This window comes from Ctenopharyngodon idella, chromosome 20 (assembly GCF_019924925.1).
Source record: "Ctenopharyngodon idella isolate HZGC_01 chromosome 20, HZGC01, whole genome shotgun sequence".
NCBI classification, from domain to species: Eukaryota; Metazoa; Chordata; class Actinopteri; order Cypriniformes; family Xenocyprididae; genus Ctenopharyngodon; species Ctenopharyngodon idella.
In genome coordinates this window covers 4,690,070-4,758,739 of record NC_067239.1, presented here as the reverse complement: position 1 = coordinate 4,758,739, position 68,670 = coordinate 4,690,070, and the positions used below count along the sequence as shown (strand labels likewise).

Below are 68,670 nucleotides of genomic sequence, written 5' to 3'. Positions count from 1 at the left end.
AAGCTCTCTGACCGATCTGGAGCTTATTAAGGTAATAATAACTTCATCAAATACTCTCGAACGCGTGCTAGACAATTAGAGTAGCGCTAATAAAACCCAATTTAAGCATGCACGTGAATGTCACGCGCTAATTTTGATGCATGACTTAGATATTCATATAGATGATTCATTATCAGACACACAGGCCATCAATAGTCTATCAGATATTAAAATCATCTCATATAAAGCACTGAATTTAGCTCTTATGATTGTTTAAAAGCAGCTTTGACTCTTTTGTGCAGTTGTAGATCGGAACTGAAGAATCTGTGAAATGGAGGTCAGGCGATAAGCCTTATATACTGTCCAGCACTGAGACTTAACATCACTACAGTAATCCTCAGCACTCCTGTCAGTGCAGCACATTTACCTACTGCTGCAGAAGCCGCACGATATCACAGCTTTATACATGTAAACAAATGATTGCTCATCCGCGCTTTCTCATGTAGAAATGTCAGTTTATCCAGTAGTATTTTTAGTTCTTTTAATATTTGGTTTCATGTATTGCATAAATGTGTATTATTATCGCCTTGGTAGTATTAGTATTATCAAGCCAGCAACGAACCACAAATTCTCGGAGTTTGTTTATGCGCAATGGCCCCTAGAAGAAACCAATGACCTTTGACCACAAGCCTGCGTAATCAAACTCAGCATGGATTTTTACCAAAATAATTCAAAATTAAATGTTTGAAAGAAATTCTGTTTCTGTTAGTGAAATGGTTTATGCTTGTGTTGGAATATTTAAATGGAATATATTAAAATGAATAATGAAAATATTTATAGTACATTCAAATTGTATTATTATTTAAATAATCAGTTCCAAATTAGAATAGGAGTTCTTGTACAAATTTTCTTTTTAGCTTTTTTGATTAGGGATCTAAGCATAAGCCTGTGTATGTCATAATTTATCTGTCCTTTTTCAAATGGGTATGTTGTTGTCATTTGAATCTGATCCACTGCATTGATCCTCATGTATTGATTTGATATAGGATGGCTGAACCACCTCGGTCATGTGACTGTTTTGTATCTCTGCCTCCGGGTTCAAAAGAAGATTATGTGATCTTTGGTAAGAACTCTGACCGGCCGAGAGATGAGGTGCAGGAGGTGGTGTATTACCCTGCGTCATCACACGCTGCTGGCTCTACAGTGGAGGTGAATTGATTTTTCAAGCTAATTACATTTCATCAAATGTGTAATATTTGGTTAAATATTTCACTATTTGCAGTTTCATATTTGCTGACATTTTTCCACAAATATGTGAATTATTGAATAAAAATGGCCAAACAATAAATGATTTACAAGTGATTCTCTTTTCCATATAGTGCACATACATTTCTATCCCTCAAGTAGAGCACACTCATGCAGTTGTGCTGAGCAGACCGGCCTGGCTCTGGGGGGCTGAGATGGGGGCGAATGAACACGGGGTGTGTATTGGGAACGAGGCAGTCTGGACCAAGGAGCCTGTGAATCCAGAAGAAGCTCTGCTGGGAATGGACCTGGTTCGGTGAGGCCAAAACAACCAAACATCTTTATCTTGCAGTTTTCTAGCCTTAAAATTGACCAGATTATTCTTACCGTCTGTTTTACTAGTCATTGTTTTTTTTTTTTTTAATTAGTATAATAATAATAATATTATTATTAAAAAAGGATTTAATAGATATATTCTTAGACTTCATGGATCATAAAAAATATATATAAATATGTTTTATGTTCAGGCTGGGTCTGGAGCGTGGGGACAGTGCATGGGCCGCTCTGAATGTGATCACAGGTCTGCTAGAGCAGCACGGTCAGGGCGGAGCCTGCAGGGAAACTGCCGAACCTTTTAGTTACCACAACACCTTCTTACTAGTGGACCGACAGGAAGCCTGGGTCCTAGAGACTGCTGGGAAACTGTGGGCTGCACAGAAAGTCACAGGTGAGGGAGAGAGATGATTAATGGTCAGTGCCGAGTGTGTTTTCACAGGTTGGATTTTTTTTTTACAATGTGTTTTTCTCTCTGGTTCTGTTTGAAAAGATCCAAAATGAAGAACATTTATGTTTTATTTTGGTAAAAAGTCAAGACTGATTATAAGTAATTATATTAAATTTAATATTACATTTATTAAAGTTAATATTATAATAAAAGGTTAAATAAAAAGTTAATAAATGTTAATATATACTTCTTAAAAAAAAAAGTATAACTATGTTATATTTATGTATGTATATACTTTATGTATGTATCTATGTGTGTATATATCAGAATAACAATTTTGAACCCAGTGTCAGAGATACAAAACAGTCACATGACCGAGGCGGTTTAGCAATCCCATATTAAATCAATAAAAAGGATCAATGCAGTGGATCAGATTCATTTACATAATGATATTATGTAAAATAAATAAATAGATAGATAGATAGATAGATAGGGCTGTCAAGCAATTAAAATGTTTAATTCAATTAATTGCATTTTGTGCCAAATTAATTGTAATTAAATCAATTTTGGCTGAGAAATTACCCCCATTAGATAATTTAAAGTCATTATTGTGTTAAATGACATTAATTATTGTTAAATATCAGAATAACATGTGACAAGATTAATGTGATGAAAAGTTGATATAAAAAATGTTAAATATTAATATAAATAAAAAATAATTAATTGAATTTACTAATATATTTGATTAGTAACGTTCTGTTGTTTTAATCACTGTTTAATTACAGTCCAATCTGTAAAACATTTCCAATCTGGCCTTAGACTTTTGCAAGTATTGACATAATAATCCATCTCTAAAAATAAACCCGAGGTTATTTATTTTGTCAGAGGGAGTCAAGAACATCTCCAACCAGCTGACGATAGGCACAGAGATCTCAGCGGAGCATCCGGAGCTGCGCGGTGTGGCCCAGGCTCAGGGCTGGTGGAGCGGTGAGGGGGAGTTCAGCTTCACTGCTGTCTTCAGCCCTGACAACCCCCCCGCCAGGATGGAAATGGCCAAGCAGCGGTACATGGGCGGCACAGCCCTGCTCCAGCAGCACAACGGTAGGTTTGCTTTTCCTCTGCCATCATGACTGAGGAGTGGGGATGTGTTTACAACAGGAAATCTGAATGTTGTCCAAGTGTTGTTTTGTTATTTTGAAGAGTTTGCATGTGTTAAATACTGCCATCTGCTGTCTGTACACTGCACTTACAGTCGTTGCATTTCTTTTTTAGCAATTATTTGTTAAAGCATGGACATCTAAATTTGTATTATGCCTGATTTAATTATAACATTTTGATGACTTTTCAATTTCTATGAATTTATATTTTTTATTATAGTGTATTTTGAATGTGGTGGATGTATGAATTATATAGCCAATCATATATGACTATTCATATCTGTTGAGTGTGTGAACACAATGGCCAATCAGAGGTGTTTAAGAATCCGCTCAACAGAACTCAAAATACTAGAGGGAAATGCTAGAATCATCACATTTTTAAAATTTCAGTACTGACTTGGTACCGAAGTCAGTACTTTTGACAACACTAGTCACACGCTTTCCTCCTGTCCTGACCCCTGCCACTCTACACAGGCTCGGTGACGGCAGAGGTGATGATGAGCATCCTGAGAGACAAGGCCAGCGGGATCTGTATGGACTCTGAGGGCTTCCGTACCACAGGCAGCATGGTGTCCATCCTCCCGCGCAACCCAGAAGTGCCCTGCGTTCACTTCCTCACTGCCACACCCGACCCCTCCAGGTGTGCTTTTTGCCGAACTCGCTCTTCTCCCTTTTCCCGTCACATATCAGATCGGAAAGACATTTATTTTCAACAATAAATGAAGAAAATATTCAAAAAAGTGGAAATAAAGTGTCTAACATGTGTTTAATAATAAAGTGTTTATCAGTTAGGGTTAGGTGTAGGGAGGGCTTTATCATCCCAATGAGGCGGCATCCATTTAATAATTTTAATAAATATAATCATTTACACTCTTTTAATATTGCATACCATTTAATATGTACATCAACACTGAGGTGTAAATAGTATCTGCCACTATTTATAAGTATAAATGGCATCTAACTACTATTTACACTTATTGCAAAGAAAATCCTGCTATTTTCACTTAGTGTAAATAGCATCTATCGCTAAGAAAATATGCTATTTTCGTTTAGTGCAAATAGCCGCTGCCTTTATTTTAAATTACCTGAGACTCGAGGCTACTAATATCAGACCCAACCCGTGTCCGAGAAAGTTTTGGACCCGAACCATTCGGACCTCAGGTTTTCAGATCCAAGTGGACCTGTGAAGACCTCTAGTGGACACATCACACTTTGATCCTTCTCTTGCAGGTCTGTATTCAAGCCTTTTATCTTCTCGGAGAGCATGAGGCCTGTCAGCATGGTGATGTCTCCGCAGTACGGCCCAGACGATCCTGTTAGGACACAGCCTCGATTCCAGCACCAGGTGGACCGGAAACACGAGCTGTACAAAGCCCACCAGACGGCACTGACCAGTCCTGTAAGTCTGAGAAAAAGGCTTTTTCTTGCTAAAATGCTTTTTGGTTTGTTTTTTGCACTTTTGAACATTAAAGGGATAATTCACCCAAAAATGAAATTTCTGTCATTAATTACTCACCCTCATGTTGTTCCACACCCGAAAGACCTTCATTTATCTTCAGATAATTTTGTTCTCTTGAACACATGGAATGAAAACGGTGCTATTACAATTTTGTGCAATTTGAACTTGCAACTTTGGATGGAAACTGTAAGAGATTTTTGCTTTTAATTTAGATTTTTTTTTTTTTTATAAAGAAAATGAGGAACAACATTGAAATTATTTTTGTGGCCATCAAACATTATGCCACAAGTGTTCTCGATTAAGCTTAACTTGTACTGAGCCCACAATATTCCTTTGAAAGCCGTGTGTGTGTGTTCCTGTTTAACCTAAATTGTGAGGATCAAATGTTGACATTTTTGACATTGTGGGGACATTTGGTTGGGTCCCATGAGGAAGACATTTAAAGGGGACATATCATGAAAATCAGACTATAATATGCTATAATCGGGTCGTCGGTTCACGGAGCAAACGTGAAAAAGGACAACCCAATATCTTTGTTTTGGCAATCCTTTCTCTGCAAGCATGTGAAAAAAATGAGCCGCTCAGATTTCACTCCCCTTGTGATGTAGGAAAGGGATCTTGTCTTAAAATATTACCACCCCTTAATCTGCACGTTTCCACCCATGGCACCTCCATTTTGTTTTCACAAGCGACAGCGGTGTACCAGTTCTAACACCATGCCAAACGTTTGAGCAAAGCATGCTAACTATTCTGTCGTTGGCTGCACAGATGAGCACAGAACACTATTTAGAGTCTCGTTAGCTTGGCCTGCAAGTTGACCCTGGCAAGCTTGATTGCTAAAAAAGGAGCTGTCCGAGCAATATTTTGGAAAGAATATTAGACCATTCACATCTTTTGATAGCAATCATAAACGTTAGCCTGGCGTGTATGGCTCTGTTTGGCAAACAGGTACACTATGTATAGTGGGCGTCCATACAGGTTTTGCGCAAAAGATTAACTTGACGGCACATGCTAGTCGAGGAGTTGAATCAACTCCACAGCAACTACATAAATTTATCCACTAACCATTCAGAAATTCTAAAAGTTGTAACTTCTTCCTGAGTCTCTCCATCAGTGTCGACTCCGGTTTGAACAATGTAAGGCTGAACACCGTTACTGACGATCCTCATTTTGGCTGCGTGAGATCCTCCAGCTTTGTTGTTGTTGAGCAACCGAAGCGTGAGCTGTTAAAGCTCCACCCTCTTCTGGAAAGTGGGCCGGGAGCAGCGGCTCATTTGCATTTAAAGGGACACACACAAAAACGGCGTGTTTTTGCCCACACCCAAATAGGGGCAAATTTGACAAGCTATAATAAATGATTTGTGGGGTATTTTGAGCTGAAACTTCACAGACACATTCTGGAGACACCAGAGACTTATATTACATCTTGTGAAAAGGGGCATAGTAGGTCTTCTTTTATAATTTTGAAAATGTAAAAATGTAGAAAGTTTACTGTGATGTGTAGGTTTAGGGTGTACAGTTTGTACAGTATAAAAATCATTATGTCTATGGAATGTAACCATAAAACCCAATATGTGTGTGTGTGTGTGTGTGTGTGTGTGTGTGTGTGTGTGTCAGGATGCTGGAGTCTCTCTCCAGGAGACTATGAGATACCTGGAGTCTCAGTGTCTTGAGGAAATCGAGGCCATGCTTAGGGGTGAGATACAGGGCCAGGAGCTCGGGGATCTGTTCTTCGACTGCGTGGACGCGGAGATCAAATTCTACCAGTGAGACAGAGCAGGTAAACGGACAATTGTCACGCATCTGACCAGAGTCTTGCTCTGTCTGGTGTTGCCTGTAACCTGTGGCTGTTTTGCAGTTGTCGTTGTGAATGTCACTAGTGCTTGCTGATCTGCCTGGAGAGAGAGAGACAGTCCAGAGCGCACAGGTTCCTGCCTGCTCAAATCCTGCTCTCCTAGTTCCCCTGATGCCATGCCAAACTAATCGTGACGTCCATGCCACACTAACTGTAACTTAAAATAAACACACTAGATGTTCATGTGAGTGGATCACCATAATCATGTGTAATTGTCGCACAGGGCGGTCATATATGCATCACATTAACCGGTTTGTGATAGATTACTAAGGTGTGTATGTGCTGTGGGTAGATGTGTGAGAGAAGAGATGTTAGTGAAACACTTCTCATTTCTGTAAGAGATGGGCTCAGCTACCAGACTGACCCTCTGAGGAGAAACACAATAAAATATCCATGATTCAAAATGTCTAGCATCTTTATTTTTACTTTATTTTAGGTGGCGCTATAATAAAGTGATTTTTGTTTTGGGTCTTTTGAATCATATAAAGGGCTAGAAACAATTTTTTTTTTTTTGGGTGAAGCCCTCTGATTTCATTTCCGTCTATAAAAAATCTCTGCTATTTTGAATTTTCTGGAGAAAAACAAAAATACTTTTTCGAACACCTTCTAGGACGTTGGCCCAAAATTCACCAAATTAGGCATACTGCCTAAGACTATGCTGGCAAAAAGAACAAATTTGCAGTGATCATTAATGTATGGCACATTACATTGTTATTTTCAGGTATTATTATTGGCTATTTTTAGGGGTCCAAGCACCAACTGAAGACAGAAAACAACCGTGACAGGAGCTGTTTGTCGACTTCGTCTTACTCCATGACCTGAAACATAAACATAAATCTGCATTATTTGTCTAAGCACATTACATTTGCAAATTTAACTTGGCAATAAAAACAATGAAATGCAGACTCAAAATATGACGCAAACCTGCAATAATTAAGTAGCTATGTTAATGCAAATATAGGCCTACATGTATTTATTTACCAGTGTATTTGCTGCTGACCTTCGATTATCCAATTCAACCATACTAATTAGCAAAATTACTTTACATGAACATCACATTGTTTTTTTGTTTTGTTTTTTTTGTTGTTTGTTTTGGTGATGTGCAGTCCAGCACAGCTGAAAGGTCTGTTTGAGCTGCGCCCTCTACTGTACAGTTGTGAATCTGCATTTCCTTCAGTCTGAGGCTTATTTATTTCACTTTTGGTGTGAAATGGCATTCATTTGGCAAAAAAAAAGGCAGATTTTTTTTTTTTTTTTTTTTGAGAATACCCATATTGTACTGTAAGGGTCGTGCAGAATAAATTCCCGCGTCTCGCCAGAAGATGGCGCCCGCAGCTGAATCATCCATCTATTTTCCAAACCGCTGGTCCAATGTTGGTACTTTTTTAATTGATTGTTAAATTGTTTAATTAAGGTTTATACATGTTAGTTTCCATGATAGAGTTCAAGATAAATCTTTTCATTACTACTGGAGCTGCTAGTTTGCTAAGTTTCAAACAGCAACCACAAATTTACCACTCGTTTTCACTCACTCCTTCAAGTGGAGTAATGTGTAGTGAATGAGGGTATAGGGGGCGATTTCGGTTTCGAACACAGCTTAGAATTCAGTAAAACACGCAGCAGTAACTTCATAATGCCAGCGAGTGGCGCTGTGACAAACATTCTCCTCTCGCTTTCCTCTCTCACATCCGCCACAAATATGGCAGACGAGTTGGATGTTGTTGACATCGAGGGAGATGAATGTGATGAAAGTGTCGGGTAGGAGTTTTTATTCACTCATATTCCACTGTCCGGGCAATATTATGGAGTTGTGCTTTGACATATTTGAGTTTATGGATGAGCAGAAGTGAGACTGACGATTGAAAAGCGATAGACATGATGAATATGAGCTGCTCTAGTTATGTGAACAGTTACTCTATTTTAACATGAGCAAGGAAACGAGTTTAATTTAACTGTGGAGCTTCAGTTGCCTGCTAGCAAGAGAGCACATACTGCTGGCTCAGTATGTACTAGCATGATCTATTCAGCGGTAACTGGAATGGCACATCAGTGTATTTTACACCTCTTACAGGAATCAGTACACTGTTTTACAGGTTTCAATACTTGTAAAAAAAAACCACATATCGCGTGTAACATTACAGTCATACACTTATATAGGGAGTCTTTGCATTTGAATAAACGTTAAACTTCACAGTTTTAAAAATATCACCACAACACGTATACGTTATACATGTTAACATAAAACTAGTGTGATAAAATGATCTCTGAGAAAAGTTATCATTTTTAACTTCTGTCATGACGATGCAAATCCGGTAATTTTCGTATGACGCGCAAGAATACCAAGTTCATCCTAGCTTAACCTCAAATATAACATATTTTTGTATAGACATATTTTGTGTTTGCAAACAGTGATGACATTTTTGTGGGCGGAGCCTACTTGAAAATGACAGTTCTGCAGTAGAAGCCACGGAATAAAAGAATGAAAAAAAAGTTAATTTTGAGTTTATGTCTCACAATTCAGATTTTTTTTTTTCTTCTCGCAAGTCCTAATTTATAAATCACAATTCTTAGAAGGAAAAAACTGTAATTGTGAGATACACTCATTATATCCCGCAATTCTGAATTTTTTCCCCTCAGAATTGTGATATAAACTCACAATTGCGATTTATAAAGTCCGAACTGAGAGATAAAAGCAAGAGGAAAAAGTCACAATTGTGAAATAAAAATGTTATAGGCTGTTTAAAAGTTATCTATCTAAAATGTTGTTCATGCTTTAACTGCTATGTATGTATGTCCCCTATGAGCTGAATATGTGAATATTATGTAGACTTACTGTTTACATCAAATTCATGCTTTAATATAGACTAATTATTGCAGGTTTCATGAGTCTAGTCTGTGACTTGCAACATGAACGTCTGCGTTTAGCTACAAAGGGCGTCTTCTATAAAAATGAAGACTATATTTTTTGCATTCTGATTCTCACATCCAAAGGCACAACAAAACATTTTTCTCTTATTCTGTGGATTTTGCTCATTTTCCTCCACTTTTTACCGCTATTTTTCTGCCACCCTTATGCACACGCAGCTGCAAGTGACGTAACTGTGACGTAAATTGATCTATAGAAGAATAAATAAAATACAAACTTTTAAACCCTCTGTAATGTCGTACTCCATAGACGTCTATTGTAAAAAATAAATAAATAAATAAAATTACTGTAAACTGCATCTTTATTATTTGTATGCTCTCTTTACAGTGACCTGAGCAGTGCTGAGATTCTCCAGGATCAGTACTTGCAGTCTGCATGGAAGACAAACAGCAGTATACTGGTAAAATAACACCCCAAAATGAAAACTCTCATCATATTTTATCACTTTTTATGGACATGTTTACACCTGGTGTTGAGAAGCGTTTTCGTCAATCCGATCACAAGTGGATGATTCTAAAAACAGGTGTAAAAATCTTGTGGAAGCTTGTCCACTTTCGAACACTTCCAGAGGTAGTCGAAAACGCATTTGACCAGATTGCTTTCGTAGTGTAGATGCTCATGTGGTCGAATGTGTTCAAACAGCCACTAAAGACGCCTACTGATCTAATGCGTAACCATTATGGAAAGCGCGCTAGCCAGACGGGATTTAAACTTTGACGGCTGAAGACTCAAGTTTGGTTTGAAGATGAAAACGTACCAAGCACAATGTTCTCTCACCATTCCTGATTTCTAACACACACTCACAGCGTTAATTGTGGTCTTGTGGCTATCAGAGCAGAAATGAAAGCTGCTGCTCTCTGTATGTTCTTCCGTTGTCTTCTTTCGTGTTCACATGTAAATTGCACAAGCTTATTTCATCCATTAGATCGAAAGAACTGAAAAAGCCCATATATTTACTCGCCCATAAAGGTGACAAAAGAGACAATTAAAACGCCAGATGTATAAGGGAATGTGTCTCCCTCATCTACTTCTGATCTGATTGACCAAAACGCATCTTAAGGTGTAAACAGGAAGAGAGTCTGAAAATGGATATGATGTGTTGTTGTTTTTGTGTGTGTTCAGCCGTGGACGCTGGACAGCTCCATCAGCGATGAGAACAGACAGGCCATCGAGAGCATGCTGCTGGAGGAACAGTATCCTTCACTCTTCTCAACATCACACTGATTCATTCTAATGTTGTTCTTGTCATATTTCATAATGGTCATAATCATTCTTTAAAAGCATGTAGTTGTTTTCTTAATAAAGAAAGGTATTATTTTGCCAGTAAGAAAGCACCAAGGGTAGCATGGACCAATGAGAAGACTAAAGTCAAAAAGTGAGCTACCCTTTTTCATCTGTTTATGTTTATGAATATGTAAACACCTACACTACCATTCAAAAGTTTGTGGTCAGTAAGACTTTTATGCATCAAGGATCCATTAAATTAATCAAAAGTGACAGTTAAGACTTTTAAATTGTTACAAATATTTCTATTTCAAATAAATATCAAATCAACATATTAGAATGATTTCTGAAGGATCATGTGACACTGAAGACTGGAGTAATGATGCTGAAAATTCAGCTTTGACATCACAGGAATAAATCAATTACATTTTTTAGATTTTATAATAGAAAATATGATATTTTAAATTATAATAATATTTTATTGAAAATTAGTGTTTTACTGGAAGTGTCTTTCAAAAACATCAAAAAATATATAAAAAAAAATGTTTTATTCATTTAAATGTTTCTATATCAATATGTATTCATTCAAAATGTCTTTGTAGGTCATTGGTGAAAAGTTCTGGAGCACAAACTCGTTGGGCTGAAGAGGAGAAAGATCTCTTTGAGAAAGGACTGGTATGTTTTCTGAACATATATACTGTAATAATATACAGAAGACACAGAGGAAACAATGCTCTCTCATAAAAGGAATAAATTGTATCTTGTTTTTTTTATGGTTTCTAGGCTCAGTTTGGCCAGAGATGGACCAAGATCGCCAAACTAATTGGCACTAGAACGGTTCTACAGGTGAAGAGCTATGCTAGGCAGTACTTCAAAAATAAGGTATGACTTTAGCCTAATTCCACATTACCATATGAAAAGCCGTATGTCTTTGGTTCAGATGTGTTTAGGTCTTTAATTTAATTCATAAATATATATAGGATTAGTTATATTTATAAATTATTATTTTTGTAAAATTAATATAAATGTCTTTACTGTCTGTTTTGCTAAAATGAATGCATCCTTGCTGAATAAATCATTAATTTTATTGCTGAAAAAACCATTTATTTCTTCCAAAAAAACCTTACGGAAACACTTTATAATAAGTATACAGAGTACTTGCAAATAATTTACAAACTTTAGTTAATTCATAATTAATATATTGTAGTCTCTACATTGTTAATGTAGTAATATGCTATTGAAATAGTGAGTTCTTCATTCATTGTCACTGTAAAATTATTATTGTTTAATCATCTCATATGTAAAGAGATATATATTTTTTTATGCTTTAACAACTTATTATCTGTACCTGCAACTGTAACTGTGTGTGTGTGTGTAAATATATATATATATATATATATATATATATATATATATATATGTATGTATTTATTTAACACTGAATATGAATGCAATTAGTGTCTAATATGCTTGGTTATTAGACACATGCTTGGTTAAAGCACTTAATTAATGATATTTTTCCATTTTCTGACCTAATCTAAAAAGTGAGAACTATTTACTCCTAATAACCAATTAACAATTCCTTTAGTACGAGCTAATTAAACAATAATAATTGTGTTAATTACAGTGACAATTAATGAAGAACTCACTATTTGTAGTGCTTTATTACTGTATACTTATTATAAAGTGTTTCCAATCTTACTGACCCCAAACCTTTGAAGGGTGTTATAGCAGACCATTTCCTGTTCAACAAGCCAGATCAAAAATATCAATCTAAATATTAATTCAAAAATATAAAACATGTTCATACTTCAAAGGTATTCTTTATATTTCTTTGAACAATTTAATTTAATCAAATTAGCCTAAAGATTTTCTTTTATCAGTGTTATTAGTAGTAATTTTATTCTTTGTGTTTCACCTTTAGCCTAAAACAGACACACCTGCCGAAGTGCCCTCTTCTAATGTGACTTCAGACACCACGTTGGTCCCCTCGGTCCAGCCTCATGTCTCAGCCCTGACCAATGCTGTACGCATCGAGCGACTTTCTGATGATGAGGATGTTGACATCACAGATGACTTCAGTGATGATGGGTTTCAGTCTGAAAAGCAGCCAGAGCTCTCAGGCTCCCCAGATTGCACCCACCAAGGAGAACTCAGTCCAATGACACCCCCGTCAGACGTACTTTTAAACCCTCTGTCTGAATCGGGAACAAACGCTGCAGATGGACCCATTGATCCAGATACAAATGGAAACGCTGGCATTCCTCATAATGCGACTGATCCAGATCCGGAGGAGGAAAGTGGGACCCTCATCTCTAAATCAGGCAGCCCAGGCAAACACAGCCTGTCTGGGGAGGAGAGCACTGAAAGAGCAGGTACCTTGGCATCACTAGCTTTCAATTAATTTCTGTGACCATAGCAATCTATTAGCATTTAGCCGAATTATGGGTAATGTATTCTTTTACTCCAGATAAGACTGAATCAGGACCTGAGGAGGACGTGGAGGAAGACCAGGAAGAGGAGGAGGAGCTCAGAGCTCCTGAACAGGAGGTCATATTGGACTTAAACACAATCACAGAAGAGGAGAAGCAAGCCATCCCAGAATTCTTTGAGGGGCGTCCATCAAAAACCCCAGAGAGATATCTAAAAATCCGGAATTACATCCTGGACCAGTGGTGAGACTTTGTTCTTTATGCTTCTGAGGAACATTTTCTTGTGTACAAGTTCTTGTGTACATCTACTGTTCAGCTAAGCTTATGCCAAGTTCACACTACAGGATTTTAAGCCGATTTAAGCCCAGTTTGCAAGTTAATGAGCTCGCCGACAGGTCGGGCTGTGATCGGGGGCAAATCAGCGCTCGGCAATGTTTATGTGTGAACTACCTGTTGCGTTGCCTCTTTGCAGCAATAACAATCCATTAAAATATAATTTGCCAAAGTTTATTCATATCAGATAGACATTGTGTAAATAACTATAAACCTCACTCCATTCTTCTCCCAGTTCACCGCCCACATGTATTTTGGGACAAATGGATGAACTGTCCGACTGACAGGAGTCTCTGAACTGAGGTGCAAACAAACATGGTGGCGCCCATCTCATTATATAGATTAAGATCAAGATCATTATATAGGTTTTTAAATGACAAAACACTCACTTGTACATATTTGAGAATCAAAATATCAGTTAGTTGATGACATGATGAGCAAAGCGATACATCTGTCATACAGTGTGGCTGCGGTGTGTCATGTGACAAGCATTAACTCTGAGAGGTCCGCCAGAATATTTTAAACTTATGTGTAAAAGGGTTGATTTAATTTTAATTAAATAAAAAAAGTCATCTTATTTCTTCCCAACGTCCATTTTCAAATAAAGTCATTGGGTGACAGGTGTTGTCAGCTTGTGTAGTGTGTGACCCCCTTTTTGCAAATCATTTACGTAGTGTCACAGCAGGCCAGTACCGCACTGAGTTCTCTTTTGCAGCGTCTTGAGTAAATGATGACAGAATTTTCATTTTTGGGTGAACTATCACATTAAGGAAGGACCTCTGGCAGTTTTAGGGGGGCTGAGACGGCCTTGAACCACCCCCGCAACTCGCAATTATGGTAAGGGGCGTGACATTTCCAGAACATGCTCAAAGCGGTTGACCAATCTCAACACACTGGTCCAGCCAGCCAATCAGAGCACATTGTGCTTTTCGGGAAGAGAGGCTTCATAGAGACAGGAACTAAGAGTAGGAAGAGAGGTGCTGTAAAAATATCAAATAAGTGAAAAATAATGTGATTTTTGAACATTCAAGCATGAACCTACTCTAGTAGACCTCAAAAACAAAATCAAGACTTTGAAATAGGGCATAAGAGGTCCTCTGTAGTATATTTTTGTAATTTATTTATAAAATTTAATGCTTCTTGTGATCAAAGCTGAATTTTCAGCATCATTGCTCCAGTCTTCAGTGTCACATGATCCTTCAGAAATCATTCTAATATGATTTGCTGCTCAAGAAACATTTCTGATTATTATCAAAGGAAACCCTTATCATTTTTTCAGGATTCAAAAGATTTTTATTTTTTTTGGCAACAATTTATAGTATTTACTGTCACTTTTAAGCAATTTAATGTATTATTGCAGTATTTAAAAAAAAAAAAAAAAAAAAAAGCGGTAGTGTAGACGTATTAAAAACTTGATCTTTTCTTGAAAATGAACTTCTCTGATGTCTGTTCAGGGAGAGGAGTAAACCCAAGTACCTGAACAAGACATCAGTCCGTCCAGGCTTGAAGAATTGTGGAGATGTCAACTGCATCGGTCGAATACACACCTATCTGGAGCTCATTGGAGCTATTAACTTCAACTGCGGTAATGCTCATTGCTCAGTTTCTATTTCCTGTTTTCCTGTGTACATTTTCCCTCCCTAAACTCTTTCTTTCTCCATTCCTTTGTAGATCAGGCGATCTATAACCGCCCGCGGCTGGTTGATCGCTCTCGGCTAAAGGAAAGCAAAGACAGCATGGAGGCGTATCATCTTGCCCAGAGACTGCAGTCTATGGTGAGAGAGAGAGTTACAGCTCAATGTTACTGTTCTCATCATCATTATCTGTGGATGATTATCCATTAGCAGAACTGTTTTCCTTCATCTTTCTTATTTAATGATTGTTCTAATGCAGGGATTCTCATCTCTGGCCTTTGAGATCCACTTTCCTGCAGAGTTTAGCTCCTGAAGACCTTGATTAGCTTGTTCAGATGTGTTTGATTAGGGTTGGAGCTAAAATCTGCAGGAAAGTGGCACTCGAGGACCAGAGTTGAGAACCCCTGCTCTAATGTAATTTGTTTTGTTTTTTGTTTTTTTTTCCTCCAGCGCACGAGGAAGCGTCGCATTCGGGACATGTGGGGGAAATGGTGTGATCCTAAAGATCTGGAAGGTCAGACGTATGAGGTAAAGGAAATCAAAATCTGCAGTTCTTCTTAGAATTTAAATGTACTCTATAGAGATTCTGTTTATGGCCTGAAATGATCAGGATCTATTTTTAAGATTGAGATAAAAATGATGTTGTGAAATGATTCTTGTTTAACATGGCTTATAAAACATCATTGTGTATTTATTTTTAAAATACAATTAGATTTAATACATTTAATACACTTTAGCAACTTTTTGATGTTATATTTTGTCATGGTGATTTTTGGAAAGAAAATTATTTTTGTTTGTCCATCCTCATTATTGAGCCCTGATTTTGTTGGGGTTTTTTTTTTTGTCATCCAGCATCTGAGTGCAGAGGAACTGGCCATCAGAAGAGAGGAGATGAAAAAGAAAGGACCAAAACCATCTAAACTACCCAAACAGAGAGGGTAAACACTCGCTCCCTTACAAAACTGAACCGAATGTCATTAATAGCTAATAGATTGTTTAATGATCTTGTTTATGGGCTTTTGTTATCAACTCCATGAATAATCAGATAAAGAGTAAAAATTAAATCTGGATTAATTCCTTGTCTTTGTCCTCTGCAGCTCTTTTGATCCATTCCAGCTCATTCCATGCAAAGCTTTTGGAGAGGAAAAACAGGTAATTACATTTGATTACATGTCTCTGTTCCGTCTTTTAATGCATAAAAACCAGGGTTATTATAGTCAACTACTGTAAAACTGAAACCATTAAAAAAAAAATTGTTACTCGAAATAAAGTAAATGTTAACTGAAATAAAATACAACATTAAAAAATTAACTTAAAATGAAGAAAAACTGTATAGACATCTAAAAAAAAATGACAAAAACAACATTACTAAAACATAAACTAAAATTAAATAAAACAGAAATAACAGAAAATTTAAAAAGAAACAATTTAAACTATCAATAAAAATAATATGATCTCAATGAGCATGTTTACATGCACAAAATATGCTGATAACTAACAAAAATCAGTTTATTGAAATAACCAGAGGTACCTGTTTACATGCAAATCAATAACCTGGCAATGCAAGTAAACCGAGTTTACAAGACTGTAAACACACTTAATGATACCAAAATAACACTGATAAAAACTAGAGGTATCAATTTACCTTTTTAACTCAGTACAATAAATTATATATATAAAAAAAATTGATAAAAAAAAAATAACACAAATAATCATGCCTATCCTGAAGTCTGGAATACACTACACGACTTTTCAAATCTAAACAGATTTCATCATACACTGACTTTGTAAATGGAAAAACGGGATCATACACTAAACAACTGCTGATCATCTTTCAAGTCATTATGAACAGAACAAACTCATGCAGAAACGTGCTTTATTGCGAGGAAACACATGACAAATGAAAATGTGTTTTACAATTGGCTCAAAAAATATATATTTGATATCCTCCGACTGGATGGAATATTAGTCTGAAGCTAAAAAATTGGAGTCTGTGCCTGTCCTACACTATGGCCCGGTTTCACAGACAGGGCTTAGATTAAGCCAGGATTAGTTTAATTAGGATATTTAAGTAGCTTTATAAACATGCCTTAGAAAAAACTGGTGTGCATCTTGAGACAAAACAATGGCTTTGACATTTTTTAAGATATGTCAGTGCAAGTTACTTTTAGTAAAAAAAACAGCTCAAACATGCATTTTAGTCTTGGACAAGCTTAAGCCTTGTCTGTGAAACCGGGGTATGTGATTTTCTGCCAAATCTGTCACCTCCAACTGCCCAAAATTTGTAGACTGACGCAGGCTTTCGGCAGCCAGCATCGACTCCTCCAGACTGAAAATTGGGGTAAAAATCTGGTGGTGTACTAGTTTATTCCAGTCTTTAAGTAAATTCCATAATTAGGAAGTTTCATTGAAGCAATTCACACTTGAAGTACCACCTAAATGCCTGTGTTTGCCAGTTCTAATTCAATTCAATTCTATTTTTTTTTTAAATTTCTGTGTTCATCAGGGTTATTATAGTTAACTAAAACTAAAATCATAAAAATAACTAAATTAAATAAAATTAAAAATGAGTTTAACTTGATATACTAAAAAACTAAAACAAAAAGTTGAATTAAATTGAAAACTGTATAGACATTTTAAAAAACAAACAAATAAAAAATAAATAGTCTAAATCTTGAATTAATTTTGAAATCGAAAAATAAAATATAAAAACTAATTCAAAAGATTAATAAAAACTATGATAAGATCTCAGTGATACTAAAATTACACTGCATTTTGTTGCATAGAAATGAAGGAACTTGAATTCCGTCACACTTATTTTGTCTGTGTCTTGCTGACTCAGGAACCATACAGAGTGATAGTTTGTGCCGAGGCTCTTGTTGTCATGGACATAGTAAGTATGACGTGGTGTTGATTTCCAGATTTAATAAACCTCAGCCTTTCTTTTTTTTTTTTTTGCTCTCTCATTCATTCCTCAGTGTTTTATTATGTTGTACTAATAATCTGATTCTTTCCCAGCATGCTCATGTGTCTATGGGAGAGGTGATTGGCCTTTTAGGAGGAACATATGAAGTGGAAGAGAAGGTGTTAAAGGTCAGTGAATTCATGGAAAACTCATTAAACTGAATCAGCTCTATATGTTATATTTACATTTATTCATTTAGTAGATGCTTTTATCCAGAGCGACTTACAACAAGTGATTCATCTTAAGATTAAGTACGCTGCAGTAAATGCATGATGATTTGTTTGTGATTTGGTGTGTAATGTGGTGATGTTTGTGTAGATCTGTGCAGCAGAACCATGTAACAGCCTGAGCACAGGTCTGCAGTGTGAGATGGACCCCGTCTCTCAGACTCAAGCATCTGAGCTGCTCGGGGTCAAAGGTCACAGTGTGGTGGGTTGGTACCACTCTCATCCAGCCTTCGACCCCAATCCATCTCTCAGAGACATTGACACTCAGGCCAAATATCAGGTAACAGATCTTTGTATTGCATTGTAGTTTGACTAGGTGGTGTCTTTGTTTACATGTCACATTCTCTCTGTCTGTTTTTATTTCAGAGTTATTTCTCTCGAGGAGGTGCTCCATTTATCGGGATGATTGTCAGCCCGTATAACCCCAGTAACCCCTCGCCCCTGTCTCAGACCACCTGTCTGCTGGTAGAGGAGGAGACCGGACCCTCTGGATCTCAGAGTATGTCTTTCATGAGACTATCAGCGCTTTGACTTACAAATCATTTACAGCAGCTTTAACATTTATTACACTACTGTAGGTTATTATCTGTGTTCTGTTAATGTTTCATGGTCTTTGTGGTAAGCACTAGAGTCATGGCTGTTAAAGAATAAATGAACCATGGTGTAAATAATAAAATAAGCCCAGCAACAGCTCCAGCTGAATTTGAATCAGTCTGTGGTATGTGAGTCAGCATTTCATGTGTGGATAATTGTGTTGTTTGTATTTTAGGGTTTCCATACCAGTTTAACATCCAGTACTCATCTGAGCTTCCTGATTGGTCAGAAGTGATGAGAAGAGCAGAATGGGTTGTGTTCAAGTACAGACTGTGTCATGGGTGAGCTGCTGTGTGTTTTATGTGGGAAACCCTGTCTTTGGCTGGAAGAAGGAAGCAAGAATACATGAAAATATGAAGTTATAAAGCTAAAATAAAATGCTGCACATTATTCACATTTCATAAACTGGCCTCAGAAAGGTTTAATATTCAGATTATTTAAATGTAGTGTGTTTCTAACATTGTATATTAGTATTATTAGTGTTTGACATATTATTTCCAGCATTAGTAAATTATAATATATATAAAAGTTTGGGGTCTGTAAGATTTTTTTAAAGAAATGAATGCTTTAATTCAGCAAGGATGCATTATATTGATCAAAAATAAATTCATTTATAATGTTACTATAGTTTTTTTTTTCCAGAAAAACATTAAGCAGCACAGCTATTGTCAACATTGGTAATAATTAGAAATGTTTCTTGAGCAGCAAATCAGCATATTAGAATGATTTCTGAAGGATCATGTGACACTGAAGACTGGAATAATGATGCTGAAAATTCAGCTTTGCATTACAGGAATAAATTTAAAATATAATAAAATAGAAAACATTTTACATTTTTAACTTTAAGGGTTGATAAGCATAAGAGACTTCTTTCAAAAACATAAAAAATAGTAATTTTATAGTAATTCAAACTTTTGACAGGTACTGTATATATTCTTACATATTTCATTCTTCTTTCAGGAGTGTACCAATGGACAGGCTTTTCCGCAGAGATTCTTCTCTAACTTGCCTGGAAAAGGTAAAGTCTCATATCTAGGACTCGCTCCCACACACCTCACAGTGCATATTGCGCATGAAAATTGCAAGAGATTTTTGGACAAACTGGCTAGTCTGATTTCTTGACTACTGGCAACAAGCTCATATTTACAAGTTCCCACGCTGCTGTCAGAAGCACTTAGATGAAGGCATGAACTACATGCAAATCTTTCAAAGAAATTCAGAGTTTTGTTTGAGGTACTTGGTAGCAAGCAAACAAGATTTCTGCACAAATTGAATATTGATATTATTGGTTCACAGTGAGTATTTAAATAAATTTATTTGACATGTTAGTTTAATGAGTTTAATGAATAATTAAAAAAAAAAATTAAATTATAATTAAAAATGTTTTTGTTTTGCCTGCCTGTCCGTCCACAGATGCTCACATCAATCCAGAAGATTTTGGAGCAGGTCTCAGAGGTTGACACAGAGACTTTCCTGGTAGAGATAGAAACCTTGTTTCGTACACATTTTCTCCCTGAGACTGGCTCTTCCTCCTCTCATCTTCATGAATCAGTAACACAGCCTCAGTTACTGTCATTCATCTCCTCTGAGCCAGTCAACAGCAGCCGTGCTACAGATGAGACGTGTGTTACTGAGTCTGACAGCCAAGATGAATTGTACACTACAGGACCTGTCAACCATGTTACAAGCTGTAATGAAGAAGTGCAGAAACTGTGTAAATAATAATAAACCTAACAGTATGAATGGAAGAACTTGTCATAAAGAAACCTGCTACTCCAGAGGACAAATGTGTCATTCATTTACATTGTATGTTACATTGTATTCTTGTAGATTTTTGTACTACAAAGTATTAACTAGTTTTCATAATAGTTGAGTTTAATCACATTGCTGTGTTTAAAAATTTTAATTAAAGTATGATGACATTTTGTAATTCACTTTGATCACAAAAACTTTGTGCAAGAAAGTGTTTGCTGCACTTAAATAAAATTGTATTATGGAAAAGAGATTAATTGGATATTTATGGAGTAACAATTATAAAGACTGGCAAAAGGTGTCACTTTTTCTGGTTAATTTTACTTTAGTGTTTCATAATATAAACTGGGTAACACTTTACAATAAGGTCCCATTAGTTTAACATTTGTTACAATAATTATGTGGTAACATTAGTTAATAAAACCACAATTGTTCATGTTAGCCAGGTCCATTAAATAATATTAACATACTTTTTAATTTTAATAATGTGTAAGTAATAAATGCTGTAAGTAATTTTCATTGTTAGTTCATGTTAACTAATGTAGTTAAGTAGTGTTAACAGATGAAACCTTATTGTGAAGTGTTAGCATTAATTGCATATGAACACAAACCGTTTTTGCTATTCACACAAGACGTTGTGATTGGACCAGACACAAAAGTGTTACTGAAATATAGAATTCTAAAACGAAACAGGTGGTTATTGCGTATTCTTTACTAAAAACGGGTTAAAAATGACCCCGAAGAATTAATGACAGGAGTAGTGTTAAAATATATTAATTACTGTGACCTGTGAATGACAGGCGGAACCATGGCGAAGTGTTGCTGTTCGCGGGGGAGAGTTTTAACTGTCGCAGTGAAGTATTTGGAGGAGAAGAGTTTCGAGGGCTTGTCAAAACAGATAGGAACAGATACGCGTTTTAAATAATTAATGCGTATGATTAAGCAGTTGTAGCAATAAACGTCTAGCAACGCTGCAAGTTTCAGTGATCTAGTTAAAGTTTTACCGCTCGGTTAACGCACCATGTGGACTTAAATGGACTTCTTTGCTTCTTAGACACTGTCATTGAAACTACTTTTGTGAATTTTAAATACATAACGAGCCCATAAACTGTCTTATTTGACCACTATAATTATTAAGCAAACAAGAGTGAATATGAATGTTCAGTGCTTTTTATAATAATATTGAAGCAGGTTTATATTCGCCTGGTCAAGCTCGACATGTTGTCCACTTTAACGTCAATAAACCGGCTTCGGTTTCACTCAATGATAAGATGTTGTGGACCGAGACACTTTCACTGCCGTCCTTCACTCTTTGCCTCTGCTCGGACTTATCTGATGAGGACAAACTCATCTTTCTATCTGAAACCAAGAGGACCTGTCACTGTTTCTTCATCTCTCTGTCTGAGGTCAAGATTAAGACTCAACACCTGTATAACAGCATTTAGACCTCCAGGTCATCGAGTGCCGGTGATCGTTCAGTCAACTCGTGAGTTTCACACCTCAGGCAGACTGAGAGCTTTACCTGCACCCTTGATATGGCTGGTACTGAAGCCCCTGCAGAAGGTCATGGCCATCATTCTGGGCAGGTGTGTCTCCTCAAATACGTAATATAAACGATGACATAAGAAGGACATAATTGCCTGCTCATTTCCATGAAATTGGTGAATCAGTGAACAGCTCCAGATAGGGATGCACCAATACTTGTTTGTGGCAGGAAGTGATACTCAATGATTATTGTTGTGTTATGATATGATAACTAATAGATGGCCAAAATTATAAATCTGTACTGTTTTTATATTATTATTATTATTATTATTATTTTAAAATGTAGGCCAGTAACTGATATTATGACAATTAGTATTTAAATATTTTTAATCTATAACTTTTTAATAGCTTTTTTTTTTTTTTTTTTTTTTGGCAAATAACTACATCTAAATATATTCTCTGGATAGATATTTTTGCAGATTATTATTTTATTATTATTATTTATGTTGGATTTTATTTGTCATTATGCCCAGTAACTGACAGTAAATCTGTACTATATTATTATTATTATTTTAAAATGTAGCTGATATTATGAACAATAGTATTTAAATATTTTTAATCTATAACTTTTTAAAAGCATTTTTGGCAAATAATTACATCTAAATATATTCTCTGTGGATATATATTTTTGCATTATTATTATTTATGTTGGATTTTATGTTATTATGGCCAGTAACTTATATAGTGGATAAAATTATAAATCTGTACTGTTTTTATATTATTACTATTTTAAAATGTAGGCTGATAACTGATATTATGACAATTAGTATTTCAATATTTTTAATCTATATCTTTTTAATAGCTTTTTTGGCAAATAACTACATCTAAATACACTATATTACCAAAAGTATTGGGACACCCCTCCAAATCATTGAATTCAGGTGTTCCAATCACTTCCATGGCCACAGGTGTATAAAATCAAGCACCTAGGCATGCAGACTGCTTCTACAAACATTTGTGAAAGAATGGGTCGCTCTCAGGAGCTCAGTGAATTCAAGCGTGGTACCGTGATAGGTTGCCACCTGTGCAATAAGTCCATTTGTGAAATTTCCTCACTACTAAATATCCCATGGTTAACTGTTAGTGGTATCATAACAAAGTGGAAGCAATTGGGAACAACAACAACTCAGCCACGAAGTGGTAGGCCACGTAAAATCACAGAGCGGGGTCAGCGCATGCTGAGGCACACAGTGCGCAGAAGTCGCCAACTTTCTGCAGAGACAATAGCTACAGACCTCCAAACTTCGTGTGGCCTTCAGATTAGCTCAAGAACAGTGTGTAGAGATCTTCATGGAATGGGTTTCCATGGCTGAGCAGCTGCATCTAAGCCTTACATCACCAAGTGCAATGCAAAGAGTCGGATGCAGTGGTGTAAAGCACGCCGCTACTGGCAATGGAGACATGTTCTCTGGAGTGACGAATCACGCTTCTCTGTCTGGGAATCCTATGGACGAGTCTGAGTTTGGCGGTTGCCAGGAGAACGGTACTTGCCTGACTGCATTGTGCCAAGTGTAAAGTTTGGTGGAGGGGGATTATGGTGTGGGGTTGTTTTTCAGGGGTTGGGCTTGGCGCCTTAGTTCCAGTGAAAGGAACTCTTAATGCTTCAGAATACCAAGACATTTTGGACAATTTCATGCTCCCAACTTTGTGGGAACAGTTTGGGGATGGCCCCTTCCTGTTCCAACATGACTGTGCACCAGTGCACAAAGCAAGGTCCATAAAGACATGGATGAGTGAGTTTGGTGTGGAGGAACTTGACTGGCCTGCACAGAGTCCTGACCTCAACCCGATAGAACACCTTTGGGATGAATTAGAGCGGAGACTGTGAGCCAGGCCTTCTCGCCAACATCACTGCCTGACCTCACAAATGCGCTTCTAGAAGAATGGTCAAAAATTCCCATAAACACACTCCTAAACCTTGTGGGAAGCCTTCCCAGAAGAGTTGAAGCTGTTATAGCTGCAAAGGGTGGGCCAACTCCATATTAAACCTTACGGATTAAGAATGGGTTGTCATTAAATGTCATGTGCACGTAAAGGCAGGCGTCCCAAAACTTTTGGCAATATAGTGTATATTCTCTGTGGATGTTTTTGCAGATTATTATTTTATTATTATTATTATTATTATTTATGTTGAATTTTATTTGTTATTATGGCCAGTAACTGATACAGTGGCCTAAATTATAAATCTGTACTATGTTATTATTGTTATTATTATTATTATTATTATTATTATTATTATTTTAAAATGTAGGCCGATAACTGATATTATGAACAATAGTATTTAAATATTTTTAATATATAACTTTTTAATGCCATTTTTGGCAAATAACTACATGTAAATATATTCTCTGTGGATAGATGTTTTTGCAGATTATTATTATTATTATTATTATTATTATTATTTATGTTGGATTTTATTTATTTTATTATGACCAGTAACGGAGACAGTGGCTAATATTTTAAATCCATACCATTTTTACCCCTAATTATTGGCTGATGCTGAGATAATTCATATATTTTATCTATATTTTATAAAATATATACGTTTAAACTGTATCACACTAAATCAGCTAGATTTGTAAAGGGAAATTCTTTGCAACTATTTGATGAATTGAAAGTTCAAAAGAACTGCATTTCTCTGAAATATAAATCTTTTGTAACAATGTAAAATTCTTTAACTGAATAAAAGTAGTAATTTTTTTTTTTTGAAATCTTTTGAACATCAAATGTACATTTAAAGTGATAGTTCACCCCAAAATGAAAATTATGTCACCATTTACTCACCCTCATGTTGTTGGTAACCAGACAGTTGACGGTAACCATTGATAGTAGGGAAAAAAAATACTATGGTAGTCGGTGGTTACCGTCAGCTGTCTGGTTACCAACATTCTTCAAAATATCTTCTTTTGCATTCAACAGAAGAAAAAAATCTCCTACAGTTTTGGAGCAACTTGAGAGTGACTAAATGATGACAGAAGTTTCATTTTTGGGTGTACTATCACTTTAAGCCATTTATACTCCAAAACAACTTATAAAAATGCTTTAGCGTTTTAAAGTCCTTATACAGTCTCAATGTATAGTTGTGTTTACTGTGGTTAGTAAATGGGGAGCATATGGCAGGTCATTGACACCAAAGTTCTTGGTTTTCTTTGAGGGAAAGGTAAGATTTATTAAGAACTCTGATTCAGATTTCATGTGTCTCTCGGTCTCTAGGAGCATCAGAAAATGGTGGATGGCCCTGCCGCCCAATAAAAAGCAGCTGTTTCGTGAGTGGACATGGCGTCGACGCTGGCACTTGTTGGGAGCTGGGTCGGGACTGTTGATCTTCATCTCTCTCCTCTTTCTCACCCACCTGGATGAATCTCCAATTACAGGCAGGACCCGACTGCTGTTGTTCAGCAAGGAGGCCTTCATGGAACTGACTCAGTCCACTGCGGAAGCGGTACGCCTAGTCAAGTTAGCACAACTTGTGTAGTCAGTTTACATTTTGAATTTTTGATCAACAATAACACTTCCAGGGCAATATGTAAGTCTTATAATAGTGTATGCAAATGCCTGGAGTTGGTCCAAAAATTTTTGTATTTTATAGTGCTATGGGATATTATGTAAATGAAAGAATTTCACAAATAATTTAATTCCTTTTTATTTCATGGACTCTTGCTCCTCTTTCTCCTTTATTCTGTCTCTCAGTATATGGAGGAGTTTAAGGATTCTCTGATTGCTCCATCGGACTACAGGCACCAGGCGGTGGAGCTCGTGGTTCAGACTCTGGCCCAGAGGAACAAGGACATTGTTGAGATGTCCTCTGTCCCCTGGACTGTCCATGTGGTGGATGGCACTCCCATTAACGCATTTGTTTTGCCAGTGAGTCATATCTGATAACTTAATAACCAAATTGTTTAATAAATAAATCAAACAATTCTATTCAATTTAAAGGGGTCATTGTTTTATTAATCATTTTAATTTTTCCACTTATAACTTTTCCTTCTGCCAATTTTTAGAAGCAGCTCTGACTGCACAGAAAAACGTCCGTCTCAGAGTTTGCACTTTAGATGACCTGCATCTTCATTATCCAACATATTGTACAAATTAAAAAAAAAAAAAAAAAAAATCAGATCTGAATCTGAAATATTGATACTGTATTGTGAGAAAAAGTACTGCACTATATATCAATATACACTAACATTAAATGTTTTTGGTCAGTTTGATTTATTTATTTTTTTAAAGAAATTAATATTATTAATTCAGCAAAGATGCATTATATTGATCAAAAGTGACAGTAAAGAAATTTATTATATGAAGTTTTCCATCTCAAATAAATGCTTTTTATTTATCAAAGAATCCTTAAAAAATATCACGGTTTCCACAAAAATATTAAGCAGCACAATTGTTTTCAACATTGATAATAATAAGAAATGATTCTTGAGCAGAAAATCATATTAGAATGATTTCTGAAGGATCATGTGACACTGAAGACTGGAGTAATGATGCTGAAAATTCAGCTTTGATCACAGGAATAAATTACATTATAAAATATATTAAAATATAAAACAGTATAACTACAGTAAAAACAGTAATATTGTGAAATATTATAACAGTTAAAAAAAATATAATGTTACACAACATTACTGTTTTTACTCTATTGTTGATAACATAAATGCAGCTTCACCGACCCCAAAACAGGAGTGTGTATATATCCATATTTCATTGTATAGCACAGTTATTGTAAAAGATATATAAAAATATACAAAATATAGATCTTTTGTAACCTGATCCACCTGATTTTTGTATTTACTGGTTGTGAAATTACCCAAACAGTTTTGGATATTTTCTCTTAAGAGCTACACTACTGAACGGTTTCTTCGTATAGTTTAGTACTTTAGCAAAGAGAGAATGTTCTTAATCCACTGCAGATCTTGAGACTGGTTACTAGAGGAGAAAATGACTCTGATTTCACAGCTGGAATGATTGTGTTTCAGAATGGAGAGATCTTCGTCTTCACAGGAATGCTGGATGCTGTAGCAGACATTCATCAGCTGGTCTTTGTACTGGGACATGAGATGGCTCACGCTCTGATAGGTCATGCAGTAAGTCCCACCCACACTGTCCGCACTCTGCGCAGAAACACCCGATTGGACATTGTTTTGTTTATTCATTTTAATCCAGTAAGCATTTATGTTAAAAGTAATTAATAGCATAATATTAATATCTGTAAGCAGGGCTTGACATTAACTTTTTTGCTCACCAGCCACTGTGGCTAGTGGTTTTCCAAAGTTACCAAAACATTTTCACTGGCCACAGTTTTGACATCGATACCATGGGAAAAACTGCCATATAGATATTTTTAATATTATCTCATAATTTGGCAGCAGGTATGTTAGGCTGCTGTCACTTTAAGACCTGACGCACGGATCCATTATACTGTTACACATGCGTTTTCTTTCCCAACTGTTTACATTCAGTTAAAACATAACTGACTGCGTTTACATGAATACTCAACAAGACCGGCATTTTGTCATTATTTTGTGTGTATTTGACTGTTTAAGTGCAATAAGCAGTGGGGAAAAAATTCAATTTAGTACTGAGAGGCGGCTTTATGCGCACGCACTTTGGGTGTGAGAACAAAATCTGTGGGAATGAGTAAAATTATGTACAATACACGCAATCCCACGCCAAAATTCAAGCCCTGTAACACCAACAATATTCATCTGGAGCAAATGAAATGAGTGAGTGAGGGGAGGAGGGTTTGTGTGTCGCTGTCGGAGAGATGTGAGAGAGAGAAAGAGCAGCTGGTATCGTGTATCTATTCTGAGGAAAATGAGTATTGGAAGTGTTTCAGATATTTCAGTATTGATGTGTATCGAAAAATCTATATTTTTTGACTACAGTTGAAAAATGTATATATAGTTATATTATATGTAAAATTCAACCCACCAAAGTGTCTAGTAGGAGTGACTGTGTTACACGCCACTGTGGAAATCCACCCGCATTTGGCGGGTTGGCGGGTTTTAATGTCAAGCCATGTCTGTAAGTAATCTCTCACTTAGGGTCATTTTGATTTTTGTTTATTACATTGTTGATTTTTGAGTATTACATGGCCTGTGATATGCACCCATTGTCAGTTGGTTATAGTACCCTCGGACTGCCTCTGGCCTTTATTGTTTGGATCAAATTAAATTTGTACTTCCTTTGTTGTGTCTCTCAGATTTTTTTCTGGAAGTAATACACCCTTCATTAGATTCAAGTGCTCGCTTTATCTCTCTTTTGCGTGTGTCATGTTTTACTTTCATCTCTTCACTTGGTTTAAATTAAGAGAAGTAGGCGTCCTGTCTCAGAGGCGCTAAGCGCTGTTAAGGGTTCGGTTTAAAGAGATATTTTAGTTTCAGAGCTGTTACATCATTGCATGCTTGTGGGTCTGGTTAGGGTGAAGGAGCTTAGCGCTCATATGAGGGCTAACATGATATGGCTGTGAAAAACTAAATTGATTCAGTACATTTTTCGGGTGACGTTAAAAAGTCCCTTTAAAGCCAAGGTCATGTTATTAGGCTCAAGTGTTTCCTTAGTTATTTTTAGTCCGCAACAAGCTGACGCTCTTATGAGACCCTCTGACTGGTTGCAAATGCTACAAACCTGCATGCACACTGCAATCAACAATTATTTTATTCTGGGACCGTAGGTAACAATCTTACAATTGACGTGCATGATTTTTTTGGTAACACTTTAGTATAGGGAACACATATAAACTATTAACTACAACTTTTCCCTCAATAAACTCCTAATTTACTGCTTATTAATAGTTAGCAAGGTAGTTGTTAAGTTTAGGTATTGGGTAGGATTAAGAATGTAGAATAAGGTCATGCAGAATAAGGCATTGATATGTGCTTAATAAGTACTAATAAATAGCCAATATTCTAGTAATATCCATGCTAATAAGCAACTAGTTAAAAGACCCTAAAATAAAGTGTTACCATTTTTTTTCATATTCTCTCTATTCAGCAAAGAATACTTAAAAAAAAATGTATCACTCTTTCCACAAAAAAAGCAGCACAACCATTTTCAACATTGATAATAATAAATGTTTCTTGAGCAGCAAATCAGCATATTAGAATGATTTATGAAAGGATCATGTGACACTGAAGACTGGAGTAATGATACTGAAATGAATTACGTTTTAAAATAGGTTAAACTGAGTTATTTTAAACTGAAATTATATTTTACAATAGAATATTACAGTTTTACTGTATTTTTGATCAAATAAATGCAATCTTGGTGAGCATAAGAGACTTTCATAAACATTAAAAAAAAATCTTACCAACCCCAAACTTATTAATGGTTGTGTAATAGTTGAACACTAAAGGAGATGTTTAGCAAAATGTCCAAGCTGCTCTTTCCAGTTACAGTTACAGTTGAACAGTTGAACAGTTACAGTCAAGTGGCTCCAAAAAGTTCAAAAAAATAACTTCAAAATATCCCATATTTGTGTGAGGACCAAACCGAGATTTAAGTTTGACAGTCATTAAAAATTGTATGTAAAAGAACAGCATAGACATTTAATAAAAATATCATGTTATGTTTAAAAGAATAATAAAAACACACACAAATGGGTTCGAGGGTGAAAATAAAATGAAAATCATACATTTTAATGGAAGTAAGCCATTGTAACAGGTTTAAAAAGGTATACAACTTTATGACCATGAAGATGACATAATTACCTAACAAATCTGCTTTGCGGCATGTACCTGGCCACTCGTGGACATGTGTTTTGGCGTATATCTGTTGCCCCTCTTTCAGTAGAATGTGTATTGTAATTACAATTCAGTGTGATTCATTATGTCTCTCTTTGTTAAATTGCTTGTTTCTTATTCTTTGTTTTTCTACATTGTTCCTAATTGGGCATGCTGTCAGAGAATGGGCTGCTAAGCAATTGTAAAAATGCTTCTTAACACCAAAATACAAACAAATTAGCATAGTAGATAAACGACAAAATCAACAAAGACAGAAATGCCCATAATGAATTTCTTTCTCTTTCTCAGGCAGAGCAGGCCAGTTTGTCTCACGTGGTGGACCTGCTGTCTATCATCCTGCTAACAGCGATCTGGGCCATCTGTCCTCGGGACAGTTTAGCTCTGCTGGGCCAGTGGATTCAGAGCAAACTAGTGCAGGTGACAGCTGACCTGTTTTAACTCTTTTTCTATCGATTCCTAATCTGCCTTCCACATGCTAGGTGGTTCCGGACTTGAACTTGCTGGTCTTGAACCAATGAGATGTTCACAACTAATCAAGACACTTCATTTTCCCAGTCTGTTTGAAATAAAATGATTTTGTTGAAACTGATGGGATGTCAAGTAATTACAATTTTTAATCTAATTAACCGCAAATTAATCGCACATCAAATTTGGCTGAGAAATTACTCCCAAAAGATAATTTAAAGTCATTATTGTGTAAAGCAACAAATAAGACATTACAAAAAGTAGCTTCTTCAAGAAATATTTTATTTGATCCAACATAGAATTTATTACTCTTTTGGACCATGAGGGTGAGTAAATGATGACTGAATTTTCATTTTTGGGTAAACTATACTTTTAATGTTTTTTTTTATTACTATGGAAATATGAAATAATTTTTTAAAGGTGCCCTAGAATTTATTTAAGTTATAAGTTATAAGTTATTGCCCTGCATTATATTCATCATCAGTCAACTGTAGGAAATGTCAGAGGACCTACTTAGGTATGGGGCGGGGCAAGTGCGTTAAATTTGTTGATTTTTGTTAACTCTTATTTTTCTGATAAATGTATGTATAAATATGCTTACCAAGGCTACATTTATTTGATCAAAAATATGGTCAAATGTCAGTTGTGATATATTTTTTTATGATTCTTTAATGAATACAAAGTTCAAAGAGCAGCATTCATTTAAAATATAATTTTTTGTAACATTATAAATGTCTTTACTGTCTCTTTTGATCAATTTAATGTGTCCTTGCTAAATACAAGTATTAATTTCTTTTAAAAAAATCTTACTGACTGATTTTCATTTGTTGAGAATTAAGCTTAAGACATTGATGGGACTGGGTTTAGGTTAGGTTTGTCCATTAACGATGCAAACACTTCTTAAACATTGATTGTAAAATCCCTAAAAGACCCTTTAAACATGAATTATACTCCTCCACTCGAGCTCAAAGAAACCTTCTCAAGTGCTCTCTCACCACCATTATAAAACAATAACAATATCTCAGAGGAGATCTTATTTGGGTTTCTAAGGACTTCAATTTGAGGTTAGTTAAAATTCAGCTACATTTATTTGTCTTCTAAATGGATATTGAATTTGCATTTTCTGAATCACTCTGTGGCTTGAAACAAAGGCCCACTTTCAATTTAATTGTGCTTTAGTTTTTTATGGTGTTTTTCTTCTAAGATACCTTGTACTCTCTTGTTCTCCTTTTTATGTGAGAATTTTCATCCCTTTCTTTCCTTGTTTTTCATCATCTTTGCCCATTACATTTAAAATAAATTACATTTTAATGGTTGGGCTTTTTATCTCCTAGTCATTTTGTTCTCCAAATATGGTTCACTTTATTCTGTCCATCTTCCTCTGTTTACCCAATATAACTCCTGTGTGCGCTGTCAGAATAGCTCATTTAACTGCATATTCTCTGTCATTTTCTCTGTCTGTTGTAGTTCTTATTTGAGCGGCCCTACAGTCGTAAGCTGGAGGCAGAGGCGGACCAGGTTGGCCTGCAGCTGGCTGCCAAGGTACTGCAGATATGATCAGTTTCAGTACACAGTCTTCTTGTCGCAACACCAAGCTTTTGGGTTCAATTCCTAGGGAACGCATATTGATAAAATGTCTACCTAAAATGCACTGTAAGTTCTCTTTCACAGTGTAAGCAGCTTATATCTTTATATCAGGTTTCAGAATTTACACTGCATGCATAAGCAGCACAGTGCTGAGTAGCAAAAGTGCAGCTGCAAGTAGACTTTAAAGGGATAGTTCACCAAAAAATGAAAATTTGCTGATAATTCATTCACCCTCAGGCCATTCCAAGATGTATGTGACTTTTTTCTTCAGTAGAACAGTAAAGAAGATTTTCAGCTTAAACCGTGGTCCTTGGTGATTCATATAATGCAAGTCAATAGCTGCCATCACTTTGAGAGTCAAAAAAAAAAAAAAAAAAACATATACGGGCAAAACAAAATTAATACTTGTGGCTCCTGACGATTCATTATGAAGCGAAATGATCAGTCTGTGCAAGAAAGTGAACATTATTTACAACATTTTTACCTGTAATCCACAGCTTCGGAAAACGGTCTTGAGCGCGTTCATAGCAGTCTGGAGCGTGAGCTTCCTGTCGCAGTATGACGTATGCGCGGGAGCAAACTCACATGTGAGTTGACATAGTGTTTGTTTACAAAAGAGTGGAAAGATGCCCGTGTTGTATTAATTTTGTAAAGATATATATTAATTTTGTTTTGCCTGTATGTTTTTTTTACTCTCAAAGTGACTTGCATTATATAAATCACCAAAGACCAGGGTTTCAGCTAAAAATCTTTACATTTCTACTGAAGAAAAAAAGTCACCTACATCTTAGATGGCTTGAGGGTGAGTAAATTAACAGCAAACAAACTATCCCTTTAAGCCTATTTTTTGCACCTCGTAACTGAATTATTAATCTGTTTTACCATTGTTTGGGAAAAAAAAGGTCTGTCAGGCTTAGTGAAAATTCCATGAATTGACACAGACTGCACTTTCTGTTCAGTAAATCAAGATGATTCAAGTAGTTAGTATTCATACCTCAGTGTTATTTTAGTATTCTTCATATACTTTTATAGAATATTTATTAATATTTTGAATTAGCTTTGTTCAGTTTTCAATTTTTGTTTAATTTAAATTTGTTTAATTTTTGTTTTTCTATATATCTTGAATTTTTATGTCAGTTTTAGTAACTTCAGTACTCCAACTTAAATGTATGTATTTCAGTTAGTTGCCAAGGCAAAATTTCTTATTTTCGTGTAAGTTTTTTAAGTTTAGGTTTCCATCTAATTATTTTATTTTAATTAATTAATTTATTTATTTTTTTATAGTTTGTTTTTAATTACCAACACTGTCATAGCTATGCTTTGGGATTGTTTTGTTTCATGTAGATCATGTAAATTAGTTAGCATTTGAAGCATTTAAATAAATGTGAGGGGGGGGCCCTTACGTAAATTAGATTGCATGATGATCAAGTTTGTTGCAGTTAAATCTGATTAATTTAAAGGGCTAGTTCACCCAAAAATGAAAATTCTGTCATTAATTACTCACCCTCATGTCGTTCCACACCCATAAGACCTTCGTTCATCTTCAGAACACAAATTAAGATATTTTTTGATAAAGTCCAATGACTCAGTGAGGCCTGCATTGCCAGCAAGATAATTAACACTTTCAAATGCCCAGAAAGCTACTAAAGACATATTTAAAACAGTTCATGTGACTATAGTGGTTCAACTTTAATGTTATGAAGCGACAAGAATACTTTTTGTGCGCCAACAAACAAAATAACGACTTTATTCAACAATATCTAGTGATGGGCGATTTCAAAACACTGCTTCATGAAGCTTCAAAGCTTTACGAATCTTTTGTTTCAAATCAGTGGTTCGGAGCGTGTATCAAACTGCCAAAGTCTGAACCACTGATTTGAAACAAAAGATTCGTAAAGCTTCAAAGCTTCATGAAGCAGTGTTTCGAAATTGCCTATCACTAGATATTGTTGAATAAAGTCGTTATTTTGTTTTTTTGGCGCACAAAAAGTATTCTTGTTGCTTCATAACATTAAAGTTCAACCACTGTAGTCACATGAACTGTTTTAAATATGTTTTAGTATCTTTCAGGGCATTGAAAGTATTAATTTTATTGCTGTCAATGCAGGCCTCACTGAGCCATCAGATTTTATCAAAAATATCTTAATTTGTCTTCTGAAGATGAACAAAGGTCTTACGGGTGTGAAACGACATGAGGGTGAGTAATTAATGACAGAATTTTCATTTTTGGGTGAATTAACCCTTTAAAAATGGTTGTGTGTGGTGTGAAACAGGCCTAAGCCGCACTGGCACCTGACACATGTAAAAATGTTAATGTGATAAATGATTCATAAGTTTTTTTTTATTACTTATAAAGGTTTTTTTCTTAGGCCCTGTTTTCACCTGGTATTAAGAAGCATTTTGGTCGATCGGATCACAAGCGGACGGCGCTAAATACAGGTGTAAACGGGGTCTACAACGAATTGAGCTTGACCACTTTCGAACACTTCCAGAGGTGGTCAAAAACACATTTGACTATTGCTTTCGTAATGTAAATGTTCATGTGGTTGAATGTGTTCAAACAACCACAAAAGACTGCCTATTCTCCGCCTACTGACCTAATGCATAAACATTATGGGAAGCACGCTAGCCAGACAGGATTTAAACTTTGTCAGCTGAAGACCCAAGTTTGGATTGATGATGAAAAATGTACCAAGCACAATGTTCTCTCACCATTCCTGATTTCTAACACACACTCACAGCATTCGGCCGGTCTTGCTGCTGTCAGAGCAGAAACGAAAGCTGATGCTCTCTGTATGTTTTTCCGGTCACGTTCATATGTAAATTGCGTGAGCTTATTTCGTCCATTAGATCGTAGGATCTGAAAAAGTCCATAGATTTACCTGCCCGTAGACCCTCCCCTTGAAGAAATCAGGACAGAAGTGGTTGAAAGTGGACAAAAGAGACGGATTAAAACACCAAGTGTAAACAGGTATGTGCCTCGTCTACTTGTGATCCGATCGACCAAAACACATCTTAATACCAGGTGTACACAGGGCATTATATACAGTATTACATGCTTGACTTAAATTGCTAATAAAGTCACTTTTGAAGACATACTTTGGAATTAAACATTTCACCTCTACATCACTCTGAATAAAAGCTGTGTTACTAATAATGTATAATGATGATTAAAAAACTTGATAAATTAAAACCTTGAGACACAATTCAGTAGTAGGGAACCTGCTTTATATCAGGCATTAATAGACACAGTATCCTAAATGACCTCTAGATGGCACTGTTTCTTTACAAACTGCTTCCTGAAAGCATTTCTCTGCATGTGGCAGCGGTCTGATTCACGGTGTAGTGCTCTTCCTGTCAGCATGTCTCCTGATCCCATGCTTGGCATCATTATGGAGAAACAGTCAATTCCCTTCTATCTCTTATAGTAGTAATAACGGGCCGCCTGCTGCTCGTAAACGGGCCCAGATCCGGCCTGCCACAGCCGGCTCGGTGAAGGACATTGGCACGTTGCTGCGGTAACGATGCGTGGCTGGCTCGACTAGTCATGATTCATGCTGTCCGTGAGCCAGCCTGCTCTCGGCTTTCGCTCCAGCTAATGACGTTGTCCAGAGCTCCGAGCGCCCGTCGGGTTGTGTGTCATCTCCCTGTTTGCTTCCCTTGATGATGGCGGGGCTTTAACATGCCAGAAAAGCATCTCTTTATGTGTATTTATTGAGATATGTGTGCTTTTCTGACAGGCTTGTGCTGATGTGAGGGCGGGCACAGTTTTTTGGCAGCAGATGGAGATCAATGATCAGTTGACTGGCCAACCCACCGTCCCCGAATGGCTGTCCACACACCCTTCTCACCAAAACCGTGTCAGACAGTTGGACCGCCTCGTTCCTGAGGTAATGCACACAAAAGCAAATACATGCATCATTAGACATTATTAGACATGAGTGAAACGTGCATTTTTTTTTTTACGTGGGCTCTTCTCTTTTATTGAAATCCTCTGACATTTTTCTTTGAAACCTCTTGTTTTAGACTTCTAATTCATTCAACATTTTGTTTTTCTCTATCCTCTACGCTTTTGCGTTCGTCAGTTCTCACCTAATAATTTTCATTTTTGTGTGAACTATTCCTTTGAGTGTTTGGTATGTATGACAGCAGCACTTGAGCTGCATGAACTCCTCAAATTTGTGTAAAACCTGATGATCATGTTCTCCATCCTTATTTGAGATGATCCAAAGAGCATCTTCAGCTTTAATGGAAGCAAGGAAATTGACTTTTACATTTGTAAAACTTGACTGTTTAGTATAGCAACGGCAATCTCTAAGAAAACAACAGAGGTTATTGTTTAGTTATGTGATTTGACTGGTGTTTTCAGTACTACTAACGCACAAGTGGAGAGCTGTTTTCTGTATTTAACTTGAGGAATATGTCCTGGGTACGGTGTTCTCTTGATTTAAAGAAACACGCACCGTAGGGCTCGCAGACGCGTCTGAAATCCAGACTCCACCAAAGCTAACGAGACGTCTGGAGACCCCTCTGCTCTGGAGCAAACTCCACCTTCTACACACATTTCCACATTCATTGTGGAAATGAACAGATAACTACTCTTCTGCTGGAGGGGAAAACCAAACACAAAGGCCATGAAAAGGCCTGGAGGATCCATGGATCGCAGGGACGTCAGAAAACTCAACATTCATATGGTTGAATCTTTAGATCAATACCAGCAGCCATAGAAGAGAGCCTTCATAAGTGATTGAGGCTAAATAATTCATGTGAGCTGTTATGTGGTACATCAAAATATATAATGCAATGCATGACAGTGATTTGTTGGAGCGTGAATTGAACTCCATCAAGATCTTATGCTTGATTCTGAACAACTGCAATTTCCTCTCATAAAAAAATGGCATCTTTCATGGCGGCAGTCAAATAATCATAATGTGAAAACTGGATTGAGAGAGAAAAAATGTCCATCCATCCATCTGTCAATCCTTCCTTCCTTGATAATCATTTTATAATTTAAGGTTTCCTAAAGGAAATACACTTGGGGTGAAAGCACAACGTGATCCTGCTTTTGTTGCTGCACTGCAGTTGCAGGCCTTAGGTTTCCTTCATTTTTGTTTGATTGCTTGGTCCAAATCCATGATAAATTCTACTCCCTTGCCTAAAGTGTGTTTTTCATAATGTATTTTTTGGCTTTGACATCCATTTGTGTCAGTACCACCGTAATACTAGCGCTCCTGTAGCTAGGTAACTCAGTTTTTGTTCCTTTGGTTTTACTACTAGAACTTAACTTGCACAGATTGACGCTTGAATGCCTTTCATTTTTCATCTTAAAAACGTGTAGCCGAACAGTTAACCAAAACCAAAGATGGAAAAAAGTTAACAAAACAACTTTTAATAACTGTGTTCCATTTGAATATATTTTAAAATGTCATTTATTTCTATGATGTTTCAGCATCCAGTCTTCAGTGTCACATGATCCTTTAGAAATCATTCTAATATGCTGATTTGATGCTTTAGAAGCATTTCTTGTTTTTATCAATGTTGAAAACAGTTTTGATGCTAAATAGAACAGCATTCATTGGAAACAATATAAACAAATTTACAGTCACTTTTGATTAATTTAAAGCATTTTTGCAGAATAAAAGCATTAATTTCTTGAAGAAAAATCTTACTGACCCCAAACTTTTGAACTATGTATTATTATTGCTAAAATGTTTATATTGCATATGTGTATATATATATATATATATATATATATATATATACATACACTACCGGTCAAAAGTTTGGAAACATTACTATTTTTAATGTTTTTGAACGAAGTCTCTTATGCTCATTAAGGCTGCATTTATTTCATAATAAATACAGAAAAAACAATAATATTGTGAAATATTATTACAATTTAAAATTATGGTTTTCTATTTTAATATACTTTAAATTATAATTTATTTCTGTGATGCAAAGCTGAATTGTCAGCATCATTACTCCAGTCTTCAGTGTCACGTGATCCTTCAGAAATCATTCTAATATGCTGATTTATTATCAATGCTGGAAACAGTTATGCTGCTTAATATTATTTTATAACCTGTGATACTTTTTCAGGATTCTTTGATAAATAAAAAGTAAAAAAAAAAAAAAAAAAAAAATCAGCATTTATTTAAAATAGAAATCTTCAGTGAATATACACTACCGTTCAAAAGTTTGGGGTCAGTAATTTTTTTTCTTTCTTTTTTTTTTTGAAAGAAATTAATACTTTTATTCAGCATGGATGTGTTAAATTGATAAAAAAAAAAAAAATAATAGTAAAGATTTATATTGTTAGAAAAGATTTATATTTTAAATAAATGATGTTCTTTTTAACCTTTTATTCATCAATGAATCCTGAAAAAATATCACTGGTTATAAAAACAATATTAAGCAGCATAACTGTTTCCAACATTGATAATAAATCAGCATATTAGAATGATTTCTGAAGGATCATGTGACATTGAAGACTGGAGTAATGATGCCGAAAATTCAGCTTTGCATCACAGAAATAAATTATATTTTAAAGTATATTAAAATAGAAAACCATAATTTTAAATTGTAATAATATTTCACAATATTATTGTTTTTTCTGTATTTATTATGAAATAAATGCAGCCTAAATGAGCATAAGAGACTTTGTAATATTTGCAGTTTGCAATATGTTACTTGCAAAACAATTCCCTCAGAATTCACAGCTACAGAGAAAGCCATATGGTGTAGTTAAGTGCTATTAAGATTTGTATGGCTTAATATAATGTAAATTATGTCTCTTACTGAAATATGTAGTAGAAAACCCATAAAAGATTTACATTATTTAAAAAAATCCATGTCATCGACGTAGAATGCACTGTGCACCTCAACAAAATGGCGCCCTCCATTGTCCAAAATAAGTCATGGATTTTTAAAATAACGTAAATCTTTCATGGGTTTTCTACCTTGTTTTACAGTAAGAGACATCATTTACATTATATTAAGCCATGCAAGTCTTAATACCAGGGGTTCCCTTTAAAGCATCTACCAGCAGGGGCTAAATGGATGATGCTAACCAGCCAACCCTTGACCACATGCTTTAAACAAAGAGCTCAGGTTAACATACTGTTTATAGAGTAAACTATAGACTGTAGAGCAGCATGAAGAGTCATCTACAGGAGCGTGTTCTCTTCCCGTCACACACCAGCGGCTCCACAAATGACTTTCTAATATACGACGCAAAGCTGCAGTGGAAGGGTGCGTGTGAATTTTAGTGGCATGCAGGGGCCTTACTTAACCTTGAGCTTCAACTCTTAACAGTCCTGCCTGAATCCTCACACACTCCAAACACAGAAGGAACAGATGGCCAGGACACTAATTGTCCATCAACTGTAATGCGTGTGTTTTTCTGTTGTTGAGTGGAAGCTATTACTCCTTCGGGAAGTTACTTTAAAACACCCTCCATCTCTCTCCATTCTCACCCTCTTTAACCTGAGCCAATGGAGAGTTGTCCTTAGTGTTCTGGCTAATGAGAATTACCATAGTGAAGAGTGTGTGTGTGTGTGTGTGTGTGTGTGTGTGTGTGTGTGTGTGTTTGTATGTCTTCTAGTGCCTGTTACAAGTAAATTTTGAAGATGTCGCCTTAATTTAAGATTGACTGTTTGAGAGTAGCTTGTCTGACTTGTCAATGAAGTTCAGATTTCCATAGGCAGGTTGACGTGTATGATTTTGCTGTGTTTTATGCTGGGAGAAGACCTGCTTAAAGACTTTCACATGAGTGTGAAAAAGGTTAAAAGATGACATAGACTCAAATTTAGATTTTTGTTAAATTGGATTTGTATTTAAGGCACAATATGTACGATTTTAAAATGATTCAACACTCATTGCACGACGTCATCAAGCTCCGCCATTGTTTTGAATAAGCGACCTCTAGTGGCGAAAATTACATATTGTGCCTTAAATTCATTAAAAAAATAGTGTGTGTGTATATATATATCACATTAACCATTTGACAGGCCTAATATATATATATATATATATATACACACACACACACAGTGTGTTATGCATTTTATATATGCCTTAATTTTATATTAAATAATGTAATATATATTACATATATATGTAATAAATATATTATTTTAATATATTTATCATACATATTTAATATACATTTGCAAATTTATATCTAATTTATTCAACCTGGTTTATTCCTTTACTGGCATTGCTTTTGAAGCTAAATTACTTTATGAACAATGAAAGAAACAGTAAAAAAAAAAAAAAAAAAGTATTCTGAAATTTGTTTAGTGACTGTTTTGAGCATCAAGATGTATAGCATTACCAGAAATCTTTTTCTTCTTTGTTTTTAATCCATAAAAAAGTCAGTACTTGTTACTTTTGAAGAAGGCATCTGCTTTTTAAGGTGTTCTGTGTCACTTTGGTCATAAGTATGCAACTGATTTGTCCCTCTTGGGTAATTGTTCTCAATAAGCTTTATTCTAGCCACTCTTTCATGAAGTGTCATTTGTTTTGTAGAGTTTCCCTAATGGCCTGATTCTCAAACACCGCAGTGTTGCTTAAAACTGCCTGTCTTCCTGGATTGAGTGTGTGTTTAGTCTGATATGTTCTCCCCAGGGCGGACGGTTCAGAATAATAATTTAACTTGAAAATTCTTTACGTTAAGTGTTCTTTGTGCTTGTGCTGGTTGTTCATGTTTCAAGAGTCATTATCGATCTAGTGTTATGAGAGCTGTTTCTCCATGACCCCTGATGGAGGTCAAAGGTTATAGTTCAGGGGTCACAGACAGAATGCTGTAGGGGCTTTGTTTTTGACAAATCAGTCTTTGTAAACGTGTATGGATGTCTTTAATGTAGGAGATCCTTGTCAATGTTCATCCATCCATCCAGCTACTTCAAACCATCCATCCTGATTTTGTATCACTATTTCCATCATTTCATCAGTACATTTCTTTTAATAACTATTCCAATCCATCCAAATGTGATGTCACAATTTCAATGCATCCATCCATCCATCCATTTTTTCGAATAAATATTCCAGTCAATCCTTGTAGATTTCATATCAACATTTCCATCCATACATTTTTTTCGAATAACTTTTCCAATCAGTAAATCAATTTTTTTGAATAACTATTCCAATCAATCCATCTGGATTTCATATCACTATTTCCATCCATCCATCCATCCATTTCCATCTCTCCATCCATCATATCATTATTTCCATTCATCCATCCATTTCCATCTAATCATCCATCCATCATATCACTATTTCCATCCATCCATCATCCTTCCATCCATTTTTTCGAATAACTGTTCCAATTAATCCATCTAGATTTCATACCACTATTTCCATCCAACCATCATATCACTATTTCCATCCATCATCCATCCATCCATTTCCATCTCTCCATCCATCATATTGCTATTTCCATCCACCCACCCATCCATCCATCCATCCATCCATCTTATCACTATTTCCATCCATCCACCCATCCATCATCCTATCACTATTTCCATCTATCCATCAATCCATCCATCCATCCATCCATCCTATCACTATTTCCACCCACCCATCCATCCATCCATCACTATTTCCATCCATCCATCCATCCATCCATCCATCCATCCATCACTATTTCCACCCATCCATCCATCATACCACTATTTCCATCCATCATCCATCCATCCATTTCCATCTCTCCATCCATCATATCACTATTTCCATCCACCCATCCATCCATCATCCATCCTATCACTATTTCCACCCACCCATCCATCCATCCAATCACTATTTCCACATATCTATCCATCCTATCACTATTTCCACCCATCCATCCTATCACTATTTCCATCCATTTATCCATCCATCCATCCTATCACTATTTCCATCCATCTATCCATCCATCCATCCATCCTTCCATCCTATCACTATTTCCTTCCATCTATCCATCCTGTCACTATTTCTAGCCATCCATCCTATCACTATTTCCATCCATCTATCCCTCCATCCTTCCGTCCATCCACCTATCCATCTATCCATCCTATCACTATTTCCATCCATCCATCCTATCACTATTTCCATCCATCCATCCTATCACTATTTCCACCCATCCATCCATCCATCCATCCATCCTATCACTATTTCCATCCATCCATCCATCACTATTTCCACCCATCCACCCATCCTATCACTATTTCCACCCATACATCCATCCATCCATCCATCCATCCATCCTATCACTATTTCCATCCATCCATCCATCACTATTTCCACCCATACATCCATCCATCCATGGTGGAGATGAAGAGATTTTAGGTTTGTAGGTCAACGTTCAAATCCAACTGCATTAATCTGTCATTCTCTGTGTTGTTATAGGCTCTGGAGCTCCGTGCACGCTGTGACTGTCCCGCCCTTCCTGAAGTTGACCCCCGTGTTGTTTTCTACAAGAGCGTTCAATTGCTTCTCGACAAAATTGAAAAACAAGAGATGATGGAAAAAAAGGAAAAGAATGAGAAGGAGAGAGCTGGAGTCATGTTGCCACGCCCTCAAACCCCTCCGGTCCTGGCTCAGGGGTCTCCGCCTCAGCTGGGGGGAGTGCTGGTCACATCCGCTCTGCCACAAACTCTGCTTAGTAAATGAGACTTGATGAAATGTGACTGACAGGGACAAATTCAAGCTTTCCTTTTCACTTCTTTTTTTTGTAGTCCAGTAGCTCTGAACAAGGCCCGAGAGGATCGTCAGATAGGACCGGACAGTTTTTATTTTTGGATCCATTACATTAGTTGTCACTTTAATACACATTTGATACGTCAACTGCTGTGATATCAGTCTGTGAGATGAGTTGGAATGGGCGTAAGTACATTATTTGTGTGTGATGCTTGAGTTTAGGCTCTTAATTCAAGTATCCACAGCAGTGCGTTCATGTTAATAATGGAGCAATAGTAAATGGGCTTTTAATTGGTTTTAATGATGTTATTAGCATAAGACCCCTGTGATGTTGAATGCATTATGGTGTACAGTACATTATTTATCAAACATCTGCCTCTGTTTTAATGTCTCCTATAGGTTCTAGGCTGTGATATAACTGCTGTATAGCAGTTAATGTCACTGATTTTGAAGCTGCATGGAACTGTGGACACAATTCATTATTTAGAGGATTTGTCAATGGACAGCTGATGCCAAATAAAGCATCAACGCTTGTGTTCTTGGCAAGTGTTGACTTTATGCACTCTTTATGAAATGCACTCTTTATGAAGGCTATGAATGTAAAAAAATTACACTCAATAAAAGTGAATTTCACTTAGCAATGGTAAATTTTTCAGCACCTTACAAAGTGATATTTGGTTTAATAATTATACATTGCGGGGGCGTCCTGTGACCCAGCGTGAGATGGCTGCCTGAGTTCTTTGCTCCGCTCAAACTTTCAAATAATTTAAATCTCTCTCCTCCGATTTCTCATTTTATTTCGTTGAGCGGACTTAGAACCATGTCAGACACACCTTCTGATAAAGATTTTCCTATTTTTGGCTCGACGCGCTCACAGAAGGCTAAAGAAAAAGATAAGAAGAAGCCTACTCACCAAGCGTCTTCGGCTGATGCTAACATTAACACAGCCGAATCTCATCTGGATATGTTGCTGATTTTATCAGAAATAAAGGCCAACGGATCACGCCTCGATGGAATTACTAGCCGTCTGGAGGGGATAGCCAATTCTGTCTTGCCTTCAGAATTCATTCGCTGCCCTCACCGAGAGAGTTACGGGCGCTGAAACTCGCTTGGATGAAGCCGAACAGAGGATTTCATCTGTCGAAAATTCAGCAGCAACTACTGAAAGGCAACTGGCCAGCTTGAAGGTGATGGTGGATCAGCTGCAGACAAAGATAGACGATCTTAAAAACAGAGGCCGTCGCAAGAATCTGAAAATAGTGAGTCTGCCAGAGAAAGCTGAGGGCTCCGGCCCACTCTCAGCGTTCCTGTGAGACATGATCCCTAAGTGGTTAGATCTGCCTGCTGACTTCCCTGCACTGGACATCGAGAGGGCCCACAGATCTCCCACCTTCGCATCTAACAGTCCGAATTCATTTCCGAGAAGTATTTTAGTTCGGTTTCTACAGTTCACTGATAAAGAAGAAATTCTGAAAGTGGCCCTGAAGAAGACTGTTACTCACAATGGCTCAGAGCTTCGATCCTACTCGGATTTGTCAGCTGGTCTGCTGCAGAAACGCCGCGAGTTCGCAACCGTAAAGTAAAGCTCTGGCCGCCCGCGGTCTGTATCGGGGATTTGCCTATCCGGCCAGACTCGAGTGTCTGCACAACGGAAAGATTAAACTGTTCAACGATCCGAAGTCAGCAAAGGATTTCCTGGACTCTCTGGACGATTAACTTTGACTTTTGTTTGAGATCTGCACCTTGATTTTCCGAGGGGAAAAAAAAGACGATTCCATTGGACATATATGATATACCCTTTAAGGTAACCCAAAATGTTGTTACTGTCCGCCACGTAGGTTTGTAAGGTTTCTAATATCCTGTATACGTGGCTGGTATGAAAGGGTAGTTCTTTATTTTTTATTTCAAATGTTTATTTGTTTATTTTAATAATTATTATCCCAATAGTTTAATCTATTATAGTTTTATGTTTGCATTATACTCGTTAGTGGAGCGGGCCGTGACGGGGCCGTATAACTTGGTGGTATTATGTTATCAGCTGTTTCAAGGCTTGTGTTATTTTGTGACTTCTTGATATCATCTGTGCCTCATCGTTTGGGGATGGGGTCTTGGGGGGAGGGATTTTCAGGTTTGTTTTGTGTTTTACTTGTGGTACTCTTCTGTTTGTATTTGGTATCTCATACTGACATAATCTGTTGTATAATTTTGAATGTTATTCTTATGACTCTGCACTTTTCTGTATGCAGAACGCTCTTAAATTAGTAACTTAGAACGTGAAGGGCATAGGTCATGTAATTAAAAGGGAAGAAATTTGTAACATTCCTTAAAAAAGAACATATATCTATCGTGCTACTACAGGAAACTCATTTATCTGATAAAGGACATATGAAGTTGAAAAGAGATTGGGTTGGTCAGATTTATTTTTCCTCATTCACGTCAAATAGTAGGGGCACTGCAATTCTTATTCGTAAAAACATCCAATTCATTCTCGAGCATGCAGAATATGATTCTGAAGGAAGATTTGTGTTGATTTCTGGTTTAATTCTTGGAAGACATATCACTGTAGGCAATGTATATGCTCCTAATTAAAAAAATATATATACATTGCTATATAATTGCTGGACAAAACAATGCCAAATAAGTATTTAACAAGAATAAAGGAATTCAGGAATTTATTGGACCAAATCTGAATAAGTTTGCAGGGGATTATGGAGGGCTACTCCCCCCATGAAATACCACCGGCATCCACTTTTGAAGAGGTCTGTTGATCCGGAACTGGAGGTTAGTTCGCCCTCAAGAGCATCTCTCACCCTCATCTTTTCCATAATCTTTGTTAAATTAACATTATCAAATATGAAATTACTGTTTATGCTGCTGGCAAGATTTTAGAAAGACTGCATTACTTACAACGGTAGCCTAAAACAATTGTGTACAAATTGCATTTGGACACTGATTTTGCGGGTATGTTGCATTGCTGCCTGATTTGCATGATTCCTTGAGTGAATAAGGTGGAAAACAACACAGTCCATGTGTGCAAATCAACACCATTATCAGCAGGGGCCATTCGTTCTTAGTAAATTCTCCTGTGTTTGTTTGTTTCAATCATATTCAGTTATCTTTATCTGATTTTACAGGGAGGATTCAAACTTTTTCATTTGTACTTACATTTAAAGGAAGAGCATAAAACATCTAAGCAAGCAGACATAAAGCCAGCCAATCTGCTGCTGCCACTTCCTTCCCTAGAGGCCACTTTTTATAGGGTGATGTACCTGTAAAGTGCAGCATGTTTCTGTCTGTCAGACAAATGTGACGCTGCACTCTGGGCCTCTAACGAGAGAAAATGGGGGAGGAGAAAAGCACCATATCTAAGACAAGAGTGATGCATTTGCTCTTACTGGGCGGATTTTTGAGCAGATGGCTATATTTGTCCTCTCACCCACCCACTAGCAATTTCCATACTGACTGAGGAAGACCTCTCACTGAGAGATGCCTTGTTGGTGTTGATGTGGTGGCTCTGTGTATGTCTACATTTGATCAACTTTTGGGCTGGTTATAGTTCATTTCCACCGCAGAAGAGCCACTGATGCCACATATAGAGTTTGAGAGTTTGCCAGGAGAAATGATGCATGTCATGCACCATGGGCCAAGTGTGGTATCCCAAAATGTTCTTAACTTTTCACTGATAAATTCTAGCTAAAACCTCTGGAACTTTGCATTTGGTTTCTAGCCCATCAGTGCTGGTTTATGTGGTTGATCAGCTGGACTTTGTGCTGGTAGGACCATCTTGGTCCATTGGTCCTTGGTCCAGCTTTTTGACCACCAACAAACAAGCTACTATATACCACAAAACAGGTCACCACCTTAAACTGGTGACCTGGTTCTAACAGCAGAACCCTCAACCAAAATAGTCTACTGCCTCTGCAGGTTGGTAGACCATTCTAGTCAAGCCTATGAGTGCTTGTCCACCACTGTGGACCGAAACAATCTATCACAGTGTATAAAGAATCCTGAACACCTTAAGCTGGTGTAATCAGGTTTTTCCAGCAGGACCCTCGAGCAGCCAGTTGGTACACAATTCAAAACAAACTGCCTACCACCTTAAGCTGGTCTGATCTGGCTTTTCCAGAAGGACCCTTTGACCAAGATGGTGTAGTGCCTAACCCTGTCTTTGTCAAGCTGATCAGAAATTCTTGATCACCAACAAGCCAGCTACCATGTTCCATAAAACAGCTTGACCACCTTCAGCTACTATGAGTGGGTTTTTCCAGCAGGTCCCTTGACCAAGAAGGTCTAGTAACACCTCAGATAGATGATTGACCATCCTGGTCAAGCAAAAATTAGCTTTTGGACCAACATGGATGATCGATAAACTAGCTGCCTCTTAAGCTGGTCTGACTTTTGCTTTTCAAGAAGGACACTCAGATTGGTTTACCACCAACAAACCAACTACCGTGTTACTATACATAAAACAGCTTAAGCTAGGATGGCTGGGTTTCTCCAGCAGGACCATTGATCCTGCAAAGGTCTACTACTTTCGCCTGGTTCTCACTAGCTGGTAGTTTAGCTGGTCAACCATCTAAACCAACTTTGACCAGCTAGAAACCTACAATCTTGTCCTAAAAACCTGCTTCCACCATTTTCCAAACTTTTTGGATACCACTGCGGTACCACTCCCACACAACTGCTGTTGATCTGGAAGTTCAATCCTCCATCTGTGGAAAAAGTAGAAAACATGTTTTGATTAAAAAAAACAGTCCAAAACTGCAATCCATGGCTCATAATGCATGTGGTTGACAATTATCTACAACTGCGCCTCCCTTCAGGCCCACTTCATGCTTAAGCATGGTCCTCTCTGGCTTTAAGTAGGACACATCTGTAGTTTTGCTGCTGTTTTGGCAGTAATTATCTCTTGTTTTGTTAGCACACTTTATCCTGTTTATGTCTCTTTGACTTTCCTTGTCTTTGCTTTGCTTAATATTGCATTATGAAGGAATGTGCTAAACTGTGTCCTTCAATGGTAAAACAACACATAGAGCGTCTGCTCAGCTGGTTTTGGTGCAGCGGCATCTGTTTGTGTTACCTGTATAAGCAAATGTCTCACCATAGCCTTTGGGGCAGGATTCTGACCCACTTAGTAAAAATACATCTTCTAAAAACCCTCCCTTGATGGAGGAGCTTTTTGAAGGTGTGGTTAGAAAGAGTGCCTGTTTAAATTCGGCAGCTGTTGCCATGGTTTTGTGACCTAAACCCGCAGCCTGTTCAAATTATATGCAAGCTCAATGGGACAGCAGACGAGTGTTTAACCCCCCCCCAAAAAAAAAAAACAGCAGGAAGTGAACTGTAGGGAAATATGCTGCTGTTACCTTCTTGTGTACTGCTCTGTCAGTAACATTTTAGTTTAGGATCCAATTCTCACTATTAAATAGTTGCTTATTAGCATGCACATTACTAGGATATTGACTGTTTATTAGTACTTATAAAGCACATATTAATGCTTTATTCAGCAAGACCATATTCTACATCCCTTAATCCTACCCAATATCTAAACTTAACAACTACCTTACTAACTATTAATAAGCAGTAATTAGGAGTTTATTGAGGCAAAAAAATCATAGTTAATACTTAGTTAATAGTGAGATTTGGACCCTAAACTAAAGTGTGCCTGCTCTGTCTAATATTTTACTTGCTCTGACTACTGAGATGCACTGTCTGAAGGTGTTTTGTTTTCTGTGCGAGGTGTCAGCCAAGCATAAATCAAATGAAACGCTGACCAGGTAAACTAGGCTCTGTTTACATCTGGTATTAAGATGCATTTTGGTCGATCGGATCACAAGTGGACGACGCTTAATACAGATGTAATGGGGTCTAAAACATTTTGAGCTTGTCCACTTTTGACCACTTCCAGAGGAAGTCGAAAATGCACCGGATTGATTTCGTAGTGTAAACGGTCATGCTGTAAAATGCGTTTGATCAGCCACAAAAGACCGCCTACTCTACACCTACTGACCTAATGTGTAAACATTATGGGAAGTGCGCTAACCAGACGGGATTTAAACTTTGTCAGCTGAAGATTTTGAAGTTTGATTTAAAGACGAAAAACAAATGTCTCACCATTTCAGATTCTAACATGCACTTACAGCGTTCGGCGTGGTCTTTCAGCTATCAGAGCAGAAACGAAAGCTGTTACTCTTTGTATTTTTTCATCTCCGGTCGCATTCATATGTGAAGTGAAGTGAAATGATGTGACGTGTAGCCAAGTATGGTGTCCCATACTCGGAATTTGTGTTCTGCATTTCACCCATCCAAGTGCACACACACATCGTGAACACGCACCCGGAGCAGTGGGAAGCCGTTTTTTGCTGAGGCTCCCAGGGAGTGATTGGGGGTTAGGTGCCTTGCTCAAGGGTGGTTAATGAGAATGGAAGAGAGCGCTGTTTATTCACTACCCCCACCTACATTTCCTGCCAGTACTGAGACTGGAACCTGCGACCTTCGGGTTATGACTCTCTAACCATTAGGCCACAACATCTGCAGCATCACCTGCCCCTTCCGTGAGCATATTTCGTCCATTAGATCATAAGATATTAAAAAGCCCATAGATTTATCCACCCATAGACCCTCCCCTCAAAGAAATCTGGACAGAAGTAGTTGAAAGTGGACAAAAGAGACGGATTAAAACACCAGGTGTAAACGGGAATATGTTTCCCTCGTCTACTTGTGATCCGATCGACCAAAATGCATCTTAATACCAGGTGTAAACAGGGCCCTAGATTCACTGTGTAATATTGTCAGTTTAACCACCAGGGGTCACTATTTGGACCTCAAGCTGTAAATGTTGCTATGACATGTTGAGACAAGAATCTTCAAATATGAATGTTCCATTTTTGCTGCATATTATAAATGTCCGTCTATAATATGTCTTATCAGACTCCAAAACTGCACAGCTCACAGCCATTTTCTTTTTTTTTTTTTTTTTTTTTTTTTTTTAAGATATCTATCTCGTTTGAGGACATTCACATTCTCACATTCCCCATGCTATTACAGATAAGAGCAAGAAATGTGTGTTTAGCCATTATTCATAGATTAATGACGCTATGCCAGTATTAAGCATTTTTAAAAATACAATGTATCTGTGAGGTTTTTCATGATGCGAAGTGGAAAATCTGTTTCTAATATGTTTTTTAAAAAATGCTTTTCTTCACATGGCCACAGGAAGAGCTCTCATTATGTTTTTTTAAAATACAGTAGGAAAGGCTGGTTTGATCTTGAATTGTTTATGCTTTCAGTACCCATGTTGTATCAAGACGAGCACATATAAGTGTCTATCCTAATAAAAAAAATTGTGTATCATAAGCTTTAAAATGAGGGTAAAAAAAACGTTAATAGTTCTTCAATCTGTTACTTTGTACTGTTCACCCAAACAGCATCACCCATCCCAAACATACAGTTACAAATATAAAGTTCATTCCAAAGACTATGCCTTTTAAACTGGAGAGTTACTGTTAAGCGAAAGATAAGGCAGGAGAGGTCAAACATGGAGTGGAACACCGCCGGACAGTCTATTTTCTTTCTTATTCTGTTTGTGTGACTTTCCATCTGTGTTCAGCAGAGCGGTGATGCGGTGCAGCAAACTTCAGAGCGTACTGGTCCTACAGGGCAATGTTATGAAGGGCATCTGAGAACACACACAAAAAAAACACTGACCATCACAGACAGACACAGGTCACTGGTGCATGTTTACAGCCCAGAACACCTCATTTCTCCTGCAGCCATCATACTGAGAACAGGCAGCAGAGCCGGAGCACTGAAAGCTCCTCAGATGAAACCGCTTTCTTAATATTTGTCTTTTATCCATGTCTATTAGCATGCTAGTGTATTTAAAAAGTATGCTTTATATTGTTTTGAAGTGAAATCGATATCTTAAGTACATGTCCGTTTGCTTTGAGGCCAGTGATATATACACCTAAAAATTGGAAAAAGTTGCACATTTACAATTTACAGTCTTTTTTTTTCCAGCTAAATGGACCAAAATGGTGACATCATCTTTTGATTCATTATTATTTCTCTTATATGACATATTTATACCCCCCGGACTTTAAAATCTGGCTTTTAGTTCATGTCTGTTAGCCTTGAGGCTATTAAAATGCTAGTGTTCACTAAATATAAATACATTTACAGTCTTTCTTTTCCAGGAAATGGACCAAAATGATGACATAATGTTTGGCTTTCTCTTATGACATATTTAAGACCCACTGAAATCCAAATCTATCTTTTAGTCTGTGTCTGTTAGCTTTGAGGCCTCTAATATGCTAATTTGTGCCTGAAAGTTGACAAAACATATACAAATTTACAGTCTTTCTCTTCCAAGTAAATGAACCAAAATTATGACATCATGTTATTATTACTCTAATATGATTTGTCTTTTAGTCCATGTTTGTTAGTTTTGAGGGCACTATTGCTAACGTAATTGCTAATGGCCCAAAATGATGGTATTATGTTTTTCTCCTATTATCTCTCTTATAAGGCATGTTTAAAGGGTTAGTTCACCTAAAAATGAAATTTCTGTCATTAATTACTCACCCTCATCTCATTCCAAACCTGTAAGACCTTCTTTCAACTTTGGAACACAAATTCCATAGTTTTGATCAAATCCGAGAGCTTACTGACCTCCCTATGGACAGCAACGCCATAACCAATTTATATATATAACATTGCGAACACAGTGCAGTGCTGTACAGCATTGGACAATAATGAGCCAGCGTTCTGACGTAAAACCCGGAAGCACTGCACTGTGTTTACAATGTGAACAGCGCAGGAGACTGACGGAAGAGAAGAAATTGTTGAATAAAATTATTTTTTTGTTTTTGCACACAAAAAGTATTCTCATCAACATTAAGGTTGAACCACTGCAGTCACGTGGACAATTTTAATGATGTCTTTACTACCTTTCTGGGCCTTGAAATTGGTTAAGATGTTGATGTCTATAGGGAGGTTAGAAAGCTCTCAAATTTCATCAAAAATATCTTAATTTGTGTTCTGAAGATGAACAAAGGTCTTACAGGTTTGGACCGACATGAGGGTGAGTAATTAATGACAGAATTTTCATTTTTGGGTGAAGTATCCCTTTAAGAATATCCAAGTGAAATCAAAATCTTGTTTTTAGTTCATGTATGTTAGCTTTGAGGCTAGTCCACTCCTAAAGGTAAACAAAATACATACAAATTTACAATCTACAGTCTTTCTGCAGGTTCTATTGCCTTCCTTCTGCTGGTAGACTTCTGGAAAGTCCAAACAAGTAACTGCTGTTGTGATGAATGGGAATGCTAACGGATGGCTCTTCAGGTATTATAAACCTTTCTACCTGCTACTGGCTAGCAATAGCAAGTAGCAAATCATGGTTTAATGGTTACGTGTAGTCACATTTACCATTGTTTGGTCAATTTTTGTGGGCGAAATCCAGTTATTTCAATAGGAATCCACAAGATCTGGAATTTCACATGATGATGAAAGATTTCCCTATGCAACAGGTTAAAATTTTTCATAAATTTTCCTCGTTGGCCAACAGAAACCAGCTAGGTTTCAAAGTGACTTCTGTGTGAGGTGTGTTTCATACATCTCTACACTACTGACAATAGACAATGGACCTTCTTTGCTAAAATGACTGCACATTTAAGCTAAAAGCTGTTAAAAACAGGTTTAACCTATTGTTATGTCCCACCTCAGTAGGAAATACAACAGCGTTCATCAGATCATTTCATGGGGTCTTCAAATGTGAGAAACAGTGTGAGCTATGCCTCGTCCTGGATCTTTTTTCTTTTTATCTTTTCAGATCACTTCCCTCTCCCTCTCTATGGGGCAGTTTCTTTCTGAAACACGCTCTGCATATGGATTTTATACCCACTCACTTCATCAAAGTGCTGTCTGCTCTCTCTGTATCGAATAATAATCATTCTCCAGTCATGCCTCCATTCAGGGCTCAGTAATCACCTCCTGCTTTCATTTGCTCACTTTGCTTATTTCTCCCTCCCTTTTTCTATGTTCCATGCTTGAAAACGTCCCTGAACTAAAGAAATAAAGGCCGATAAAGTGTGACTGCATTCGGGGGGCTCGAGGGGCACCAAACTCCTTACCGTCAATGGCACCGGGACGAGGGATTTACATATGAATACATTTGAATAATTTCACATTAACCTTCCGAACGCTCGCGCTTTTGTTGTTTCCGAACACATATTATAATGGTGACATTACAATTCAAAGCCTTGTAGAACAACCACAGCGAGCGGTAATGTCAAATCTCATCCTCACGCGGTTGTCGGGCTTTGCTGTACAGATGTCAGTGATGTCACGTGACGGTCTGATAAAATTTGGTTATTTCTCACATTTGTTTCACTTTAGTTCACAGCAAAGCCAATCTGTATATGTCTGTTGCGTGATTTCTCCTTGGCTCTGGCCACAGAAGAGGAAATGTACATCTCTGCATTCGTTTCATCTTTAATTGCAGTGTAAAGCTTTGCTCATTAATCCACAATGAGAGCAGGAGACTTTTCTCCCGCTGCTTGACTGCTTCAGAAATCCCTGCTCTGTGTCTAATTACCACACACACACACACACAGCACAAAGAGCTGGGCCAGCCATACACACACACACTCAGCAGTCTGCATGATTTCTCTCACATCACCCTGGAGTTTAGAAAACAGCTCGTTTAACAAATTATTGATCTTTTTTTTTTCAGATCAATCAGAAATCAGTTGTTTATTGGTATCATTAGGCCCTAAAATAGCACATAGCTAGCTAAGCTAGTGGATCAATTAGTTCCCAGAGCCATCAGAAATCCATATGCGAGTGATGAGGGAGGAAACTGCTGTCTCAGGGCCTGTTTGTGGCTTATGACAGGTTTAATGAGTTGATTGGTTGTTTTTTCGTTTAACTGCTTGGTTTTTGGTCTTGTGGTCCACCTCTGTAATGGAATTTAAAGTGATAGTTCATCCAATTCTGTGATCTTTTACTCTCCCTTATGTTGTTTCAAACCCACTTTTTTAAATTGGCAAGAAACAGAAGTTACGATGGTGTTTTCTCCCCTATTGTGATTTATGCCGCGTACCAGGCAACCCGTAACCCGTGTTTTTCCAACCTTCTACCCGTGAAAATGCTCTGGAACGGCAGTCAAACCCCTGAATTCCCACCCGTCAACTCGTACTAGATTGATATACTCCCAGTTCCGCGCTCTGATGTCACATAGCCCGCGAAACAACAATGGCAGCCCCTACGAATGCGGTGGTACACGGTGAGAAATAGACTTTAGGACAATATAACGTTGCAATCAAATTAATAATAATATAATAATGATAAATAATACACACACGATTATGTATTACAATGTTAAGCACCTTTGGCGATAGAAATGATTGTAAATGAGCATAAGCCCCTTACGGTCCGCCATGCTGGTTTGTTTACATCTAGCTACCACAATTCCTTGAGCTCAGGCAGTTTGGCGTGACTTGCCTGGAACGCTACAAAGTCGTGAGTCGTGTTTTGAAATTGTGATTTACGTGCTCAAAAACCTGCCTGGAACGCAGCATTATATCCCAGTGAAACGGCTTTTCGAACAAGAAAAAAAAAGTAGGGCGGGACTTGATTTTGTCCATCTGGAATTAATTAGATTGTTGTGGTTTGTTATTGCTGTGATGTCATGTGAATCCTGTCCCGCCCTCATGCCAGTAATCACGTTATCAGAGAAGTCACTGCAGGAGGGAGGGGAAGTTATTTTTATTAATTATTACTAAGGCACATGAATTAAAAAAAGTAATGATGTGCACTGATTAATCATTTTTAATAAATACTGAAATATTCCATAAAAAAAAAGAATTGTCTATTTTGATTTCATGGAGACTTTAAGGGTGCAGTAAGTGATTTCTGAGAAACACTGTTGGAAGTGGATCAGACCGAGCGCCGAAACACTTGTAGCCCATCAGCAGTAAGGGGCGTGTCCATTCATGAGGGGGGAGGTGTTGGTGAATTTGGGGGTGGAGCTATCAAGATAGGGGTTTGATCCTTTTGGGTTGGGGTGTGTTTGTTTTGGTGATTTCAAATATCAACAGCGTTTCTCCGAAATCGCTTACTGCACCTTTAAGTGGTTATTCATCTTCCTAGTAGCTAGCATTTTTGTTTGCACTTTTTTGTGAATATTCATTTCATGTATTGTTACAAAACATGACAAACAATGCCATCTGGCATCACTGATTCAAATCTAGCTAAACGTCTTGATGAGCCATATTTAAATACAGAAATGCTAATTAGATTTAAAAGCTTCTAAAGACTTAGTGCAAAAGTGGTATGGTAGAGGTGTGCAATAGGCATCGTCCATTATAATATCACAATAGTTGTTAATAGAGTGAATAGAGGTAAAGTGGGTCACTTCTTGATCAGTTGTCACTGGCATTGTTTTAAAATTTAATTCCAAATGGCTCCATCCCGTGGGGGGAAAAGGCAGAAATATTACATAAAAATAAAATAAAGAGCCCCACTTAACCTACTTTCATCCTACATTTATGGTGAATTTTTATGTCTTTTCTATTATTTTTGGAATATGGTTAAAGTGTACTGCTGAATGTACTGACAAGCATTTATGGTAAAACTAAATCTTCTTTAATGTAATTTCTATTGAAACTTTATGTGTTGTATTTAAATGTATTTGTAATTACACATTTGTAAGTTTGCAATTTATTACATTTAAAATATATTGGCTTTAAATGTAGTATTGCATAACACACTGTAAACCCAAATAAGTTGGCAAAACTCAAAACATTTGAGGTAATCAGTTACATTAAAGTTAAGATATTCAAAGTTTAAGTAAGCTGAAATGGCAGAAATGTATTTCGTACTCATACTGTACATTAAAATTATCATGTAATCTCAACTTAAATATTTTTAGTAGTAGAAACTTGGCTATATTTAACTAGCTAATTCAGTAAATGCTAACTTGTTAATTGCTAACACAATGCTTTGATAGCATAGTAAAGCAATTACTGAATGAGTACAGCAATATATAACATTCAACACATGTCTGTTCTCAAACCAAGCTCATGCTCCACTTGTCACCATGATGGTAACCCTCCAAAAACCCACATTGTAAACCCGAATAAGTTGGCAAAACTCAAAAAAATAAGGCAATCAGTTGGATCAAATTTTTTAAGTTAATAAATTAAGCAAGCAGAACTGGCAGAGTTTTATTTTGTACTCATACATTTTAATGGTACTTTACTTGAACTGTGAATACACTAATTCATATATTGAACTTAAAATTATCATGTAACCTCAGTATAAAAATTTTACTAGTGTAAACTTAGCTAGCTATAACAAGCTAATTTCGAAAATGCTAACTTGTTAATTTGCTAACATGTTAACAATAGAAGGTATGCATAGACGTCACTTTCCCGCCGGCACACGCTCCCTCAGCTGGACTGAGTGGCAAAAGAACCTACTGCATGACTGGATTTAATAGGGGAAACTGCGAAAACAAACAATTATACTAAAGGTTGGGCTCAAAAGTGTATGACATGTCAAAGAAACCTAATCCATGGATATTGGCATTCCAGGAATCGTGTTTCCTAACATTTATATGTGCCTGATTTCGACGCCGGGGAAATACATAAAGCAAATCGGCCTGTGAACGCTTCATATAACTACAATATAGGTAGGTCTAAATCGGAGTGATCATTTATATCAAAGTTATATATTTCGTCATATCGTCCAGCCCTAAAGCTTGTATAATTTTTGTCAGTGTTTACCTAAAAACAGCCAATTATGCAAAATATAAGATGGTAAATATTTAATTGATGAGTTGTCAACACAATATATAACAATTCAATATACAGGGTATGATTTTACCCCAAAATCCAACATTTTGACACAAAATGATAACTGCAAAACATGTTTCTTTGCCTGGAGTCCAGCTGTTTCTTTGAATTGCAGTGATCGATTTGTTTCTTTTTTCTGTAGCTTTCAGCAGTCTGTAAAAAATATACCTCAGATTTTGTGTCAAAGCTATTTGTACAGTCAGTCGCAAAGCTCTTTCCCGTTTTGGATGTGTTTTGTGTGTTTTTCGCAGCATTCACGCTTAAAACCAATGCTGCCATTCAGGCTTTTGCCACTCAGTGGGCGTAACCGCAGTCATAACGATTGACTATGACATCACATGCATACCCTCTATAGTATGGTAAAGCACTTGCTGAATGACTACAGCAACATAAAGCATTTAATATACTTGCTCTCAAACCAAGCCACATGCTCCATTTGTCACTATGATGGTAACTCTCCAAAAACCCACATTAACAGAAACTCTTCTAAATTAGCATAACAAAACATTAATCACTACTAAATCTCCCACTTAACATTAATCTTGCACAAAAAAACATTATATAACACATAATTTTAGCATTTACTCTTCCTATCGAGTGCCATGGGCAAAGCATGCTGGAAAAAATAGGAATCCCAGCCCAGTAAATTTAAGTTTGTGTAAATTAAAAGAAACAAGTTCATAAAACTCAAAACAATGAAACAATTCAGATTACTTAAAATGTGTCCATTTTTTTAACTCAAAAGAAAAAGAAAGTTCTAAATGCTCATAAAAGTTCATTTGATTTAACTCATTTGTTTAATTTGAGTTTACCCTATCAAACCAATTAATTATTTTGAGCATAGGGTTTACAGTGCACACTACAGTTAAAATTATAATCAAGTACTTTACATGTTCTTTAGTATGTTACTTTTAAGACTTTCAACTTGTTACTTAGTGTTACTTTTAAGATTTGAAGTACACTACAAGTGCACATTTAATATAATCGAGCACACTTCTTTTTCACAAGGGAACCCTTTTATTCCTCGGGCCAAACAATCAAGGAATGAACTAATCGTAACTAAGAAACATTGCCTGAAGCTGTTATGTTTGGGTTGAATTTGAAAAAGTGTATAAGGATATCTTTACATTCTCTTATCTGGCATCTTTACATTCCCTAAAGCTCAGATTTTACCATTGCCATTTAAAGATAACATCAGTATGAAAGATCTGTGAGTACTGCAGTCAGATTTTGCGTGATTCCCTTTCATTCTTAATGTGAATCGCGTGGCTGAGAGGACCATCTTACATCTTATCTGTGCCTGAAATGCATTTTGCAGGAAGCCCAGTGATGTTCATGGACACAGTCATATGCAGCAGATATGCTTGCTGTCCCCCGCCACCCTGTGTTGCAGTACCTGGTCCCGTTGCCATAGTTTCCATTATGCACAATGTGTTTGTGATGTGAAGGACAAAGCAATGATAAGTGCTGTTAGGAGCTCTCGCTTTCTCTCTCGCTGTCCTCCACCCACTCCTCATCTCGTAAAATGTCAGTAAAACCTCAGAAAGTGGCAGAGAATTGGACAGACACTTCAGAAGAAAGGTCTTCTTCAAGAGTTTTGACTGCAGATCCTTGTGTTGTTTATGTGGACATGTTCATGTTGGGAAATTTTTAATGGGATAGTTCTCAAAACTCAGATTCTGTAGTTATTTTTCTTACCATCATGTCATTCCAAAAACATATAACTTTCTTCCACAGAGCACAAGGCAAGAATTTTTGAAGATCATGGACATTATTACAGACATAGTTTAAGCTACAAATTGACAAAAAAAAAAAAGGCAGTATAAATGTGTTCTATATGACTTCTTCACTATATTCTATAAGTCTTTTAATAATTTTGTGTAAAAAATTCCCCAATCCCCCTTGACTGTAGCTCTTAAAGGAATAGTTTACCCAAAAATTCTGTTATCATTTACTCATCCTCATGTCATTCCAAAACTGTTCTTTATTTTGTGGGACACAAAGAAGATTTTTTGACAATGTGCCCGTACAATGAAAGTCAGGAGTGTCCGGTGCTGTTTTGGACCCCACCCAGATAGCAACATAGTGTGTCCCAGATCCGGCCCACATCTGGTACATGTGGATTACATCCGTACCAGATGTGGGTTGGATCTGGGCCAACACTGTTGCTGTTAAGGCACTGGCTTGGATTGCATCTTCAAAATATTTTCTTTTATGTCTCACAGAAGAAGAAAAAAAAGTCATACAGGTTTGGAATGACATGAGGGTGAGTAAATGATGACAATTTTTTTAATTTTTAGGTGAACTGTATCTTTAAGGGGCCATTTACACAACACCATTTTCAACTAAAAATGGAAAACTTTTTATGTGTTTTGGACATTCATTCACATGACAACAGCGTTTTGGGGACGTGAAAACACAAACTTTTGAAAATCTCAAACCGAAATTGGACCAATCAGATGTGAGCAAAGTGACACTGACACATCCAATGCAATAAAGTCCCTCCCCCAGTTTCTCTTCCTCCAAATTAAAGGTCAATATAGTAAAAACAAATATTTAATGATGAAATTTTCTTGCTTTAATGATTTATAGAATTATTTTATGATTTATATATGATTTATAGAATTATTATATGATCTATATTATTATTAATCCATTTCACACAAGCAATTTTAGTTTAACAATTATTAAGCATTTATTTTAAATAAATATTAATATATACAGATCATATGTAAGCTGTAGAATCAACAGATAACTCTTTAAAAATGACTACATAACATGTTTGAGTCTCTATTGCTATATATAATCAACTATATAAACACTTGACAATTTTCACTTGCTCTGATAGAGCAAGTTAATTTCTTTTATTTGTCCTTTTTCATGGACAAGTTTCTTTTTTAGTGTAAATGCCTTTAAATTCTTCATTTTCTTCAGCAAAAGAGTTTTGAATCGCGTTGACTCTCTCGTGAGAAGTAAATCACAGTTTCTTTCTGTTGCAAGGCATGTGATTGGCTGTTTGCCACTGATGTCACGCATTCATGTGCACGCGCTCCACAAACTCAGGATCAAAGCCTGAGTTGACAGAGAAAGTTGATGATCAGCATCATGGTACCAACAAAGCCGGATTGGAGTGGTTTGGTTTTGTCAACTTGAAACTAATCCTATAACCCTGAGTTTGTTCAACTACCATCATGGTACAGGCCCGAGATCTGACCAAAAATAACTGACAATGAGCACTATATATACACAGAGAGAAACACGAGGGACTGAACAGGTAATTAACAAGACACAGGTGAGACACATGAGGGCAAATCAAAAACCATAGCAACAGAAGTGCATGAACAAAGAACACACAGGAAACTTGAGCTGAGGACAGTGCAAAACTAACTCAAAGTCCAACCGAAGCAAAACAAATACTTTTTTATCATGTTAGAACTTAACACCCCCCATTTCACTTTCACTATATGGAAAAGAATGACCACAAAATTAGTTTTATTGTGATTGTCAGAAGATGTCATATGGATTTTGAGAGTGACATTTTCATTTCAGGGTGAACTGTCCCGTTAATAAAAAAGAGCCACAGTACCTTAAAGCAGATTTTGCGGACGTTCAGACTTAAAATGGACTGTAGAGATGCAGGGAGTGAACATAAAGCAGTGTGTGGCATCAAAGCGCGTGTCAGAGAGAAGCTGACTCAGATTGCTGGCTCTGTGGCGGTTCACAGTGGGGTGTGTGGGCTGAATGATGTCCTAGTCAGCACCCCGAGGTCATCAGATCTCTCTCTCTCTCTTTCTCTCTCACTCTCTCTCACTTGCTTCTTCTAGAACAATCTGATACTGTAGAATTCATCCAAAGTTTTTCTAGGTCACTTCCTGCAGTGCTGGCACACCTGCTTTATCAGTCTGGTTATACACACAGACACATATAATCTTTTTTTTTAATGTTTGCTATCTACAATATGCCCAGATCCACATGTCATCCATATAAAACTTGTCTATTTGGCAGGTCACAGATCTCATCCAGTATCATTCTCCACCAGCTTTTCTCTCCTAACTTGTTTCCTCCAAATAACCTTGCTCTAGACCACAATGTTTCCAAATTGTTTGCCCCTGTCCTGTGAAAGTGCTGTGTCTGTGTGTTTGGGAGTGAAGGGGTGTAATGAGTATGCTCCTCGACACATTGATTCAGCCTGATTGTCTGCCTCAGGCTCATCCAGGGCCCATCATGGAGGGACAATTGTTTTTCATTACCGCGAGTCAGGGAGGAGCAGAGGTCAGAAACCTGAACTGACCTTAGAGTGTCGCCAGTGGGATATACTATTACAGCGCTGCATGGGGGGAGGAAGTGGTGCCGATATATCTGGGGATGCTGAAATGGAAGTAAAGGGAATTTCAGACATTTAACATTTATTTTATCTTGCATATTTTAACTGATCCTATCAAGCTTTTTAACTAGCTGTAACCAGCAAGACTTGCTCGTTTTCATCAGAAAATCATTATAGTTGAAGGTTTCCTGGTCAGTACTAGCATGGCTGTGCTGCTCCACTAGCTAGACCAGCACAAGCATAAGATTAAGATGGTTTCAGCAGGTTTAACAAGCGCATAAAAACCTCACTTTTAATGGCAAATCCAAACATGAATGCAAATGGGCCTAAAAATCCATTCCTCCTGTCGAAACTCCTTCTTAATGAGAAGATGGAGACTTCAATTCTGTCAATAATATTGAAGTTCTTTATAAGCAGCCAGTATGGATTAGTGTTTTATATCATTGTGAAAGCGACACAAAGTTGCATGTTGGATAAATTCATCCACATTCTGTGATGTTTTGCCTGATTCTGCAGGTAAAAGCTTCCACCGCAGAGTAAATAGATTAGTAAAAGGTAATGTGGTCGAGTTTCTTGTAAATGCAACAACTAACAATTGTGATTTTGTTTCTTGTAAATGAGACTATCTCAAACTATGACTTTATTATCTTGCAATTGCAACTGTATTTCTCGTAATTGAGACTTTCAAACGCCCAGAAAGGTACTAAAGTTATATTTAACCCTTTGATGCGTACGATCCATAGACTGTAAAAAATGGATTTCTGAAGAGCATTTTTGAAGTGAAAATGAGGCCGCTGCCATCTTAGCAGCGCGTCACCGCACGTCACTCTCGGATAACTGAAAATGGGCAAAGAGACGGGACGTGGTTGGAACCGAGGTGTCTGGTTACTATATTAATATTATAGTATATTAATATTATAATATTTAGATACTATCTAAAATATTAATAATGATACCAAGTTATATCATTTGAAAGTTCTAAATGTTTACTATCAATATACGGTGTCTTTTTCACGATATAGATGCTCCACCACCAGTAATTGTAATTTGTGTGGGGTGTGCAAATAACAACATGAAAAATCAAACGGGACTTCATACCTTTATAATGAAATAGCGATAGCGAGAAGAATCCAATCAGTGGTACTTGGGTAAAATATCCATGAGTGTCCATTGAAGAACAAAAAACAGTACTTTTTGTCCACAAAAGCGTTAAACCCATGAAATATTGATATATTATCCATTGTTTGCATCACATTTCTTCTGAATGATCTGCTCTCCATCATCGTTCTTCAAGAAATTATGCAACCTGAGCAGCGTTTATGTTGTAAAACTATATGATCGTATATATCTCACAAACAAATGAGCCCGCGTCCAAAGTATGATTTTTCAAAATGCAGCAGTTTTAATTTCATAACTAGTAAATCTCACGAACAAAACTTTTAGCCAATGCCACGATCCATCCAACAATGTGTGTTCTGTTTATCTTCCGCAGGCGTGCACATGTACAGAGACATCTGTCTCGAGTCTCTACCATTAACGCAGCAAGCCATATTATTTTATAACTGTATATATTATTATTTTATAATTGTGTAAAATAATCCCGAAAAAAAGCACAAACACGGCAGAGATGCCAAATTCGCCATTTGTGGTTAAATAGCATTTACATTTTTATATTTTTTTAGAAAATGACCGATCGTTTCACTAGATAAGACCCTTATTCCTCATCTGGGATTGTGTAGAGCCCTTTGAAGATGCACTGAAACTAAAATTTGGACCTTCAACCCATTGAACCCCAGTGAAGTCCACTATATGGAGAAAAATCCTAAATGTTCTCCTCAAAAACCTTAATTTCTTTTCGACTGAAGAAAGAAAGACATGAACATCTTGGATGACATGGGGATGAGTAAATTATCAGGAAATTTGAATTCTGACGTGAACTAATCCTTTTAGTATATGTTTAATACATTTCAGTTTGCCATCTTTTCATGAATTGTATTAGGAATCATTAAGAAAATACATCTTTTGTATTTGTTCAGTGGGGGTGTACTCATTTACGCTGTGCACTGTCTAACTCAATTGCAATTTTATATCTCACAATGTTTTACTTTATTTCTTCTTCTTTTATACTTTACCTCAAAATACTTTTTTACTCTGAGATGGAAGCAGGCTTTCATACATTAATGTACCGTTTTACTGGTGCAGATAAAAGCATCACCTCTACACTTGTGTCCAAAATGGCTGATATTTAAGATCTCGAAAAAAGGGCAAGATTACTCATTCAGAGGTTAGGTTAACAAAAGACCAGGAAGAAAAACAGTTATCCCTCTTTCATTTTGAGGCTGTGGTTGCCATTAAAGTGCTCATGTTTGGCTGGTTCATTTGTGGCTTTATTCAGTATTCTGCAGTGGTCCACTGTTGTTTAGGTCAGTCAAAACCACATTGGAAATGATCTACTGTAGTAGTCATTCTCCTCTGCGTGTCTCTGCTTTTATCTGATCAATAAACAGGGCTTCAGCCTTCCCGCTCTCTCTCTCTCTCTGCTGATGTTCTGAGGGATTTCTTTTGTTAAGACACCTCGTGTTTCCAATATTCTCTCTCTCTCTCTCTCTGCGCTATTGGTTTATTAACTGTTCTTTCCAGATGAGGCAAGTGTTATTCAGTGCAGTGAATGTGTTGTGAGAGCAGCTCGTGTTTTTCTTTATTCTGGTCAGGTTGATTGAACTGGAGGATGCTGGGTAATTCTGCACTGCACTTTTCCACCATTTGCTCTGGAGAAGAACAGATAAGAGGAGCCTTGGACAGGTTCAGCACTGGGAAGAAGAATATTGTTGGTGAATCCAGACACCATAGTTTTATGTTTATCATTATATGGAAGTTCTTTTAAAGGGATAGTTCACCCAAAAATGAAAATTCTTTTATTAATTATTCATTAATTACTCACCCATGAGTAATTGTTCATGTTGTTCTAATCCCGTAAGACTTTTGTTCATCTTCAGAACACAAATGCACTTCAAAAAGTTCATAAAGATATTGTAAAACTAATCCATATGAATTGAGTGGTTTAGTCCACATTTTCTGAAGAGACTCGATCACTTTATATGATTAACAGTTTGAATTTAGGCTTTTATTCACATATAAACATTCATGAACTCACATCAGTTTTGGTAAATGGAAGCTCAAGCTTGCTTGCTTGACGTGCGAGAACCAGTGAGGTTCATTCTCATGTTACGCAGCACGTTTGAGCTTCCACAAGAACCAGTGAGGTTCATTCTCATGTTACGCAGCACGTTTGAGCTTCCACAAGAACCAGTGAGGTTCATTCTCATGTTACGCAGCACGTTTGAGCTTCCACAAGAACCAGTGAGGTTCATTCTTGTGTTACGCAGCACGTTTGAGCTTCCTCAAGAACCAGTGAGGTTCATTCTCATGTTACGCAGCACGTTTGAGCTTCAACAAGAACCAGTGAGGTTCATTCTCGTGTTACGCAGCACGTTTGAGCTTCTGCAAGAACCAGTGAGGTTCATTCTCATGTTACGCAGCATGTTTGAGCTTCAACAAGAACCAGTGAGGTTCATTCTCATGTTACGCAGCACGTTTGAGCTTCCACAAGAACCAGTGAGGTTCATTCTCGTGTTACGCAGCACGTTTGAGCTTCTGCAAGAACCAGTAAGGTTCATTCTCGTGTTACGCAGCACGTTTGAGCTTCCTCAAGAACCAGTGAGGTTCATTCTCATGTTACGCAGCACGTTTGAGCTTCTGCAAGAACCAGTAAGGTTCATTCTCATGTTACGCAGCACGTTTGAGCTTCCACAAGAAACAGTGAGGTTCATTCTCGTGTTACGCAGCACGTTTGAGCTTCTGCAAGAACCAATGAGGTTCATTCTCATGTTACGCAGCACGTTTGAGCTTCCACAAGAACCAGTGAGGTTCATTCTTGTGTTACGCATCATGTTTGAGCTTCTGCAAGAACCAATGAGGTTCATTCTCATGTTACGCAGCACATTTGAGCTTCAGCAAGAACCAATGAGGTTCATTCTCGTGTTACGCAGCAGATATTTCATATGCTAGAGATAAGAAAAGGTTCTCTGCTTAAGAACTGTCTCCTGAAAAATCCAGCTAAAATCAGCTTCTTAATGGTGTTATTACATGGTTAATTGTCTTCTGTTAGATTAGGAGCGAGATAGTTGAGCCCAAGTTTGACCTGACAGACATCTTGGTCATCATTAGACTGGAATATCACCTTGGTTAACCTTCATGTTGAGCTGGTTAAACATGTACAAAATCACAGCTTGTACTGTTTAACCATCCTAACCCTTATGTGCTGTTATTTTAAGGTGTAGCATTCCTATTACAGGGTCAAATTGACCTTACACAACAAATCACAGCTCAAGAGTCATCATTTGCACATATTTCTCCCAGAAATTGATCTTAAATCAATACCCAACCTATTAGTAATTCCTAGCTGTGATATCCAGGGTTCCCACTGACATGAAAATCCCGGAAATATCAGGATATTTTCAAAAATTGAAATCAAATTCATTGGTCAGAATGATCCTCAACAACATGGAAGATGGTTTAACTGGTATGATCTGATATTTCCAGGAGAGCAATCTTTGTTTTGTGCGGGAAGAAGAGGTGTTTAGAGAAACAGCAAAACAGTCATGACCCTCTTGGTTTCTGCAGGCAAACATCTCTGAATCTTTATGTTCCACCTTTGACCTTTCATTACACACAACCAGAGTAGTGACCTCTCATCCTCTGTCAGTTAAACCTTTCTCTTAACCCCAGGGTGAGAAAACAATCATATGTTATTGGTATGTTTACACTGAGCTTTCTCACATGTGAGTGTGTGTGTACAAGGTCTAAAGTTACTGTAACTTTACAACACCAGCCATTGGCGAGAGAATTAAGATATTTACCGAACACAAATATTCATTACAGATCATTAAACTGTATTTTGTGTAATTCAATTACATTATTTTTTTATGTGCAAACAGTGCAGGCCACTCGCAGTATCACATACATTAAAATGCCACAAGTAATGTTTTTTCAGGGTGAGACTAAATTCTTGCAATTTAAAGCACGTATTACGTTGAAATTCCTAATAAAGTTCCCAGCCAACTTGTGAGTAACTGATTTTACTTGCATTTGCCGCTTGCCGTGTTAATTTTGAACCCTGTGTGTATAATATTTATATTCTATAATAAGAGCACATCTAATTCCCTCAGCATATCTACATACATATAACTGCATATAAATCTCAGCCACTCCAAAGTTGGGAATTACAGGAAGCAGTGGTTAGGGGAATGGATGTCACGGCTCCTCGATAAGGCTGCTAGTTTGAATAGCGCAAATGGGATTTAGTGCATACTCTATATTCAGCATTTATCTCATTGGATTGTCCTTGCTTCAGTGGCCTGCTGTTCACACTATTAGGAATTAGTGTGAAACCCCACAACTGGACTTATCTGACGTCCTCACAGAACCCACAGCTAGATGCATCAGTTCCGGGATTTATCCTCTTTCGTTTTTTCTTTTTCTATCCTTCACTATCGCTGCTTTTTCTTTCTGACTCCATATTCAGGCCCTCTTTCTCTCTCTTTTCCCTCCCAGTGTTAATCCATGACCACAGTACAGTCGAGGCCCAATCCTTTATGTCATGTTGAGTCTCATTGTGAGGTTCTTACCGGGACTCCTCGACTTTTAATAACAGTGGCTTAATAACTTCCACAGATTGCTTTGGTCAGTGCTGCAGTTTCTACCGAACCCCATTGAATCTCAGCTCTGCTCTTTTTCATGTTCTTTCTCTCTGTTACACGTAAACAGAAGCGTCATGCCCATTCAGACTGTGTGTTCTCAGATTTTTGAGCCAAAAATGGATGTTGAATGCAACTTCCAAAAAGAAATTATTTGTATTTTTGAAAATTAAGTTGCATGCGAGAAACCACACATTCACATTCGGTCAGTCCAATCAAGTTGGACATTAGAGCTGGAGTTTTTATTAATAAAGCCCCCCATTTGTGCTGTAAAAAATATAATATTATTATAAGATAACTGTGATAGACTGAACAGGATGGGAAGTGAATCCAGATCCTTTATTTGACACACAGTGGGCACAGGTAGAGCAGGTGAGTAATAAATAACTGAAACAGTTTGTGGGTGATGATAAGATTAATAACGAAAGTCCTTTTTCTTATAGCTGATGGTGAGATGGCAGAGTTGGCAGATGAAGCACACAACTCAGTTGACTGGCATTCGAGCAGTGAACAGGTAGCAGGTGAATACACACTTGAAAACACGAGGGAATATACACAAGGATATACCTGGAATCATCACAGCGAACTTGGATTCGCTTGGAGTAGGGTCTGTGTCCTTATTCAAGGCCAGATGAAGACTGAACTGAGGTGTGTGTGCTTATAAGTGGTGATGGATGAGGTGAGTAACAATTGACAGGTGCTGATGATTAGTACTCCGGTGACAACAGGGACGGTTTTCTCAGACTCAGGGATTTCTAGACACCCCCCAACCCCCCAAGACAACCCCCACACACACCCAATACAAACACATGTGCATTTATTAGTATTACTAATAACTATCATAAATACTAGTGATAAAATAAATATCACTAATAATGGCTATTCGAGTGAGGGGATTCAGTCTCTGCTGGATTTTTAATAGAGGAAAACAGAAATAAGTACTTCCTAAGAGGATTTTAAACATGGCTGTGTATTCCCTAGTTGCTGGAACATTGTTTTCAGACATGATCATTGTTGGGGGTAACACATTACGTGTTACAAGTAACTTGAGTTATGTAATCAGATTACGTTTTCAAGTAACTAGTAAAGTAACGCATTACTTTTTCAATTTACAACAAAATAACTAAGTTACTTTTTCAAATAATTAGCGCAAGTTACTTTTTCACATTTATTGACTGACAGCTCTCCTGTCCCCATGTTGAGAGAAATAAAGTGCAGAGGTGTTGTGTGCGCTGTGCGAACATGATGGGCATTGTAGTTCTGGACTAAATGTGAACATGCATTTACTCATCTCACTTTCACAAAAACGTTCAGTAATCCTCAAAAGTAACGTAACGCATTACATAAAAAGTAACTAAGTAACACAATTAGTTACTTTTTTAGGGAGTAACGCAATATTGTAATGCATTACTTTTAAAAGTAACGTTTACACTTTATTTTAAAGTGACGTAGTTACACGTTATTACATGTAATTACTATAGTAATAACAATAAATTATGCATAATTACAAGTAACTAACCCTAAACCAAACCCTAACCATAACTGTATAGTGAGTACATGTAGTTAATTAATATTACTAATAATAGTACTTATTTGAGTAATTACAATGTAACTACGTCACTGTAAAATAAAGTGTAACCAAAGTAACTTTCCCCAACACTGGACATATATTTAATTGTATTTGGTTTTGCATTTGGATATATATCTAGACATTATTAAAGACAACTTTATAGTTTAGATTGTTCTTGTTTGTTTTTGTATTTTTTTTTTTAATAAATTGAGTTCATTTGAAGTGTCAGTTTTTGCATTATTATTATTATTATTATACAGTCAAATCTGAACCCAGAAAAGCATTTTGTTACTCATACTAGCTATAATAGCTTCATCAGTCACACGTAAGTAATCAGAATATTGATACTGGTCAGTATCTTTGGTAATACAGAATATTGTTCTCTCCTCCTGTTTCAAAAACTCAGCATTGCAATTGACAGGGCTCTGATCCAATTGTGTTGAGCATTGTCAAATTTACAGGCAACAATAGGCATTGAATAAGGCAGTGAATGACAGTACCTGTTCTTGACAAGCGCCAGTTTAGAAAATGAGCGCTCCACTTTTCGGTGTTGGAAATCCATTTATCTTTTGCTGAAACTTTTGTCCTTTTCAGCTCATGGTTACTTACAACGGCAGACATCGGCTCTTTGGAAAGGGA

General features: G+C 36.9%; 3 protein-coding genes across 6 annotated transcripts in view; all 3 read left to right on the top strand.

Annotated features, from left to right (window-relative positions):
* Positions 1-6,825, top strand: part of LOC127502684 (secernin-2) — a 323,010-nt gene extending 316,185 nt beyond the window's left edge. Inside the window, exons 1-9 of one of the 3 annotated variants that reach the window (XM_051875906.1) lie at positions 3-31; positions 1,026-1,188; positions 1,359-1,540; positions 1,752-1,951; positions 2,834-3,049; positions 3,580-3,745; positions 4,336-4,504; positions 6,182-6,344; positions 6,423-6,825. In XM_051875906.1, the coding sequence (XP_051731866.1) occupies positions 1,027-1,188; positions 1,359-1,540; positions 1,752-1,951; positions 2,834-3,049; positions 3,580-3,745; positions 4,336-4,504; positions 6,182-6,334 (1,248 nt within the window). In that variant the 5' untranslated portion in view covers positions 3-31; position 1,026 and the 3' untranslated portion in view covers positions 6,335-6,344; positions 6,423-6,825. Of the gene's footprint in view, positions 1-2; positions 32-426; positions 448-1,025; positions 1,189-1,358; positions 1,541-1,751; positions 1,952-2,833; positions 3,050-3,579; positions 3,746-4,335; positions 4,505-6,181; positions 6,345-6,422 lie in introns of those variants that run through there. The other 2 variants (XM_051875904.1, XM_051875905.1) reach the window with 2 other exon arrangements.
* Positions 6,826-8,062: 1,237 nt separating this feature from the next.
* On the top strand, positions 8,063-20,759 carry LOC127502668 (histone H2A deubiquitinase MYSM1-like). The gene is made up of 20 exons (XM_051875798.1): positions 8,063-8,177; positions 9,673-9,745; positions 10,468-10,538; positions 10,655-10,720; positions 11,172-11,244; positions 11,353-11,451; positions 12,494-12,944; positions 13,040-13,244; positions 14,789-14,919; positions 15,006-15,109; positions 15,419-15,496; positions 15,821-15,906; positions 16,066-16,120; positions 17,811-17,861; positions 17,987-18,061; positions 18,252-18,440; positions 18,527-18,659; positions 18,930-19,035; positions 19,715-19,772; positions 20,168-20,759. Exons 1-20 carry the CDS (start codon positions 8,119-8,121, stop codon positions 20,474-20,476), a joined length of 2,472 nt encoding a protein of 823 aa, XP_051731758.1. The 5' UTR covers positions 8,063-8,118; the 3' UTR covers positions 20,477-20,759.
* Positions 20,760-21,317: 558 nt separating this feature from the next.
* On the top strand, positions 21,318-43,162 carry LOC127502679 (metalloendopeptidase OMA1, mitochondrial-like). Of its 2 annotated transcripts, XM_051875846.1 has the most exons (9): positions 21,318-22,092; positions 25,265-25,493; positions 25,742-25,915; positions 27,031-27,138; positions 30,085-30,213; positions 31,729-31,803; positions 32,346-32,435; positions 35,589-35,738; positions 42,235-43,162. In XM_051875846.1, the coding sequence occupies exons 1-9, from the start codon at positions 21,725-21,727 to the stop codon at positions 42,496-42,498; spliced, it is 1,587 nt and encodes a 528-aa protein (XP_051731806.1). In that variant the 5' UTR covers positions 21,318-21,724; the 3' UTR covers positions 42,499-43,162. The 2 variants fall into 2 exon arrangements, with proteins under 2 accessions (XP_051731806.1, XP_051731807.1); XM_051875847.1 differs by lacking the exon at positions 32,346-32,435.
* The last annotated feature ends 25,508 nt before the right edge of the window (positions 43,163-68,670 follow it).

What these genes read in the sequence shown, in the direction of transcription:
- LOC127502668 (XM_051875798.1), top strand. Translation starts at nt 8,119, where the DNA reads ATGGCAGACGAGTTGGATGTTGTTGACATCGAGGGAGATGAATGTGAT. An exon ending in CTTTTGGAGAGGAAAAACAG is followed by an intron (nt 16,121 to 17,810) that starts GTAATTACATTT and finishes TTGCTGACTCAG; the next exon opens with GAACCATACAGAGTGATAGT. An exon ending in AAGTACAGACTGTGTCATGG is followed by an intron (nt 19,036 to 19,714) that starts GTGAGCTGCTGT and finishes TTCTTCTTTCAG; the next exon opens with GAGTGTACCAATGGACAGGC.
- LOC127502679 (XM_051875846.1), top strand. Translation starts at nt 21,725, where the DNA reads ATGTTGTCCACTTTAACGTCAATAAACCGGCTTCGGTTTCACTCAATG. An exon ending in TTCAGAGCAAACTAGTGCAG is followed by an intron (nt 30,214 to 31,728) that starts GTGACAGCTGAC and finishes TGTCTGTTGTAG; the next exon opens with TTCTTATTTGAGCGGCCCTA. An exon ending in GCGCGGGAGCAAACTCACAT is followed by an intron (nt 32,436 to 35,588) that starts GTGAGTTGACAT and finishes CTTTTCTGACAG; the next exon opens with GCTTGTGCTGATGTGAGGGC.